The sequence below is a fragment of the Thunnus thynnus genome, chromosome 12, assembly GCF_963924715.1.
Source record: "Thunnus thynnus chromosome 12, fThuThy2.1, whole genome shotgun sequence".
In the NCBI taxonomy this organism is placed as follows: domain Eukaryota; kingdom Metazoa; phylum Chordata; class Actinopteri; order Scombriformes; family Scombridae; genus Thunnus; species Thunnus thynnus.
The window spans coordinates 33,848,002-33,920,090 of NC_089528.1; the positions used below are offsets into that span (position 1 = coordinate 33,848,002).

Below are 72,089 nucleotides of genomic sequence, written 5' to 3' on the forward strand. Positions count from 1 at the left end.
CACTGTACAGTTTATACACTTAATAGATCAATAAATTAATGTCACTGTACAGTTTATACACTTAATAGATCAATAAATTAATGTCACTGTACAGTTTATACACTTAATAGATCAATAAATTAATACATCACTGTACAGTTTATACACTTAATAGATCAATAAATTAATACGTCACTGTACAGTTTATACACTTAATAGATCAATAAATTAATACGTCACTGTACAGTTTATACACTTAATAGATCAATAAATTAATACATTACTGTACAGTTTATACACTTAATAGATCAATAAATTAATACATTACTGTACAGTTTATACACTTAATAGATCAATAAATTAATGTCACTGTACAGTTTATACACTTAATAGATCAATAAATTAATGTCACTGTACAGTTTATACACTTAATAGATCAATAAATTAATGTCACTGTACAGTTTATACACTTAATAGATCAATAAATTAATACATCACTGTACAGTTTATACACTTAATAGATCAATAAATTAATACGTCACTGTACAGTTTATACACTTAATAGATCAATAAATTAATACATTACTGTACAGTTTATACACTTAATAGATCAATAAATTAATACATTACTGTACAGTTTATACACTTAATAGATCAATAAATTAATGTCACTGTACAGTTTATACACTTAATAGATCAATAAATTAATGTCACTGTACAGTTTATACACTTAATAGATCAATAAATTAATACATCACTGTACAGTTTATACACTTAATAGATCAATAAATTAATGTCACTGTACAGTTTATACACTTAATAGATCAATAAATTAATGTCACTGTACAGTTTATACACTTAATAGATCAATAAATTAATGTCACTGTACAGTTTATACACTTAATAGATCAATAAATTAATACATCACTGTACAGTTTATACACTTAATAGATCAATAAATTAATACGTCACTGTACAGTTTATACACTTAATAGATCAATAAATTAATACATTACTGTACAGTTTATACACTTAATAGATCAATAAATTAATACATTACTGTACAGTTTATACACTTAATAGATCAATAAATTAATGTCACTGTACAGTTTATACACTTAATAGATCAATAAATTAATGTCACTGTACAGTTTATACACTTAATAGATCAATAAATTAATGTCACTGTACAGTTTATACACTTAATAGATCAATAAATTAATACATCACTGTACAGTTTATACACTTAATAGATCAATAAATTAATACGTCACTGTACAGTTTATACACTTAATAGATCAATAAATTAATACATTACTGTACAGTTTATACACTTAATAGATCAATAAATTAATACATTACTGTACAGTTTATACACTTAATAGATCAATAAATTAATGTCACTGTACAGTTTATACACTTAATAGATCAATAAATTAATGTCACTGTACAGTTTATACACTTAATAGATCAATAAATTAATACATCACTGTACAGTTTATACACTTAATAGATCAATAAATTAATGTCACTGTACAGTTTATACACTTAATAGATCAATAAATTAATGTCACTGTACAGTTTATACACTTAATAGATCAATAAATTAATGTCACTGTACAGTTTATACACTTAATAGATCAATAAATTAATACATCACTGTACAGTTTATACACTTAATAGATCAATAAATTAATACGTCACTGTACAGTTTATACACTTAATAGATCAATAAATTAATACGTCACTGTACAGTTTATACACTTAATAGAGCAATGAATTAATACGTCACTGTACAGTTAATACACTTAATAGATCAATAAATTAATGTCACTGTACAGTTCATACACTTAATAGAGCAATGAATTAATACGTCACTGTACAGTTTATACACTTAATAGATCAATAAATTAATACATCACTGTACAGTTTATACACTTAATAGATCAATAAATTAATATGTCACTGTACAGTTCATACACTTAATAGATCAATAAATTAATGTCACTGTACAGTTTATACACTTAATAGATCAATAAATTAATACGTCACTGTACAGTTCATACACTTAATAGATCAATAAATTAATGTCACTGTACAGTTTATACACTTAATAGATCAATAAATTAATGTCACTGTACAGTTTATACACTTAATAGATCAATAAATTAATACATCACTGTACAGTTTATACACTTAATAGATCAATAAATTAATACATCACTGTACAGTTTATACACTTAATAGATCAATAAATTAATACATCACTGTACAGTTTATACACTTAATAGATCAATAAATTAATATGTCACTGTACAGTTCATACACTTAATAGATCAATAAATTAATGTCACTGTACAGTTTATACACTTAATAGATCAATAAATTAATACGTCACTGTACAGTTCATACACTTAATAGATCAATAAATTAATGTCACTGTACAGTTTATACACTTAATAGATCAATAAATTAATGTCACTGTACAGTTTATACACTTAATAGATCAATAAATTAATACATCACTGTACAGTTTATACACTTAATAGATCAATAAATTAATACGTCACTGTACAGTTTATACACTTAATAGATCAATAAATTAATGTCACTGTACAGTTTATACACTTAATAGAGCAATGAATTAATACGTCACTGTACAGTTAATACACTTAATAGATCAATAAATTAATGTCACTGTACAGTTCATACACTTAATAGAGCAATGAATTAATACGTCACTGTACAGTTTATACACTTAATAGATCAATAAATTAATACATCACTGTACAGTTTATACACTTAATAGATCAATAAATTAATATGTCACTGTACAGTTCATAAACTTAATAGATCAATAAATTAATGTCACTGTACAGTTTATACACTTAATAGATCAATAAATTAATACGTCACTGTACAGTTCATACACTTAATAGATCAATAAATTAATGTCACTGTACAGTTTATACACTTAATAGATCAATAAATTAATACGTCACTGTACAGTTTATACACTTAATAGATCAATAAATTAATACATTACTGTACAGTTTATACACTTAATAGATCAATAAATTAATACATTACTGTACAGTTTATACACTTAATAGATCAATAAATTAATATGTCACTGTACAGTTCATACACTTAATAGATCAATAAATTAATGTCACTGTACAGTTTATACACTTAATAGATCAATAAATTAATACATTACTGTACAGTTTATACACTTAATAGATCAATAAATTAATACATCACTGTACAGTTTATACACTTAATAGATCAATAAATTAATGTCACTGTACAGTTTATACACTTAATAGATCAATAAATTAATACGTCACTGTACAGTTTATACACTTAATAGATTAATAAATTAATATGTATGGTATCTATCACTTTAATGGCACCAGTACTGGTATTGGTACTGGTACTGGTACTAAAATTGGAATTGGTACTGATACTGGTATTGGTGCTGGTATTGGTATTGGTACTGGTACTGGTACTGGTATTGGTATTGGTACTGGTATTGGCATTGGTACTGGTATTGGTACTGGTATTGGTACTAGTATTGGTACTGGCATTGGTACTGGTATTGGTATTGGTACTGGTATTGGCATTGGTACTGGTATTGGTACTGGTACTGGTATTGGTATTGGTACTGGTACTGGTACTGGTACTGGTATTGGTACTGGTATTGGTACTGGTATTGGTGTACTTGTATTGGCATTGGTACTGGTATTGGTATTGGTATTGGTACTGGTACTGGTATTGGTATTGGTACTGGTACTGGTACTGGTATTGGTACTGGTATTGGTACTAGTATTGGTACTGGTATTGGTGTACTTGTATTGGCATTGGTACTGGTATTGGTACTGGTATTGGTATTGGTATTGGTAGTGGTACTGGTACTGGGGTTGTATTTTGTAAATAGTACCCAGTCCCAGGTCAGGTTGACGATTGGCTGCACTGATTTACTGTTTTGCATTTACACTGAGATCAATAAATGCCGATCAAAGACACATCAGGAATGTGTCACATGACGGTGCAGGTAGAGCTGCTGCAGGTTAATCCTCCACTCAGTCTGCTGAGTCTGTAACAGAACACTGAACAAGTAAGAACATTGTGATGTGTTCTCACCTGTTCACTGCTCTGTATTCACCTGTACAGGTGAGAACGTTGTACCTTGACGTGTTGTGGTTTTGTCTGCAGGTCGGGGATCATAAGTTCAGCGCTCATCGGATCGTGCTGGCGGCCTCCATCCCATATTTCCACGCCATGTTCACCAACGACATGGTGGAGTGCAAACAGGACGAGATCCTGATGCAGGGCATGGACCCCAGGTAACCACAAAGCAGTTCAGGTACCAGTCCGGGTACCAGTGCACCTGACTGAGACCAATTCAGGTATCAGATACTGTCTGACCTGTTCCTCTCTTGCAGCGCTCTGGAGGCTCTGATAAACTTCGCGTACAGTGGCCATGTTGCCATCGACCAGCAGAACGTGCAGTCTCTCCTGATTGGCTCGAGCTTCCTACAGCTGCAGAATGTTAAAGATGCCTGCTGCTCCTTCCTGCAGGAGAGGTGAGTCATGCCACCGCAGATGCTCAGTGATGCTCTACAGTCACACGCTACCGCACATGCTCATTGGCGCTCTGTTTAAAAAAGACGTATCAGACTGAAGTGATTTAAAACAACAGGTAGATACACTGAGTTCATGTAAAACATATAATAATCAATTGTAATGATCAGGAGACTTGCTCACCTGTCTCACCTGTCCGTTTACCTGTCCAGGTTACACCCTAAGAACTGTTTGGGCGTCCGTCAGTTCGCAGAGACCATGATGTGCACAACGCTGTATGACTCAGCCAGCAGCTTCCTGCACCAGCACTTCGTGGAGGTTTCCTTATCGGAGGAGTTCCTGGGCCTGAGGACGGAGGAGGTGCTGGAGCTGGTCGGCTGCGACGAACTCAACATCAAAGCAGAGGAGCAGGTGAGACAGCTCACCTGAAATCCTCACCTGAGACCCTCACAGAGAAGTGTACCTGTCAGGAAAGAAATCATGACTCACCTGTACAGGTCAGGTGAGTTAGCTGATAATACAGCTCAGGTGTGTCAAGTGTTAGCAGCTCAGAGGCTCACAGTGGTGACAACAAATGTACCTGTGCAGATGTTTGAGGCGTGTTATTTGTTACCTGTGCAGGTGTTTGAGGCGTGTTATTTGTTACCTGTGCAGGTGTTTGAGGCGTGTTATTTGTTACCTGTGCAGATGTTTTAGGTGTGTTATTTGCTACTTGTGCAGATGTTTGAGGCGTGTTATTTGTTACCTGTGCAGATGTTTTAGGTGTGTTATTTGCTACTTGTGCAGGTGTTTGAGGCGTGTTATTTGTTACTTGTGCAGATGTTTTAGGTGTGTTATTTGTTACTTGTGCAGGTGTTTGAGGCGTGTTATTTGCTACTTGTGCAGGTGTTTTAGGTGTGTTATTTGCTACTTGTGCAGATGTTTTAGGTGTGTTATTTGCTACTTGTGCAGGTGTTTGAGGCGTGTTATTTGCTACTTGTGCAGGTGTTTTAGGTGTGTTATTTGCTACTTGTGCAGGTGTTTGAGGCGTGTTATTTGCTACTTGTGCAGATGTTTTATGTGTGTTATTTGCTACTTGTGCAGGTGTTTGAGGCGTGTTATTTGCTACTTGTGCAGGTGTTTGAGGCGTGTTATTTGTTACCTGTGCAGGTGTTTTAGGTGTGTTATTTGCTACTTGTGCAGGTGTTTGAGGCGTGTTATTTGCTACTTGTGCAGGTGTTTTAGGTGTGTTATTTGCTACTTGTGCAGGTGTTTGAGGCGTGTTATTTGCTACTTGTGCAGGTGTTTTAGGTGTGTTATTTGCTACTTGTGCAGGTGTTTGAGGCGTGTTATTTGCTACTTGTGCAGGTGTTTTAGGTGTGTTATTTGCTACTTGTGCAGGTGTTTTAGGTGTGTTATTTGCTACTTGTGCAGGTGTTTTAGGTGTGTTATTTGTTACTTGTGCAGATGTTTTATGTGTGTTATTTGTTACTTGTGCAGATGTTTTAGGTGTGTTATTTGCTACTTGTGCAGGTGTTTGAAGCATGTTATTTGCTACTTGTGCAGGTGTTTGAGGCGTGTTATTTGCTACTTGTGCAGGTGTTTGAGGCGTGTTATTTGCTACTTGTGCAGGTGTTTGAAGCATGTTATTTGCTACTTGTGCAGATGTTTTAGGCGTGTTATTTGTTACCTGTGCAGATGTTTTAGGTGTGTTATTTGCTACTTGTGCAGATGTTTTAGGTGTGTTATTTGCTACTTGTGCAGGTGTTTGAAGCATGTTATTTGCTACTTGTGCAGGTGTTTGAGGCGTGTTATTTGCTACTTGTGCAGGTGTTTGAAGCATGTTATTTGCTACTTGTGCAGATGTTTTAGGCGTGTTATTTGTTACCTGTGCAGATGTTTTAGGTGTGTTATTTGCTACTTGTGCAGGTGTTTGAGGCGTGTTATTTGTTACCTGTGCAGATGTTTTAGGTGTGTTATTTGCTACTTGTGCAGGTGTTTGAGGCGTGTTATTTGCTACTTGTGCAGGTGTTTGAGGCGTGTTATTTGCTACTTGTGCAGGTGTTTGAAGCATGTTATTTGCTACTTGTGCAGGTGTTTGAGGCGTGTTATTTGCTACTTGTGCAGGTGTTTGAGGCGTGTTATTTGCTACTTGTGCAGGTGTTTGAAGCATGTTATTTGCTACTTGTGCAGGTGTTTGAGGCGTGTTATTTGCTACTTGTGCAGGTGTTTGAAGCATGTTATTTGCTACTTGTGCAGGTGTTTGAGGAATGTTATTTGCTACTTGTGCAGGTGTTTGAGGCAGTGCTGGCCTGGGTTCATCATGACCGGGACAGGCGGGAGTCTCTGCTGCCAGAGTTGCTCTCTAAAATCAGACTGCCGCTGTGTCGACCTCAGTACCTGTCAGACCGAGTCCAGCAGGACGAACTCGTCCGCTGCTGCCATAAATGCAGGTGAGACAGGTGCAAACAGCAGGTAGATGTTGTATCAGGTGACACCATGTGGACGTGTAATGATTGTTTCTCTGAATGACTTTGCTGTCAGAGATCTGGTGGATGAAGCCAAAGATTTCCACCTGATGCCAGAGCGTCGTCCTCATCTGCCGACCTTCAAGACCCGACAGAGGTGCTGCACGTCCATCACAGGACTCATCTACGCTGTGGGAGGACTCAACAGCTCAGGTACCTGTATAACACCTGTACAACACCTGTATGTCTGTGTTGGTTTCCTCACCTGTGCACAGGGGGTGGAGCCTGAGCAGAGGTGGGGCTACAACATGATGCAGTGTGATTGGTCCTCAGCTGATGTCAGTTTTTTTCTCCTCCAGGTGATTCCTTAAACGTGGTTGAAGTGTTTGATCCAATCGGGAACTTCTGGGAGCGCTGTCAGCCAATGAGGACAGCTCGCAGCAGAGTGGGTGTGGCCGTTGTTAATGGGCTGCTGTACGCCATTGGAGGATATGACGGCCAATCGCGGCTCAGCACTGTGGAGGTTTACAATCCAGAGACAGACAGCTGGACACGAGTGTCGAGCATGAACAGCCAGCGCAGGTCAATACACGATCAATACACTGATCAATACACGATCGATACACTGATCAATACATTGATCAATACACTGATCAATATACGATCAATACACTGATTAATACACGGATCAATACATTGATCAATTCACTGATCAATACAGTGATATGATGTCATAATCGTGTCGTCCTCAGCGCCATGGGAACGGTTGTGATTGATGGACACATCTACGTCTGCGGCGGCTACGATGGGAAATCTTCTCTGAACTCGGTGGAGTGTTATTCTCCGGAGACGGACAGGTGAAGATTCATGGACTCATTCATTTATTCTAACAAATTATCATTATTATTATTATTATTATTATTATTATTATTATTATATTACATTAATATACTTCGTTAAATGACAGGTGGCTTAAAGAGCTTTCAGGCTGTTAACTTAAAGGTCTTTTTACGCTTTAAAAAGCCCTTAAACCATGAATGTAATCCACAAGTAAAAACCCCTTAAAAGTTACAAGAAAACTTCACACAGCCTTGTTTTTTAAATGATCTGTTAATGGATAAATTAATATACTATAGTAATTTAAGGATCTTTTCCTACCTGTGGAGGTAAAAAATGCTTAAATCTGCCAAACACAGTGAATTGAGAAACAAATAATAATTTAAGGTATCATTGAAGGGATGATGGAAGAACGAAAAGCTCTTAAACTGTGCAGATATTCTATTAAAATATTTTCCAATCCATCAATTATCAATTTAAAACCCAGAGTAGCTATAGAAAGCATCCCAAAGCACGGCCCAAGACAGGAAGCCTCTGCAGCGGGTGATTAAAACCGCCCAGAACATTATTGGTACCCATCTACCGAGCATCAGTGATATCAGTGAGGTGAGCAGCCTGCACAGAGATCCTAAAAGATAAAACCCACCCAACCACAGCCTGCTCACCCGGCTGCTGTTTGGCAAGAGATACAGAAATATCTGCTGTCTTACCACCAGACTACAGAGCAGCTTCTTTCCTCTTCAATTTAGCCTCCCTTAAAAGCCCTCAATATATTCAGTCCATGATTCCATTAATTTGTCTCAAATTTGAGTAAACATGTTGAATATCTGAATAAAATCCCTTAAAATCTCATAAATTATCAGCTGCTGACATAAATTTACAAACAGTTGAAAGTCTTCGTCACAGTGTTGGTTAAATATTGACTTGAGTGTGTAGGGTAACAGCTGTTAAACTGCAGGGTCTGTAGGGTAACAGCTGTTAAACTGCAGGGTCCGTAGGGTAACAGCTGTTAAACTGCAGGGTCTGTAGGGTAACAGCTGTTAAACTGCAGGGTCTGTAGGGTAACAGCTGTTAAACTGCAGGGTCCGTAGGGTAACAGCTGTTAAACTGCAGGGTCCGTAGGGTAACAGCTGCTGTTAAACTGCAGGGTCCGTAGGATAACAGCTGCTGTTAAACTGCAGGGTCTGTAGGGTAACAGCTGTTAAACTGCAGGGTCTGTAGGGTAACAGCTGCTGTTAAACTGCAGGGTCCGTAGGGTAACAGCTGTTAAACTGCAGGGTCCGTAGGGTAACAGCTGCTGTTAAACTGCAGGGTCTGTAGGGTAACAGCTACTGTTACCTGCAGGGTCCGTAGGGTAACAGCTGCTGTTAAACTGCAGGGTCCGTAGGGTAACAGCTGCTGTTAAACTGCAGGGTCCGTAGGGTAACAGCTGCTGTTACCTGCAGGGTCTGTAGGGTAACAGCTGTTAAACTGCAGGGTCCGTAGGGTAACAGCTGTTAAACTGCAGGGTCTGTAGGGTAACAGCTGCTGTTAAACTGCAGGGTCCGTAGGGTAACAGCTGCTGTTAAACTGCAGGGTCTGTAGGGTAACAGCTGCTGTTACCTGCAGGGTCCGTAGGGTAACAGCTGTTAAACTGCAGGGTCCGTAGGGTAACAGCTGCTGTTAAACTGCAGGGTCCGTAGGGTAACAGCTGCTGTTAAACTGCAGGGTCTGTAGGGTAACAGCTGCTGTTACCTGCAGGGTCCGTAGGGTAACAGCTGTTAAACTGCAGGGTCCGTAGGGTAACAGCTGCTGTTAAACTGCAGGGTCCGTAGGGTAACAGCTACTGTTACCTGCAGGGTCCGTAGGGTAACAGCTACTGTTACCTGCAGGGTCCGTAGGGTAACAGCTGCTGTTACCTGCAGGGTCCGTAGGGTAACAGCTGCTGTTACCTGCAGGGTCCGTAGGGTAACAGCTGTTAAACTGCAGGGTCTGTAGGGTAACAGCTGTTAAACTGCAGGGTCCGTAGGGTAACAGCTGCTGTTAAACTGCAGGGTCCGTAGGGTAACAGCTGCTGTTAAACTGCAGGGTCCGTAGGGTAACAGCTGTTAAACTGCAGGGTCCGTAGGGTAACAGCTACTGTTACCTGCAGGGTCCGTAGGGTAACAGCTGTTAAACTGCAGGGTCTGTAGGGTAACAGCTGTTAAACTGCAGGGTCCGTAGGGTAACAGCTGCTGTTAAAATGCAGGGTCCGTAGGGTAACAGCTGCTGTTAAACTGCAGGGTCCATAGGGTAACAGCTGCTGTTAAACTGCAGGGTCCGTAGGGTAACAGCTGTTAAACTGCAGGGTCCGTAGGGTAACAGCTGCTGTTAAACTGCAGGGTCCGTAGGGTAACAGCTGCTGTTACCTGCAGGGTCCGTAGGGTAACAGCTGCTGTTACCTGCAGGGTCTGTAGGGTAACAGCTGCTGTTAAACTGCAGGGTCCGTAGGGTAACAGCTGCTGTTACCTGCAGGGTCTGTAGGGTAACAGCTGCTGTTAAACTGCAGGGTCTGTAGGGTAACAGCTGCTGTTAAACTGCAGGGTCCGTAGGGTAACAGCTGCTGTTAAACTGCAGGGTCTGTAGGGTAACAGCTGCTGTTAAACTGCAGGGTCCGTAGGGTAACAGCTGTTAAACTGCAGGGTCCGTAGGGTAACAGCTGTTAAACTGCAGGGTCCGTAGGGTAACAGCTGCTGTTACCTGCAGGGTCCGTAGGGTAACAGCTGCTGTTAAACTGCAGGGTCCGTAGGGTAACAGCTGCTGTTACCTGCAGGGTCCGTAGGGTAACAGCTGCTGTTAAACTGCAGGGTCCGTAGGGTAACAGCTACTGTTACCTGCAGGGTCCGTAGGGTAACAGCTGCTGTTAAACTGCAGGGTCCGTAGGGTAACAGCTGCTGTTACCTGCAGGGTCCGTAGGGTAACAGCTGCTGTTAAACTGCAGGGTCCGTAGGGTAACAGCTGCTGTTACCTGCAGGGTCCGTAGGGTAACAGCTGCTGTTACCTGCAGGGTCCGTAGGGTAACAGCTGTTAAACTGCAGGGTCCGTAGGGTAACAGCTGCTGTTACCTGCAGGGTCCGTAGGGTAACAGCTGCTGTTAAACTGCAGGGTCCGTAGGGTAACAGCTGCTGTTACCTGCAGGGTCCGTAGGGTAACAGCTGCTGTTAAACTGCAGGGTCCGTAGGGTAACAGCTGCTGTTACCTGCAGGGTCCGTAGGGTAACAGCTGCTGTTAAACTGCAGGGTCCGTAGGGTAACAGCTGCTGTTACCTGCAGGGTCCGTAGGGTAACAGCTGCTGTTAAACTGCAGGGTCCGTAGGGTAACAGCTGTTAAACTGCAGGGTCTGTAGGGTAACAGCTGCTGTTACCTGCAGGGTCCGTAGGGTAACAGCTGTTAAACTGCAGGGTCCGTAGGGTAACAGCTGTTAAACTGCAGGGTCCGTAGGGTAACAGCTGCTGTTACTCTACTTACAGGTCAGTTAAGGGTTAATTAAAGGGACTTTATGGTGATCATTTCAGGCTGAATGTTGTTAATAAGTCTGATCAGTATGATTGATACTGTGCGGTGCTGCAGATGGACGGTGGTGACGGAGATGAGTGCGAGTCGCAGCGCTGCTGGTGTGACGGTGTTTGACGGACGCATCTTTGTCTCTGGCGGCCATGACGGTTTACAGATCTTCAACACGGTCAGTAAACTGATCAATACAGATCTAGAGAACACATTATTATTATTAGTAGTAGTATTAAGACTCATTATTTCAGACTTTTTTCTGATTAGAAGTAAATCGCTGGAAAACTGATAATTAATGATTATAAGATGATTTATATTAATATATATTGATCAGAATAATCATTAATCATTCAGATATCAGCCGTTTATTTCTATATTTATTTATCTAATATTCAGCACACCTGTGTGATGTCACACATTACATTAAACTGCAGTGTGTGTGTGTGTGTTGCAGGTGGAGTATTATAACCACCACACTAACCGCTGGCACGCCGCCGCGGCAATGATGAACAAGCGTTGCCGTCACGGTGCGGCGGCTCTCGGCAGTCACATGTACGTGGTGGGCGGGTACGACGGCTCGGGCTTCCTGAGCGGTGCCGAGGTGTTCAGCTCGGCGGCGGGACAGTGGAGCCACCTGGTGGCCATGAACACGCGTCGGAGCAGAGTGTCACTGGTTGCTACGTCGGGTAGGTTGTACGCCGTGGGCGGGTATGACGGACAGTCCAACCTCTGCTCTGTAGAGATGTACAACCCCGACTCTGGCCGCTGGACGTTCATGGCGCCCATGGCGTGTCACGAGGGTGGGGTAGGCGTCGGTTGCATTCCCCTGCAGCCTGCTTAAACCCGCCAATCGGAGCTGAAGGAGCCGTGTTTCTGAGGAGGCCACGCCCTCCTGTGGCCATACAATGCCGGGCTGAACGCTCACCTGCACACACGCCACGCCTGAGGGATTCTGGGTAAAGACTGTAGAGTTAGCTCACGCAGGCTAACTGCTAGCATTGTGCTATTAGCGAGCGTGTGCTGATCAATGTTATTGATTTGATTTAAAACAACAAAGCTGCTGAATTTAAACAGGATGAATGCTCTGATGTGTTTTCTGTGAACTGTTGAATGATCAGGGAGACGAGAAAGAGACTGAGTGAGACATCTGAGCTATCAGCGCCGCCTGCAGGCTGCAGACGCCATCACATCTTCATCATCAGGCTGAGGTCAGAGGTCAGACCTCCTGGTGTTTCTGTAACAGAGCTGAGGAGGCGCTGTGACATGAAAACAACCTGAACTCTGAACAGGTCGAACCACACGAGTTACATCACCTGAGACGCTCAGACTCAAATGTTTCAGAGACGTTTCTGCACGTTTTAAAAATGTTTCTCCAACGTTTCTGAAATGTCTTTGAAAATTGCTGAACTTTTCTTAAAGTTTCTAAAACGTTTCTGAATGTTTCCAAGACATTTCTGAAATAATTTGAGCGTTTCTGAAACATTTTTTAATGTTTTTAAACGTTTCTCCAGTCAATAAATCTTAAACTTTCAGTGTGAACGAGCTTTTACTAAAAGATGATGTCAGATTCTCTGTGATCAGTGATTGATAAATGATCGATGCAGTCGATCACAGCTGCTGTCATGAACTCTCTCTCAGTTGATTATAAAATGATCTGATCAGCTGATCGTCTGTCTGTTTGTTCCTGGCGTCCGCTGGGAGGCGCAGACACACCTGAAGCTGTTCCCACGGACAGAAACATCTGAAGAAGAACAGTTTAGTTTCATCAGTGGGGGCCCAGAAACTGAGCTCGCGCTTTATACGATGTGTTGTTGTAGACCTTTGAGCTGGAGCTTTCAGCTACATCTCCTGGCCTTCATCAGTGGATGGAGGCGCTCAGTTGTCATGGAGACAGTTCAGTTGTGATCATGTGGCCTAATTTTTAAATATGAAGGCCACAGGACGCAGCTGAAAGCTCCGGTAAATGGACCCTGATGAATTTCAATTTAGAGAATAAACCAGATGAAATGATCAATAATGATGATCCAATCATCACTGAGTTTATGATTGATTAGATTTCTGTTTGTGGATCATTAAAGAGATGAAATCAATTTCTGTTTCCTGTCTGATCTGTAGTAATTAATGTTTAATAATCATATTGATCTATCAGAGGACTGAATCAATGAAACTACAACTGAGGAACGATCAATAATTATAAAAACACCCAGACGCTCAGTTTTACTGTAGTATTGATGTAGTATTTTGTAGTATTGATTTAGTATTTTACAGTACTGATGTAGTATTTTGTAGTACTGATGTAGTATTATTATTTTGTGTATTTTAATATTTTAACTGTTTAATTTTCTACTTTGAGTGGGTCACAACAAACACGATGTGTTTGTTTATGAAAATTGCTCCTTAAAAAAATACAGTTTATTATTAATATCATTAAAAATGTGTATTAGAACAGTATGAAGTACTGCAGTAAACGCTATAAACAGTTAGCTTCCTGTTAGCTTCCTGTTAGCTTCCTGTTAGCGGTGGTAGCTAACGAGACAGACTGGAGTTGGAATCAGAATTCACGAAACGTCCCAGTTTAAGACGAGACCTGCTGCAGGTTTCAGTTCATTTAATTCAGTTTTATTTATATGTCTTCATAGAGCAGGGGCCTGTTTCAGAAAGCGAGTTCAGTGCAAACTGAGTTTGTTCACCTTGAGATGAGGGAAACTCTGGGTTTTCAGTTTCAGGAAGAGAATTAACTTAAACTCTGGGTCAGTTACCATGGTAACCGACTCTGTGACGCTAACCCGCTCGCTGGCAGGTTTTCTACAACAAATCCTGAGTTTCTCTCTGTCTCCTCTTACAGACTCAGACACACTGGTTCATTTCCTCGTTCGTTAGTGGAGCTTTACTGTCAGAATCTAAATCCTGGTTGGATGTTAGTTTGTTACTCAGGACTTTCTAAAGTTACTGCTTTTATGTGCATCAGTCATTTCCTTGAACAGCGGTTTTTTCTCTGACATTCAGATATTCCACAGTGTGAATTGATCTTCAGCTCAGAATCAAACCTCTTCATGTCCTTCTGTTATAACTCTGACACTCAGTTTGTTAGAGCAGCTGCTGACCTCTAATCTTTACTGCACATAATGTTTAATCTCAGTTTTAATGTAAACAATCGGTAAGAAGCTTTAGACACATGGGATCAATCAATAATGATCTCTATCAGTCATGATGTGATTGGTCCACTGATGGAACATCATTCCTATAATATTAGAGATTATATGTTAATATGCTGAGTGAGATTTTTAAATAGGGAGCTTAATCTGAACGTGTTTTAACAGCATTTCAGTGACAATATTTAAATTTACTACATTTGTTGAAGCAGCTGAAATAAAGTCACTGAATGTTGTTGAGCTGAGATACAAACAGACGTCTAAAAATATAAAATATTCTGTATTTTAACATCGACGCCTTTTCAAGTACAAATCACCAAACTCATTATTACTGATCAGACTGTGAGCTACAGTCACGTCTGTGTCTTTGATCTATTCATGTTTTAAATCTTTAACTGTATTTTTCATCTTCAGTCGCTGCTTCCTGCGTTTTGTCTGTCAGATTAAATCTGAACAAATATAGTATGTAGTACTGTACTGTAGTATCAGGGCTCCATTGATGACGGCATTTTTTATTCATCACGCGTTAACTCGGAGTTGATTGAACCGACTCTGATCAGCTGTTCTGAAAACAAAAACTCTGAGTTTCCCATCTTGAGGTTCATCAACTCAGAGTTCAGGGTTTGACTCAGAGTTTGCTGAACCTGCTTTCTGAAACAGGCCCCAGGTCTAGACCGAACTCCCCTTTAACAGGAAGAAACCTCCAGCAGAACCGGACTCTAGGTGGTTCCATCTGCCTCCACCGGCTGGGTTGAGACAGAAAGAAAGAGGGAGACACAGAGAAGCACAACAACAACAATAATAACAACGATAATATTAATAGAAGCCCACATCGTTTGCTGGACGCCACCTCGACAGCCAGCGGTTGAATGATGACATGCAGCTATACATGACATCACTGGTCAGATCAGGCAGGACCCAGAGAAAACTCGAGGTCCCACATTGTCTTCGCATATGTTCACACAACTCGACATTCATTTTAGTGACCTCAAATTGGCGTAATCGGGAGTCGTTCCCGCCAACGTGAATAACAATCGTCCCATATTTGCGTTTATCCTTGCCGGCAGTTTTAAAATTGATTCTATGTCTCCCGCTCTGGCCCCAGGAATACATCTGACTATGGTTTGTGAGGAGCACCTGAACACACCAGCTCAGGTCGGGTCCTCAGGTGTTCTGGGAACAGGTTTACCTGAGGACCTGGATTCACACTCTGGACTTTATGATATATCATCTGTGAATGACTCTTCATCTACCAGTGAAGAGTAACGACTTCCTGCAGATCACAGAAACAACTATATTTCAGCTGAACATGAGAACCATGAGGACTCAAAGTTCTATAAAAAAGAAAATACTGCACTTGAGTTCCATTTATAACCTTTATTAAATAAACTTTCAGCTCAACATTAGCAGCAAATAAAATCATCAATAATGCCATTGAAATAAATCCATCAACATAAAAATATAGTCAGCCGCTTCGGTCACAGTGATTGCAGTGTTGTTTATTCATCGCTGACTGACTGGTGAAGATTTCTGCTTGTAGTCGACCACAATGTTACAAGGATTACAAAACAGTTTCCCTCCACTGTCATCTGGGAACGTTTGGGAACATTTGGGAATTGTTTTGCTCGTCTATGGCATCATGTTTGTTGGCAGGTGAGATTTGTCCATCTTCCACCTGAATGACGTCAGTTACCACCACACCAAACGCCACAATTGGTCCAAACCACAAGCAGCTGCTGGTTTGGACTGCTTGGTTTCATGCAGGAAAGTTGCTGTAATTTAACTAAACTGCAGCTCTCACAAATATTGCAGAGATTTCTTCTTTGCATGAATTATTGCGATCGCAAAATCGTAATTTCCTGGAGGGACTGATCATTCACACCTGCACACCTCACCTGGTAGCAAACCCTCCAGCAGAGTCTACGTCTGTCTGAAAAAACACAAACATCTACAAAGTCTCTGCTGGACTTCAGTCTGCTCCTCAGATCCTCCACAGGGAGGTCAGACCATCACTGTCCTGGAGGTCCTGGAGCATCGGTCCTGGAGTCTGGAGCAGCTCCCTCAGGGTCGGAGTGCAGACCTGAACACCTGGACAGGAAGTTTTAATCATCAACTCTCACAGTCATTAAAAGTCTGATATACATAAAGTGATATTTACAGCTTCAGGACAGGTTTTAAAATATTTCATATCATGATATTTTAACCTTTATAACTGTATGCTTTACATTTTGGGGTTATTTCAGTTGAAAAGTTTAGCAAACTAATTTATGTTGCATTAAGCTTTACAGTATTGGGTAAGTCACATATTTAGGAATAGGAATAATTCCACAATATTATTTTGGACTTTGGAAGAATGAAGTTAATTATTTTATGATTGTTTCATCGTCATTATTCATATGTTTATATGTGAAACATTTAAGTTATTTATTTATGTCTCCTTGCTTAAATACAATGTAATTTCAGTTCCTACCTGCCGTTGTTTACGGGGGACATATTTGTTTAACGGTAACAGTGTAACATGCTGATAGTGATTTCTGTGCTGTTTATTACCCACAATCCACAGCGACTGAAGAAACCAGTTACAGTATTATTGATTAGTTGATCAGCTGATCAGCCTGAACAGATCTGACAAAATATTTTATAATCTCTGTAGTATCTTGTAATCTTGATGTAGTATTTTATAATCTTGAATTTGTTTCTCATAATCACAATTTAGTATATCATAATTCTAACCTACTATAGTGTATCATAATCTTGATATTATGTACAGCAGTATCTTGTAACTTGACATATTTCATTATCGTGACATTCTGCATTTTCACATATCTGAATGTCGAGGTAATATTTCAGCAGAACAGGTTTGAAAATATTTCATAGCATGATATTATTGATCAGTTCAGGGTGTGTTTGACCACAATAGGACCCTGAGTCACTAGCTAGACTCTTCTGCTCTGTAGTTCCCCGGTGGTGGAACGAGTTACCAAACTCTGTTCAATCTGCAGAGTCCCTCTCAATCTTCAAGAAAAGACTAAAGACCAAGTTCTTCTCTGCACCTGATGGACTGAAGGAGGAGAGAAAACAAAACAAAAAAACAAAACAAATGTGCTTCTATGCTCTCTATGCGTCACCTCTGTTCATCTCCTGTCGACATCTATGTCCCATCAGACTCAAACTCAGCTTTATAGCTCTTACTCACATTGTTGTTTCCTGACTAGATCCCTGCTTGTGTTGTATCAGCTCTCAGATGTACGTCGCTTTGGGTAAAACTGTCTGCTAAATGAAATTTTTAAGACTGTAAGATTGTATCTTTTCATCTTTAGTGTTTCATAATCTTGACATAATGTCTCGTAATCTTGACGTAGCATTTTGTAATCTTGACATAGTATTTCATCACCCTCAGATGGTATTTTGTAATCCCACCATATTATCTCCTATCTTGACATAATATTTTGTAATTTTCACATAATATCTCAATACCTTGACATAGTATCTTGTTATATTTACATAGTATTTCATTATCTTGACATAGTATCTTGTAATATTTATATAGTATTTCATAATCTTGATATAGTATCTTGTAATATTTATATAGTATTTCATAATCTTGATATTGTATTTCATAATCTTGACATAGTATCTTGTAATATTTATATAGTATTTCATAATCTTGATATAGTATCTTGTAATATTTACGTAGTATTGCATAATCTTGATATAGTATCTTGTAATATTTATATAGTATTTCATTATCTTGACATAGTATCTTGTAATATTTATATAGTATTGCATAATCTTGATATAATATCTTGTAATATTTATATAGTATTTCATAATCTTGACATAGTATCTTGTAATATTTATATAGTATTTCATAATCTTGATATAGTATCTTGTAATATTTATATAGTATTTCATAATCTTGATATTGTATTTCATAATCTTGACATAGTATCTTGTAATATTTATATAGTATTTCATAATCTTGATATAGTATCTTGTAATATTTACGTAGTATTGCATAATCTTGACATAGTATTTTGTTATATTTATATAGTATTTCATAATCTTGATATAGTATCTGGTAATATTTATATAGTATTTCATAATCTTGATATTGTATTTCATAATCTTGACAAAGTATCTTGTAATATTTATATAGTATTTCATAATCTTGATATAGTATCTTGTAATATTTATATAGTATTTCATAATCTTGATATAGTATCTTGTAATATTTATATAGTATTTCATAATCTTGATATAGTATCTTGTAATATTTATATAGTATTTCATAATCTTGACATAGTATCTTGTAATATTTATGTAGTATTTCATAATCTTTACATAGTATCTTGTAATATTTATATAGTATTTCATAATCTTGATATAGTATCTTGTAATATTTACATAGTATTGCATAATCTTGTCATAGTATCTTGTAATATTTATATAGTATTTCATAATCTTGACATAGTATCTTGTAATATTTACATAGTATTTCATAATCTTGACATAGTATCTTGTAATATTTACATAGTATTTCATAATCTTGATATAGTATCTTGTAATATTTATATAGTATTTCATAATCTTGATATAGTATCTTGTAATATTTATATAGTATTTCATAATCTTGACATAGTATCTTGTAATATTTATGTAGTATTTCATAATCTTTACATAGTATCTTGTAATATTTATATAGTATTTCATAATCTTGATATAGTATCTTGTAATATTTACATAGTATTGCATAATCTTGTCATAGTATCTTGTAATATTTATATAGTATTTCATAATCTTGACATAGTATCTTGTAATATTTACATAGTATTTCATAATCTTGACATAGTATCTTATAATATTTATATAGTATTTCATAATCTTGACATAGTATCTTGTAATATTTACATAGTATTTCATAATCTTGATATAGTATCTTGTAATATTTACATAGTATTTCATAATCTTGACATAGTATCTTGTAATATTTATATAGTATTTCATAATCTTGATATAGTATCTTGTAATATTTATGTAGTATTTCATAACCTTGACATAGTATCTTGTAATATTTATATAGTATTTCATAATCTTGACATAGTAATAGTATCTTGTAATCTTTATGTAGTATTTTGTAATTTTGACATATGTTTTGTCATCTTGATGTATTTTGTCATCTTTAAATAGTATTTTGTAATCTTAATAAAGCATCTCCTGGTGGACAGTGTGTAATTCTGTGACACGACCTGACAGTGTTTGGTCACATGACCCAGTGTTACGGTGACTCACATCAGGTCGGTGGGCTGGAAGCGGCTCTCCTCTCCGTCCAGGATGCCGTGGTACATGCTGATCTCCTGCTCCAGTCGCTGCTTGTTGCTCAGCAGCGTGTCATAGTCGCGGCGCTGCTGGTCAATCTCTCCGCGCACATCAGCCAGCTCCGCCTCCAGCTTCGCCACCACTGAGCCCAGATTCTGCAGCTCCACGTCGTGCCAGTGCCGTGCATCACCCAGAGAGTTCTCCAAACCACGCTTCTGCACACAGGATTTATAATGGTGACATAATATCTCCCAATCTTGACATAATATCTCGTAAACTTGACATAATATCTCCTCAACTTAACATATCTCCTAAATTTGACATATCTTGTAATCTTGACATAATATCTTGTAATGTTGACATAATAACTCCTGATCTTGACATATCTTGTAATCTTGACGTAATATCTTGTAATCTTAACGTAATATCTTGTAATCTTAACGTAATATCTTGTAATCTTAACATAATATCTCATAAACTTGACATAATTTCTTGTAATCTTGACATAATTATCTTGTTATCTTAACGTAATATCTTGTATTCTTAACATAATTTCTTGTAATCTTGACATAATTATCTTGTAATCTTAACGTTATATCTTGTAATCTTAACGTAATACCTTGTAATCTTAACGTAATTTCTTGTAATCTTGACATAATTATCTTGTAATCTTAACGTAATATCTGTAATCTTAACGTAATATCTTGTAATCTTAACGTAATATCTTGTAATCTTAACGTAATATCTTGTAATCTTGACATAATATCTTGTAATCTTAACGTAATACCTTGTAATCTTAACGTAATATCTTGTAATCTTAACGTAATACCTTGTAATCTCAACGTAATATCTTGTAATCTTAACGTAATACCTTGTAATCTTAACGTAATATCTTGTAATCTTAACGTAATATCTTGTAATCTTGACATAATTATCTTGTAATCTTAACGTAATACCTTGTAATCTTAACGTAATATCTTGTAATCTTAACGTAATACCTTGTAATCTTAACGTAATATCTTGTAATCTTAACGTAATATCTTGTAATCTTGACATAATTATCTTGTAATCTTAACGTAATACCTTGTAATCTTAACTTAATATCTTGTAATCTTAACGTAATATCTTGTAATCTTAACGTAATATCTTGTAATCTTGACATAATTATCTTGTAATCTTAACGTAATATCTTGTAATCTTAACGTAATACCTTGTAATCTTAACGTAATATCTTGTAATCTTGACATAATTATCTTGTAATCTTAACGTAATATCTTGTAATCTTAACGTAATACCTTGTAATCTTAACGTAATATCTTGTAATCTTAACGTAATATCTTGTAATCTTAACGTAATATCTTGTAATCTTAACGTAATATCTCATCCTGATTTAGTATATTATAATCTTGACAGTATTTTGTTATCTTTGTGTATCGTGTATTGATCATCTATTAGTACTGATTGGTACACTGATCAGTGTATTGATAGTGTATTGCTCAGTGTATTGATCATACGTTGAACATATATTGATCATGTATTAGTGTTGATCATGATGCGGTGACCGAAGCATGATCATCATTGGTATTGTTTGTTTGATTTATTGGTGTATTGATTGTGTATTGATCATGGTATTGATCGTGTACTGACATGGTATTGCTCGTGTATCACTGTATTGATCATATATTGAACAGTGTACTGACCATGTATTGATCATGTATTAGTATTGATTGGTGTATTGATCATGTCTCACCAGTGCTCTGATGGACTCAGTCTCGGCCTGCAGACTCTGGATCTTGCAGCCAGCGTCGCTGCACTCGGCCTTCAGCGCCTCCACCTGCTTCTCCTCCGGACTCAGCCTGCTGACACACTGCGCCTCCTGCAGCACACACACCAACACACACACATCAGCATCACATCTGAGAGCAGCAGCCCGACCTGTGAGGACACCTGTCCAGGTGAGATGACCTCACCTTACACTCCAGGTAGCTGTCGGTGTCGGCTCGGTTCCTCTCTGTGACCTTCTCCCAGTGGTTCCTGATGTAAGCCAGGATCTGGTCCAGACTGGTCTCTATGGGAGCGTCGGGTTGGTCCACCTCACGTCCCGACATCTGACTGTAGAGGAGCCGCACGTCCTGCAAGCACACAGGGTCAGTTAGAAGGTAATCAATCAATGAACTGATCAATAACAATGCATTTACATTATATTTCATAAAACTCAAAGTGAAATAATTCATTATTCTGTCTTCAAATAAGGTTTTTCAATGAATTTTTGTTATAAAGTTAGATTTAAAAACCTAACATACAAATATGAATGAATGTAATGACCTTTTCATCTAAATTTAACTTTTTATTTCATTTTTCTTTATAAAGTTTAAAGCCTTAATAACAAGCATTTCTCATTTTCATTTCATTCAATTATCATTTAAAGACTACGATGATTGCTTTTAAATTCATCATTTTGGTGCAAATCTGACTTATTCAAGATATATTTTCTTATTGATCGATTAGTGATAGTTGAACACTGTACAGTCTGTACATATTCTCAGGTCTGTGTGTCATTTTAAAGCAGCTCGTCTGTATCTGATGATGCCGAAATGAAAAATAACTATTTCTCTCTTTAGTGCAACACTGAGGTGTTGATGTTTTCCCGCTCAGAGGATCTGTCATGTGATTGAAGTAACCTGCTCGTGGTTGTGCTCCAGGTTACGCAGCTCTGCTCTCATGTTCTCCATCTGCTCCTCCAGCTCTGCCTTGGTCAGGTTGGCGTCGTCGATGACTTTGTACAGAGAGTTGATCTCCTCCTCCACCGCCTTCCTGAACGGCTGCTCGTTCTCATACCTGCAGGACCACACACCTGACTCTTACTCCTCTTCCTCACATACGTTCACAATCATGTGTTCATACGACCACTGAAACAGGTTTTCATTCCTCCTGTTCATGCTGACCATGATGAGATCATCTTTATTCTGTCTGAGAGTTTAAATATATAGAATATAATCAAATATGAGCTTCAGCAGTCAAATGCAGCGCAGATCTTCCAGAGTTTCTGTGCTTTTAGTGTTAAAGGTCAGCTGACATCAGCACCTTTAGAAACATGTGTAATGAAGTGTGTGTGACCTCTGACCTGTCCTTAAAGTCCTCAGCGTTGGCCTGAACGTTCTCTGTCTGCAGCATCAGCCGAGCGTTATCCAGGATGGCTTCACTGACCTGCAAGAAATGAAGGAAAACAGAGTACTGAGAGCTGCTGCCTGCAGCCAGCAGGGGGCAGCATACACACACACACACACACACACACACACACACACACACACACACACTGTTGTTGCTATGGAGACGCTGCTGTCAATCAAAGCACAGAGTCCTGATAAAACAGATCAACTGAGTGTTTGTTAAAGTGTTTATCAATGATTATGAACATTATTACTGATTGTTGGTGGGTGTTGGTGGTGGAGTCATGACCAACAGTCATTCAGTTGATGTTTAACGATCAATATTTGTTGTGGTGTTAAACCACACCTGCTGTTACCAAGGTAACCACACGTGTCAACAAAGCAACCAAGACTGAGATCATGAAAAGATCTTAACTTAGAGTCATGAATATTTAATGTTTTAGAGAAATAAACCATAAAACGCAGTTTTCAGTCGTATCACATGACCTTCATCAGCTGATGGTTCAGATCATTTGGACCCAGAGGATCTAATCAGGAACTAAATGTCTCTGTTGTGCATCCTGTTTGCATTTCCAGACTCATGAGGAACTACAAACTGAAACGCAGCGTTCACACAACACAGATGTTGTTCTTTGTGTTTCCTGCTGATGAGCTGGATGTGATGAATGAATGAAAAGCAGAAATGCAGCGAGTGTTTGTCTCCAGCGAATCATCTGCTGACTGTCTGATGCTTTTATTTCGGTTTTAGAACCAAACCACATGAAAGAGCCAGAAAATAACGTTTTCTCTTATTCACAGCTTTGTCCTCGCTGCTGCTCGCTCTCCTTTCGCTCATCTTTTATAAAAAGCCGACAACAAAGCCTGACTTTACTTTTATCATTATCAAATGAAGAGAAATGTCCTCCCCTTGTCCTAAATCAACACTAGAGTACTTCCTAGTTTTATGAATGAAGCAGTTTTGTTTGACCAATCAGCGATGGTCATCCCTGCAAACCACGCCCCCCATGGATCTCCCCCGAAGCCTCATTTAGACCCTGGTTCCTCCGGTGGAAACGCAGACCTCAGTTTACCTGTCCTACCTGTAGGAGGTTCTCAGGCACCATGAGGAAACTGTCTGTGTGTGACTCCGCCCCTACCTGTCCACCTGTGTGTGTGTGACTCCGCCCCCACCTGTCCTACCTGTCTATGTGTGTGACTCCGCCCCCACCTGTCCACCTGTGTGTGTGTGACTCCGCCCCCACCTCTCCTACCTGTCTATGTGTGTGACTCCGCCCCCACCTCTCCTACCTGTGTGTGTGTGACTCCGCCCCCACCTGTCCTACCTGTGTCTGTGTGTGACTCCGCCCCCACCTGTCCTACCTGTCTGTGTGTGACTCCGCCCCCACCTGTCCTACCCGAGTGTGTGTGTGACTCCGCCCCCACCTATCCTACCTGTGTGTGTGTGTGTGACTCCGCCCCCACCTATCCTACCTGTGTGTGTGTGTGTGTGACTCCGCCCCCACCTGTCCTACCTGTGTGTGACTCCGCCCCCACCTATCCTACCTGTGTGTGTGTGTGTGTGTGTGTGACTCCGCCCCCACCTATCCTACCTGTGTGTGTGTGTGTGTGTGACTCCGCCCCCACCTATCCTACCTGTGTGTTTGTGTGTGTGTGACTCCGCCCCCACCTGTCCTACCCGAGTGTGTGTGTGACTCTGCCTTCCATGAGCTAACCTGTCGGTAGACGTCCTCCCACTCCCTCCTGAGGGGCCCCCAGGCTCCGGCGCTGGAGGCCTTGCGGTCCAGGCAGAGTCGTATCTGCTCCTCCAGCTGCTGGTTGAGCGTCTCCAAGGCTCGAACCTTGTCTCTGTACTCCATCAGGCAGCTGTTCAGACCGGCCGCTGCCGCGCCGTGACCCGCCGCCCGCTCCCCACCGCGGGGCAGCACGGGCGCCGCGCTGCTCCTCATGCCCTGCAGGAACACGCTGCTGATGCCCAGAGCGCGCCGGGACACCCGCGTCCCCAGGCCGGACACCCCGCCCACGGGCGGGGCGGAGCCCACGAAGACGCCGCGGGGAGCGGCGGTGCCGGTCGAGCTCAGCCTGCCGCAGGAGGCGGCGGCCGGGCGCTCGGAGGACGACTGTCCGAGGAAGGAGGAACGGCGTCGGGGCAGAGGCATGACGGCTCCCAGTGACAAACCGCTCAGAGCCGCAGGCCGCCGGGATTTATGGGAGGACGGCCTTCTGGAAACATGGCCGCCTTTGTTCATCTGCTGTTTGTGTTGCTGCGGTGACCGAAGCTTTGTTCTCATGGAAACACACAGTCTGATTTCAGCTGCATCAGCAGGACAGAAGACAGAGGCGCGAACAGTCCTGAAACACACACACACACAATACACAATACACACTACACACACACACACACTATACACACTACACACACACACACACACACACTATACACACACACAATACACACACACACACACACACACACACACACACTATACACACACACAATACACAATACACACTACACACACACACACACTATACACACACACACACACACTATACACACACACTCAATACACACATCTACACACACACACACACACACTACACACTCTAAAAACAAATGTTTTAGCACAACAACAATAACAATAATAATAATAATAGTAATGATAATAATGATGCGACAGTTTCTTTTTTCTTTATTCAGAACATCAGCAGCATCTCTTCGCTGCACCTCGCTCTTCTCTGTCTCATGGTCACCGTCTGGGATCAAATCACTGATGATGGATATTGAATCAGTTTCCTGTCAAACTGCGTCCACATGAAGAAAGATAATGAATCACATGATTACTGCTGACTTTTCAGATTGTTTAGATCGCTGGTTTCCAACCTTTCTGACCTGTGACCCTGTAAAATAAAGTGACCCTTCACCACGTTTCATGTCTGACAGTTTAATTATTGTCTTGATTCATCGTTTTGTCCACAAATGTCAGAAAATGTCAATAGTGAAAAATATCCGTTAATGTTGTCGAGAGTCTAAAGTTTCATCTTCAGATGTCTGACAGTCCAAAGATATTCAGTTTATCTCATCACATCTGACGAGCTGAAGCATTAGTTTTTACATTTTTGCTTAAAAAATGACTGAAATGATTATTCAGTTATCAGAATAGTTGCTGATTCTGTCAATCGACTAATTGATTAATCGACTAACCTTGCAGCTCCAGAGAGACTCAATCACTCACTTATTTAATTTTATTTGAATAACTTTTAGAGGCTTGAGGAGGTAAAATACAGAAATCCACAAGAAATAACACAGAAATTAGAAGAAAGCTTGAAAAAAAATGTATGTTTCAAAATTGTGTTTTTTTTCTGTATCTGATCAGTTCCTTTCATCTCACGACCCCTTTGATTAACTCAACCCTCAGGTTGGGAACCACTGGTTTAGATTAACGATATTTTACACATCTTGACATCTTAATAAAAAATGTAATGCAGCCTTTAAGATCAGGAAAAATACAAACGTTAAGTTGTGTCATAATATCACAATAACCAAAATAAATGATTTACAACACAAATATTATATTTTATATCTGTCACTGCAGGTGTTATAGACACAAAAGCAACACCACCAGCAGGATGACTGTCAATAACTGCAAAGTCTAAAGAATGAGGCTGAATTTAAGTTACACAACACAATTACATGAATAAACATGAGCGAACTAAAGATGAACCTGCTACAAACGAGCAGTCATAACAGATGGATCCATATCAGTCATATCACAACTAACACACACAAATACATTCTATGATAATCAGCTTGATGATTCTGTGTCCCTGACTCTGAACTGTGTTTCCTGTCCAGGTGAACAGCTGGTGAACAGTTGGTGAACAGTTAGTGAACAACTAGTGAACAACTAGTGAACGTGGTGAACAGCTGATGAACAGTTGGTGAACAGCTGGTGAATGGCTGGTGAACATGGTGAACAGCTGGTGAACAACTAGTGAATGTGGTGAACAGCTGATGAACGTGGTGAACAGCTGATGAACAGTTGGTGAACAGTTGGTGAACAGCTGGTGAATGGTGGGTGAACGTGGTGAACAGCTGATGAACAGCTGGTGAACAGTTGGTGAACAGCTGGTGAACAGTTAGTGAACAGCTGGTGTACAGTTAGTGAACAGTTAGTGTAAAGTTAGTGAACAGTTAGTGAACAGCTGGTGTACAGTTAGTGAACAGCTGTGTACAGTTGGTGAACAGTTAGTGAACAGCTGGTGTACAGTTGGTGAACAGTTACTGAACAGCTGGTGTACAGTTAGTGAACAACTAGTGAACAACTAGTGAACGTGGTGAACAGCTGATGAACAGTTGGTGAACAGCTGGTGAATGGCTGGTGAACATGGTGAACAGCTGGTGAACAACTAGTGAATGTGGTGAACAGCTGATGAACGTGGTGAACAGCTGATGAACAGTTGGTGAACAGTTGGTGAACAGCTGGTGAATGGTGGGTGAACGTGGTGAACAGCTGATGAACAGTTGGTGAACAGCTGGTGAACAGTTGGTGAACAGTTAGTGAACAGTTAGTGAACAGCTGGTGTACAGTTAGTGAAGTTAGTGTAAAGTTAGTGAACAGTTAGTGAACAGCTGTGTACAGTTGGTGAACAGTTACTGAACAGTTGGTGAACAGTTAGTGAACAGTTGGTGTACAGTTATTGAACAGTTAGTGAACAGTTGGTGAACAGTTAGTGAACAGTTGGTGTACAGTTAGTGAACAGTTGGTGTACAGTTATTGAACAGTTAGTGAACAGCTGGTGTACAGTTAGTGAACAGTTGGTGTACAGTTAGTGAACAGTTGGTGTACAGTTGGTGAACAGTTACTGAACAGTTGGTGAACAGTTAGTGAACAGTTGGTGTACAGTTATTGAACAGTTAGCGAACAGTTGGTGAACAGTTAGTGAACAGTTGGTGTACAGTTGGTGAACAGTTACTGAACAGTTGGTGAACAGTTAGTGAACAGTTGGTGTACAGTTATTGAACAGTTAGCGAACAGTTGGTGAACAGTTAGTGAACAGTTGGTGTACAGTTATTGAACAGTTAGCGAACAGTTGGTGTACAGTTAGTGAACATTTAGTGAACAGCTGGTGTACAGTTATTGAACAGTTAGTGAACAGTTGGTGTACAGTTATTGAACAGTTTGTGAACAGCTGGTGTACAGTTATTGAACAGTTAGTGAACAGTTGGTGTACAGTTATTGAACAGTTAGTGAACAGCTGGTGGACAGTTATTGAATAGTTAGTGAACAGTTGGTGTACAGTTATTGAACAGTTAGTGAACAGCTGGTGTACAGTTAGTGAACAGTTAGTGAACAGTTGGTGTACAGTTAGTGAACAGCTGGTGTACAGTTATTGAACAGTTAGTGAACAGCTGGTGTACAGTTATTGAACAGTTAGTGAACAGCTGGTGTACAGTTATTGAATAGTTAGTGAACAGTTGGTGGACAGTTTTTGAATAGTTAGTGAACAGCTGGTGTACAGTTATTGAACAGTTAGTGAACAGCTGGTGTACAGTTATTGAATAGTTAGTGAACAGTTGGTGGACAGTTTTTGAATAGTTAGTGAACAGTTGGTGTACAGTTAGTGAACAGTTAGTGAACAGCTGGTGTACAGTTATTGAACAGTTAGTGAACAGCTGGTGGACAGTTATTGAATAGTTAGTGAACAGCTGGTGTACAGTTATTGAATAGTTAGTGAACAGCTGGTGTACAGTTAGTGAACAGCTGGTGTACAGTTATTGAACAGCTGGTGTACAGTTATTGAACAGTTAGTGAACAGTTGGTGTACAGTTAGTGAACATTTAGTGAACAGTTAGTGAACAGCTGGTGGACAGTTATTGAACAGTTAGTGAACAGCTGGTGTACAGTTAGTGAACATTTAGTGAACAGCTGGTGTACAGTTAGTGAACAGTTAGTGAACAGCTGGTGGACAGTTATTGAACAGTTAGTGAACAGCTGGTGTACAGTTAGTGAACATTTAGTGAACAGCTGGTGTACAGTTAGTGAACAGCTGGTGGACAGTTAGTGAACAGTTAGTGAACAGCTGGTGGACAGTTATTGAACAGTTAGTGAACAGCTGGTGTACAGTTATTGAACAGTTAGTGAACAGTTGGTGTACAGTTATTGAACAGTTAGTGAACAGCTGGTGTGCAGTTAGTGAACAGTTGGTGTACAGTTAGTGAACAGTTAGTGAACAGCTGGTGTACAGTTAGTGAACATTTAGTGAACAGTTGGTGTACAGTTAGTGAACAGTTAGTGAACAGCTGGTGGACAGTTATTGAACAGTTAGTGAACAGCTGGTGTACAGTTATTGAACATTTAGTGAACAGCTGGTGTACAGTTAGTGAACAGTTAGTGAACAGTTAGTGAACAGCTGGTGTGCAGTTATTGAACAGTTAGTGAACAGTTAGTGAACATTTAGTGAACATTTAGTGAACAGCTGGTGTACAGTTAGTGAACATTTAGTGAACAGCTGGTGTACAGTTAGTGAACATTTAGTGAACATTTAGTGAACAGCTGGTGTACAGTTAGTGAACATTTAGTGAACAGCTGGTGTACAGTTAGTGAACAGTTAGTGAACAGTTAGTGAACAGCTGGTGTGCAGTTATTGAACAGTTATTGAACAGTTAGTGAACAGTTAGTGAACATTTAGTGAACAGCTGGTGTACAGTTATTGAACAGTTAGTGAACAGTTAGTGAACAGCTGGTGTGCAGTTATTGAACAGTTGGTGTACAGTTAGTGAACAGTTAGTGAACAGTTGGTGTACAGTTAGTGAACAGTTAGTGAACAGCTGGTGGACAGTTATTGAACAGTTAGTGAACAGCTGGTGTACAGTTAGTGAACATTTAGTGAACAGCTGGTGTACAGTTAGTGAACAGTTAGTGAACAGCTGGTGGACAGTTATTGAACAGTTAGTGAACAGCTGGTGTACAGTTAGTGAACATTTAGTGAACAGCTGGTGTACAGTTAGTGAACAGTTAGTGAACAGCTGGTGTGCAGTTATTGAACAGTTGGTGTACAGTTAGTGAACAGTTAGTGAACAGCTGGTGTACAGTTAGTGAACATTTAGTGAACAGCTGGTGTACAGTTAGTGAACAGTTAGTGAACAGCTGGTGGACAGGTAGCGAACAGGCAAGGCAAGGTTATTTGTATAGCACATTTCAACAACAAGGCAATTCAAAGTGCTTTACTTAGTGTAAAGAATAAAACAGAATATAAAAGCAACACAAGTAAAAAGACATATAAAAACAATTAAAAAGTGTTAAATTTGGAAATAAAAAGAAGCTAAAAGGGAATAAGACAGATAAAACAAGAGAATAAAAGTAACAGTGCAGTGTAAAATATTGACCCTCAAATGTGGTTTAATGAAAGGCGGCAAACAGAAAAGTCTTCAGCTGTGATTTAAAAGAACTGAGAGTTGCAGCAGATCTGCAGTTTTCTGGGAGTTTGTTCAGATATGTGGAGCATAAAAACTGAACGCTGCTTCTCCAGGTTTAGTTTTGACTCTGGGGACAGAAAGCAGACCTGATCCAGACCTGATCCAGACCTGATCCAGACCTGATCCAGACCACCTGAGAGGTCTGGATGGTTCATAATGAAGCAGCAGATCAGAAATGTATTTTGGCCCTAAACCATTCAGTGCTTTATAAACATACAGCAGTATTTTAGATTCAATTCTTTAACAGACAGGAAGCCAGTGTAAAGATCTGAGAACTGGACTGATATGATCCACTTTCTTGGTCTTAGTGAGGACTCGAGCAGCAGCGTCTGAATCAGCTGCAGCTGTCTGATTGTTTTTTAGGGAGACCTGTGAAGACGGCGTTACAGTAGTCGAGTCTACTGAAGATAAATACAGGACCAGTTTTTCCAAATCCTGCTGCGACATAATTCCTTTAATTCTTGATATATTCTTCAGGTGATAGTAGTCTGACTTTGTAATTGTCTTAATGTAGCTGTTGAAATTCAGGTCTGAGTCCATGACGACGCCAAGATTTCTGGCTTGTTTGTAGTTTTTAACATTATTGATTGAAGCTGAGTGCTGACTTTTAAACGTTCTTCCTTGGCTCCAAAAACAATTACTTCAGTTTTATCTTTTCTTAATTGAATAAAGTTCTGGCACATCCAATCACTGATTTGTTCAATGCACTTATTCAGTGCTTGTATTGGACCGGAGTCCCCTGGTGATATGGTTATGTAAATTTGTGTATCATCCGCATAACTGTGGTAGCATATTTTGTTGTTTTCCATAATCTGAGCCAGTGGGAGCATGTAGATGTTGAACAGAAAAGGCCCCAGAATGGAGCCTTGGGGAACTCCACGTGTCATTTTTGTCCACTCAGATGTGTAATTACCTACAGACACATAGTAGTCTCTGTCCTTTAAGTAGGATTCAAACTAGTTCAGTACCAGTTCAGTAATACTAAGACTGTAATTCTGCCACTGTCAGTGTTTAAGTGTATGTCATTAAAAACCTTAACAAGAGCAGTCTCAGTGCTGTGGTCAAAATCCTGACTGAAAGACATCAAAACGGTTGTTTGGTGCCACAAACTTGTTCAACTGTTGAAAAACAGCTTTTTCAATGATCTTGCTGGGAGGTTTGTTATGGGCCTATAGTTGCTCATTAGTGATGTGTCTAAATTGTATAGTGAAATCCTGCTTTCGACGTTGGGAGAAAATAAACTTAGCACAAAAAGTGAGGAAATTTGTGTTTGGTAGATTATTTCTTTGTTGTAACGATGCTTCTTGGCAATAAATCTTATACTGTTGGAAAACCTGTTTATTTCCCTTTTAAATGGAGCCACATTTGTAAGGAACATGCATTTGTGGGATGAGCAGCAGAGCTGAGTATGTGGGTTGTGCCCATGAAAAATTTGCCAAATCTTCTCTGCTAATGCCAAACAGCTTATTTTGCTGTTGCTATTGACTCTTGTTCTGAGCTTCTGGTACCCCCAGGTGCTGCCAATCAGGTGTCTGATTGGCACCTGATTAACAGCACCTGTGAGCATGGGCCCTACTTCAGTGGTCAGTAGGTGTTTGCTCCAAGAATCAGCATGCCACGTTTGACTGATCTGGATAGGACCCGTGCGATAGGGCAACTTCAAGCTGGTGTTCCGCAAAACCAAGTTGCGGCATTATTTGGAGTGAGCCCTAGTACCATCTCCAAAGTGAAGGCTAAGTTCCATATAACAGGGGATGTCAGAGACAGGCCGTGAAGTGGGCGTCCCAAGAAGACGACACCCCAAGAAGACCATTTCCTCACCCTGTCAGCACTTAGGTACTGTAGGCTGTCTTCTACAGATTTGCAGTCAAGGTTTGCAGGACGATATGGCCGACGGCTCTACCCAGACAATCCAGAACAGACTGCACGCAGCCAATCTCCGGTCTCATAGGGCTGCCAGGAGGCCTGCCATGACTGCCCTTCACCGTCAGGCCCGTTTGCGCTGGTGTCGGCAAGATGTGCACTGGAACCTGAACATGTGGAGGAACGTTATGTTCAGCGATGAGTCCAGATTCTGCCTACAGCAGTTGGATCGTAGGGTCAAAGTGTGGAGAAGATGTGGAGAACGCTATGCTGATTGCTGCACTGATAGAGTAAGGTCTGTTGGTGGAGGCAGTGTGATGGTGTGGGGCGGCATCTCTCTCACTGGAAAAACGAGGCTTGTCATCATTAGAGATAATCTCAATGCAGAGAGATATGGAGATGAGATTCTGCAACCAGTGGCAATCCCATATCTCCACAGTCTGGGACCAAACTCTATCCTCCAAGATGACAACGCTCGCCCCCACAGAGCGGGGTTTATCAGAGACTACCTCCAGAGTGGAGAGGATGGAACGGCCTGCCAGCAGTCCTGACCTCAACCCCATTGAACACTTGTGGGATCAGCTTGGGCGTGCTGTTCGTGCCAGAGTGACCAACACAACCACGTTGGCTGACTTGACAAATGCTGGTTGAAGAATGGGACGCCATCCCACAGCAGAGTGTGACCAGTCTGGTGACCAGCATGAGGAGGAGGTGCCAGGCTGTTGTGGCTGTGTATGGTTCTTCCACATGCTACTGAGGCTCCTGTTTGTTAAATGAATAAATTGTTAAATTGCCAATATGTCTTGTTTCTTCAAACTTCAATCATCCAATCCACCAAACACCAAACAAGAGTCAATGGCAGAATAAGCTGTTTGGCATTGGCAGAGGAGATTTGGCAAATTTTTCATGGGCGCAACCCACATACTCAGCTCTGCTACTCATCCCACAAATGCATGTTCCTTACAAATGTGGCACCATTTAAAAGGGAAATAAACAGACTTTCCAACGGTATAAGATTTATTGCCAAGAAGCTTCGTTACAACAAAGAAATAATCTACCAAACACACATTTCCTTACTTTTTGTGCTAAGTTTATGTAATCAAGCCAATTTCATGACGTTACCAAACTTGAATTCCATTTGAAATCAATGAACACAGAAATTTGAGTTTAAATTACACACAATATGAAGTTGATGTATTTCCAACATTATTATGTCAACACAAGTCATTACAATAATGTTTGCAATTTAAAAAGTTGATGCAAATCATTAAATTTGAGTTTTTATCTTGCAGCAGTGCATGCTGGGACAAGCTGAGCTGTGAACCTGATGATGGATGTTATGAGGACCTGCTGTAAACAGAACAACACACACACTCTGCTCCATTTCCAGTCAAATTAAAGTTTCAGACGTCTGACGTTGCCATGACAACAAGCAGCCTATTCATGGTGATCAGTTAGTTGTGTGTCTGGCTGGAAATCCCTCGACAGTCGTCGTCACAAACTTGTTTACTGCTCAGGTTGAGACAGGAAGTTAAAGACAGGAAGTGGTTCACGTCACCCAGCAGCTGAAACTTCCCAGCAGCAGCAGCAGATTTTTATCTGATTTCGTCCACAGTCTGGGAACTCCAACACTGAAATATTCATTATACTTATTATTATTAACAATTCAAATCATTCAGACACATCTGGAGTGTTCCTGCTGCTCACTGTACAATCAATCAATCAATCAGTCTTTATTTGTACAGCACCAGGTGGGTGCAAGTCACAGTGCTTCACAGTTGACTGACGGGGGTTTTGGTGAATGTTTCTTGTGAGAAGAGAAGATTCAGACAGATAAAACTGTGACCTGGACTCAGTCTCACCATTGTCTCTTCCTCAGTTTCACTTCTCCTTTCACATTTTGTTTTTCAGCGGCTGTTTTGTTCTGCAGAAAATATCAAACCACAGACAGACTCAATAACACACAGTTCTTCCTTCTGCTGCATAATGTCAGAGTTCATGTTTACTGCAACTTTAGATTCTGTGTGATGTTCAGTGAGACCCAAGCTGAGATTTTAATTATTAACACAGAAGCAGCCGAAAACAAACTCTGATCATAATTACAGTTGTTTCGGCAGGGATCAATACTGAGTCCACATGTCAAAACTCTGTGGATCTGCAGCACATTTTAAACATATTTACATCCTCATTTCAACACAGTTTATGTTCAAACACTAACATGTATTCATACGGACCATAACCACACTGAAATACATCTATATTCAACCAAAAAACAAGACGTGCTGTCAGAAATGAACCTCCCTGAAAGCTTCCCTGTACTGTACATAGAAACTATACTGTATACAATATATAAACTATACTGTAAACTATACTGTATACGATATATAAACTATACTGTATACAATATATAAACTATACTGTAAACTATACTATATACAGTATATAAACTATACTGTAAACTATACTGTATACGATATATAAACTATACTCTAAACTATACTATAAACTATACTGTATACAATATATAAACTATACTGTAAACTATACTGTATACGATATATAAACTATACTGTATACAATATATAAACTATACTATATACAGTATATAAACTATACTGTAAACTATACTGTATACGATATATAAACTATACTCTAAACTATACTATAAACTATACTGTATACAATATATAAACTATACTGTAAACTATACTGTATACGATATATAAACTATACTGTATACAATATATAAACTATACTATATACAGTATATAAACTATACTGTAAACTATACTATATACGATATATAAACTATACTGTAAACTATAATGTATACAGTATATAAACTATACTATAAACTATACTGTATACGATATATAAACTATACCATAAACTATACTATAAACTATACTGTGTACAATATATAAACTATACTATAAACTATACTATAAACTATACTGTGTACGATATATAAACTATACTATAAACTATACTATAAACTATACTGTGTACGATATATAAACTATACTATAAACTATACTATAAACTATACTGTGTACGATATATAAACTATACTATAAACTATACTATATATAGTATATAAACTATAATGTACTCTATATATAAACTATACTGCACTATGTATATAAACTATACTATACTCTATATATAAACTATACTATATTAAGTAAATCTGAGCAATATGACAGCTGTTCTCTGCAGTAGCAGCAGATCTAAATGTGATGTTATTATTGATTATTGATGCACCTGATCAGTAGTAGAAACGTGGTTTCAGCTGACAGTGAAAACAGGATGAGGAGGAAGGATGTGAAGGAACGAGTGTGACTGTGTTGATCAACTTCCTCCTGTTTTTCAAGCTCACACAAACTCTGCACATGTGTAACACACTTTAATTTCATCACTGAGTTGTGAACAGACCTGTACACTCAGTCTGACACGTTACATGTTCATACATGACCAAAACACACACAACTATTTACATCATGCTCAAATCAGTAGGTTAGCATGTTAGCATGTTAGCACGTTAGCAGTGAAAGACGTTCTCTTCACATCAACAAACACAATTAAAGATGAGTCACATGACAGACAGACTCCTCCATGAGATGCGTTTCCTGTTGAAACAGGGTGATGCAACACCGCAGACATCTGAGAAAAACAAAGGTCACATGACTCCAATACTCCAATAACAGCAGCCAAAAATCTCACACATTCACTGTACAGGTGAGTCCAAAAAGTCCAAAAAGTCTGAAAAGTCCAGATGAGACATTCAAGGTCGTTTTTATTCCAGTTAAACATGTTGATGGTTTGTTTAACTGTCATAACAATCACTTAATTAAACACAGAAAACACCTTAAATCCACCTTAATAACACCTTAAAAACATCATTTCCACATCAACTCTAAATATTAATTAATGAGTTCAAGGTGGAATTAAAATCTTGATGACATCATTAAAAACAGGTAATTGATTGAATTTTAAGATGAATGGATGAAACCTGTTAAAATGTCTTTATGTTTGATAAACTCTGTTCAAACTCTCAGAACTTTATTTAAAAGTTTCAACAGATCCTGAATCAGTCCGACTGAAATTTGTTGGAAAGTTTGTAAAACGACGCAGCGGATCTGAGCAAGCGATGATGAAAGAGTGATGAAGGTGCAGCGTGTCGCCATGACAACAGTAGCTGCTGCAGCACAGACAGGCGGCGGGTCTACAGCGACAGCACCTGCGAGTTCTCGCTGGCCGAGCTCACCGAACTCCTACCGGACCTACTCAGCTGACTCTTAAGCGCCGCCTGCTGGCAGCGGCAGACACGCAGCAGCCGCAGCACGTCATGGCGGAAACGCACGCCCACGAAGGCGTAGAGGAAGGGGTTGAGGCAGGCGTGCATGTAGGCCAGACTCTTCAGCACCTGCCCCGTCTTGTCGAAGCGCTTCATCTCCTCGCAGTCCGTCATGGTCATGTTGGTGGCCTGCGCCGCCTCCATCACCAGCACGCCGTTGTAGGGCAGCTGGGACACGACGAAGGCCACCACCACGGCCAGGATGACACGCATGGCCTTGTGTTTCTGGAAGCTGCGTGTCTTGAGCAGCGTGGCGATGATGAAGCTGTAGCAGAACGCCATGACGAGGAAGGGCAGGCAGAAGCCCATGCTCACCTGCAGCGACAGCGCCAGGATCTTGGTGCGGTTGCCCTCGTGTGGCGGGAACACCATCCTGCAGACCTCGTGCAAGTTCCCCTCAGCTTTGGATGTGGTGGCAAACACAAGCTCTGGTGTGGCGAGAAGCAGGGCGAGCAGCCACACCCCCACGCACACCAGTCGGTTGCAGCGGCGGCGTTCCATCTTCGAGTTTTGTGCCCTGGTGGTCTGCACGATGACCACGTAGCGATCGACGCTGATGCAGGTGAGCAGCAGCATGCTGCTGAACAGGTTGACCTTGTAGAGGGCGGAGTTCACCTTGCAGAGGGCGACGCCAAAGTTCCAGCCGCGCGACGCCTCGACAGCCCACAGCGGCAGCGTGACCAGGAAGAGCAGGTCAGCCATGGCCAGGTTCAGCAGGTACACATCCGTCATGGTCTTCAGCCGCCGCTGGACGTTCAGGTAGATCCACACCACCAGCATGTTCCCGGCTCCGCCCACCACGGTGATCAGCCAGAAGAGCGGCGGCTCGTATAGACGCCTGAACTCCCGCACGGACGAACGGTCGCACATCAGGTCGGGGTAGTAGTAGTCGTCGGAGTCGTTGGAGTAGTCGGGGTAGTCGTAGTCATCAGTGGTCGTGGAGCTGCTGTAGAACGGCTCCTGACAGGAAGAGTCATCAACAGATCAATAATCAATCTACCGATCAATGAAACAGATGAGATGAACTGTGAGTGGGCGGGGTTTACTACCTGGGTGGTAAACGTAGTCATGTTGTCTTCCAGGGAGGTCATGTGATCAAGATCTTTGTTGATGTTGATGAGGTCATCCAGTGACCTGACAAAAACAGACAGCAGCTGTGACATCATACTGTGACATCACCAGTGACATCACACTCGTCTCTGTTGCATTAAAACCAGACTGACATCTGACACATATGATCAGTTTATGTAATAATTGATTATTGATTATTAAAATGGTGATTCTATGTGATAATGATCCAGTAATATCATATATAATAATACACACTGATGCAGATGCTTCTGCAGTTTTTCAGTATTTTTACTTAAAATATAAAACTTCTGATACTTTGGACACAAAGTTTTCAGGAAGATATTGATCAGTACTCTGATTCAGTAATACTACAAGTAACAGATTTACTTCAGTAGTATCAGCAGAATGTTTATTAAAGTGATGATGATGATGATTGATTACATCATCATCATCATCATCGTTATTACTGGATAAATATAGTGAACATATTAACATTTATATTAATATTAAACTGTAGCAGCTCCAGAACTCACTGATAAACACTTGTAATACTTGATATGTTTATGTGTAAAAGACCCTTAAACACAGCTCAGCTTCACCTTTTATCACCGGTTATTAAAAAGACAATTACATCTGATTGACAAGAGCCGTGACACTGTTTACATAAAAGTTGGTAAACTCTTCAAGTAAAGGCGTGGACTGCCCGTCCACCTCAAGGTGTAATTATCAGTCTTTACAGCTTGAGCACCTGGTGAGCCTTTAACCAACAAAGTAGATTTTATATGAAATATAAAATCTATATATAAATATATTATATATATTTTAAGATCAATTTTGAACAATGAAACCTGTTAAACTGTCTGTACATTTCATACTAGTTCACAGCAGTGTCAGAAACTTTTTCCCGCCTCCGCGACCACGTAAAGTAAACCACAAAGACAATAAAGACAATAAAGACAATAAAGACAATAAAGACAATAAAGACAGTAAAGATAATAAAGACAGTAAAGACACACAGGTGAGACAGACAACAGACAGACAGACAGACAGACAGACAGACAGACAGACAGACAGACAGACAGGTGTGGACTTACAGTTGTCTCTCAGCTCGTCTCAGCGTCTCTGCCGCTTCTCACAGTTTGCAGCAGTTTGTCCGTTAAACCACAGTGACGTTCAGGACGAGACGAGTCAAAGCAGAAGTGACAGAAATAGAAGGAGGAGCATCATTAACCCTTAAAACAACCGTCCTCATCAAACCTGAGCCACAGATCCTCAACTCTACTGAAACCTGACAGACACCAGAAGGATCTGCTGTTCGTGTTCAAACAGCCCTGACGTGACTTTTGTTGTGATTTGGTGCTAAAATTGAATTGAATTGAAAAACTGAAACTGATTTGACTTGAACTCCTGGAAAAGTCCTGGAAAAGTCCTGGAGAGGTAACATGAGTAGTACTAGCACTAGTATCAGTAGTAGTATCAGTAGTAGTACTTTTCCAGGACTTTCCAGACATTCAAGGCCTTAAAAGTGTTTGTTTGCAGGTAAACGATGTGTTGATGGTTTCTTCTGTCACAACAATCACTTAAAATGTCTTTAATTAACTTCATTAACACTTAAACACAGCAGTGTTTAGTAGCCTGAAATCCTTTAATCTGAACTACTGAACCCCTCAAAACCCCCTTAATTAACAAAGCAATTATATTTTAATTTCCACATTAATGTAAATATTTGACAGATTGATTAATAATGAGTTGAAGGTGTTTTTAAAGTTAAACGCTGTTAATGAGACTTTCAGGGTTTTTATTCAGCATTTTGATATTTAACAGGTTTATTTGCATTGATTAAGGTGTTTTTATAACTTGTACCTTAAAAAGTTCTTCAGCAGTTTAATTAATGTGTTGTCATGTGTTCGTGTTATTGTGTCACACGGCTGCTGTTGTCAGCTGAACAACACGAGTCGCAGTACTGCTTGCGGTATCAGTAGTAGTGAGATGGAACATGGTGTCCTTTTTAGTGTTTACGTTTTTATTCACTTCCTTTAGAAAGGTAACACACACACACACACACACACACACACAGGTTGGTGGTTGTGGTTGCAGTCACTGTAATGTCCTTATAAGTCATAGAAACAAGTGTGTGTGTGTGTGTGTGTGTGACATCATTAAAACAGGAATCAGCCACATTGCGTGCCAGCGTGTTCACTCGGGGCAGTGGTGCACGACAAGCTGCGACCGCACATGCACAGTCTCACACTCTGTATGAACAGAGTTGCTTCTGTGACCTTGTGTGAGTTCAGGTTGTTTCAGAAGAAGTTCCCCTTTATATAAAACCTGTCCGAAAGTATGTGGACACGATACAACACAGTGGATGAGGTCACATGACTAGTGACCTCATCCATGAGACTGTCGAGAGCGGCCGCAGTGATGACATCGACAGGTTGGACGCTGCAGATATTTATGCAGCTGTGATTCTTTCCCAGATGTGTTATTGATCACATGTTGGGGGCAGGCTGGAGAAACAGCCATCAAACCTCTTGAGTCCTTAAACAAGAAAACTCTAAAACTCAAAGCGTTTCCATCACTGTAGGGTTCTGGAGAAATACAATTTACTGAGCTTTGACAGTTTTACATAATATTCAGATTTGTGTCTAGTTTATAAATGTTAAACGGTTTGTCCTCCTCCACTATGTGACTTTGTGTTCACTCGCTCAGTAAGTTCTATCAGATCCTCCAGAATCTCCTCTATAGATTGGACCATTTCATCACACTGCATTTAGACAGTCAGCTTCCTCTGTGAAAACCACGACTCAGTGAACATCCTACCTGATGATATGAAGAACTGCAGTTCAATCAGTACGTTCAAGACCAAATGAAACTGCTAGAAACGACTCAGCTCTGTAACCACTGACTACATTTCATCTCATGGTCTTCTCATATAATCTCTAATAACCTCGTTTTCATTTGATAAGTTTACATCATTAGTTTCTAGTTGACATTGTGTGTGTGTGTGTGTGAGTGTGTGTGCGTGTGTGTGTGTAGCTTTGTGTTTTGTAAATTAGCTATAAATTAAACCTGGTGCATCAGATGACAACATTTATGTTTAACACTTTACATGATCACCAATAAATACATAAATACAAAATACTATTATTACTGTTACCATGACAACAAAGACCCCCCTTGAAAAAGTAGCTAATTTAACTGAAACCACAATGTTTCTGGTTCTGATGGCGCGTCCTGATTGGTGGAAAACAATCAATGAATCAATATGAAGCAGTTGTGATGAAAACAGTTCAGTTTCCAGCATTGATAGTCAGAGTGGCTCCATCTGCTGGCCGGCTGTCGGTGTTACATGTGACGGCTGCTGTGTGTGTGTGTGTGTGTGTGTGTGTTTTCCTTGTCGCCGGGGGCTCGTCCATTCTGAGTCTGGAACATAAATACTTATTGCAACGTTCAAGGAGGCCGACAGTGTTAATGTGTTTGTGTCATTGAGGACGTTGGGTTTACAGGCCTTCACTACGCGGATGGTTAAAGTTGTGCTTTAATAAATCTTGTTCCACATGTTTTGTTACGTAAGTTTGCGGTCTGACGGACACGTTGTTGTGCTGTAGTGTAAAAAAGTCTCTCTTAACTTAGTGCTCAAAACACAGCAAACACTCTTTAATTAAGACAAGAGGCTTGTTTCATGTTTTCCTCTCTGATCCCAGACAGCAGTCGACACAGAGGCCTGATGGGAGTTTATATCTTATATCATTACTGCTACTGAGGTATCGTAGGAGGTTCATGTCTTCTTCTGATGACGAGGAAGACATGTTTAAGTGTTTTCTACCTCTAGCAGCTCTCATTGTTATTGCTCTTAATATTTAGTTTCTTCAAGAGAGGAGATGAGTCTGAGTGCACAGAGCTCATTTGTCAACACGACTGAGCTTCATTACATGAAGGTTTGTGTCCAGACTTTGAATCAACTACCATGAGCCACAGGAATAATAAGTATGTTTATATTATGTATGTCTAATATTCCTCATTCAAGGACAAGAGAGATAACTTCCCATCATTCTCTCTTGTTTGTGGACTTCGATGGTGTAAAAATCCAGATGTCCTCTGTCTGGTGGACTTCAGTCGTACGGTGGCGTGTTCACCGTCATCACGTCAAGTCTGCGACGGCGCTGAAGACCTACAGTGTTTCACACAGTTCAGTGAGATTTAATCTTTACATGAGCTGCTGATTATTGTAATAACTTTTCTGAACTTCTTAAATCTTCCTCCTGACAAATACCCCCCATATTATAATAAAAAAAACTAAAACTAATACTGAAACTAATAAAAACTAAACTAAAATTAACATTTTTAAACAATAAAAACTAAACTGAAATGCACAAACCCCCTCTGGAAACTAAATGAAATTAAACTGAACTGAAAATAAAAATGAAAAACTTAATAAAAATAAAAATTAATGAAAAATATAAAACTATAATAACTCTTGACTTTTTCTTCCTCGGAGGGCAGGAGGTGTGTTTTGTTTTACAGTCTGTGCACCAAACACACCTGTAACTCAGTCTCATCATAAAGTACGAGGCTCCACCTGGTGGCGTCACCGTGTACTGCAGCAATGTACAGAACAGACAGTCTCACCTTCTGCTTCATCGGTTAATATATTTTTAATCGGTTAAATCATTCACAGCAATTAACTGATATTTGGTGAATCACTGACATCTCCACTATATCTGCCTTATCTGTACTAGTAGGCCAGTTTGCACAGAGCCAAGCCTGGTTTATGTGTTTGAGGCACCTGAACAGGGACAAAATAAATCTTCTTCTATCATTCTCCTGACAGTTTGTGCCCCCTTACATTACTCTTGTGGCAGTTTGATTACATCAATTCCAGGGTGATTTTTCCCTTTATCCTCACACTAAAATTGACTGTAAATCCAAATGTTAAAGCTGATATTTTAAAAACAGTCTTCCTTTGGGGGGGGGGGGGGGTTGCATTACCAGGAAATGTCCTCTTTCTACTACACTTCACATTTTTTCAGCAGCATACGATCTTACCTGAAGTCTTCCAGCTTTCTCTGCTGATATGATTAGAAAATATGTTTGCAGAGCTGAAGAGTTCCTCTGAAGGCTGCACGCTGCTGAAAGCTCCTCGTGTACTCAGGGAGAGCGTGTGTGTGTGTTTTCAGTTCCAGCTTTCTGTCAGTGTTTGGCGTAGAGAGGAGGGCCCATGCTGGCCTAAATTACCCAGAATGCCTTGCAGTCCAATGAAGATATCTGGGGGCGATCAGATGTTATAACATAACATGGGTAAATTTCCGAGACATCTTCACATTAGAAATGAGTGAATACAGTCTGATGATCCCTGGTGTCATCTGTGTTTGGCCTGAGGGCCCACATGTAGCACCTGAGGACCCACACTGTAGCACCTGAAGACCCACAGTGTAGCACCTGAGGATCCACACTGTAGCACCTGAAGACCCACACTGTAGCACCTGAAGACCCACAGTGTAGCACCTGAAGACCCACAGTGTAGCACCTGAGGACCCACACTGTAGCACCTGAGGACCCACACTGTAGCACCTGAAGACCCACAGTGTAGCACCTGAGGACCCACACTGTAGCACCTGAAGACCAATAGTGTAGCACCTGAAGACCCACAGTGTAGCACCTGAAGACCAACAGTGTAGCACCTGAAGACCCACAGTGTAGCACCTGAAGACCAACAGTGTAGCACCTGAAGACCCACAGTGTAGCACCTGAGGACCCACAGTGTAGCACCTGAGGGCCCACAGTGTAGCACCTGAAGACCCACAGTGTAGCACCTGAGAGCCCACAGTGTAGCACCTGAGGACCCACAATGTAGCACCTGAGGACCCACAGTGTAGCACCTGAGGACCCACAGTGTAGCACCTGAAGACCCACAATGTAGCACCTGAGGACCCACAGTGTAGCACCTGAAGACCCACAGTGTAGCACCTGAGAGCCCACAGTGTAGCACCTGAAGACCCACAATGTAGCACCTGAGGACCCACAGTGTAGCACCTGAGGACCCACAACATGACACCTGAGGGCCCACAGTGTAGCACCTGAGGACCCACAGTATAGCACCTGAAGACCCACAATGTAGCACCTGAGGACCCACAGTGTAGCACCTGAAGACCCACAGTGTAGCACCTGAGGACCCACAACATGACACCTGAGGGCCCACAGTGTAGCACCTGAAGACCCACAGTGTAGCACCTGAGGGCCCACAGCATGACACCTGAGGGCCCACAGTGTAGCACCTGAGGGCCCATAGTGTAGCACCTGAGGGCTCACAACATGACACCTGAGGGCCCACAGTGTAGCACCTGAGGGCCCACAATGTAGCACCTGAAGACCCACAGTGTAGCACCTGAAGACCCACAATGTAGCACCTGAGGGCCCACAGTGTAGCACCTGAGGGCCCACAATGTAGCACCTGAAGACCCACAGTGTAGCACCTGAGGGCCCACAGTGTAGCACCTGAGGGCCCACAATGTAGCACCTGAGGATCCACAGTGTAGCACCTGAAGACCCACAGTGTAGCACCTGAGGGCCCACAGTGTAGCACCTGAAGACCCACAATGTAGCACCTGAGGGCCCACAGTGTAGCACCTGAAGACCCACAGTGTAGCACCTGAGGATCCACATCATGACACCTGAGGGCCCACAGTGTAGCACCTCAGGATTCACACCATGGACACCTGAGGGCCCACAGTGTAGCACCTGAAGACCCACAATGTAGCACCTGAGGGCCCACAGTGTAGCACCTGAAGATCCACAGTGTAGCACCTGAAGACCCACAACGTGACACCTGAGGGCCCACAGTGTAGCACCTGAGGATCCACAGTGTAGCACCTGACGGCCCACAACGTGACACCTGAGGGCCCACAGTGTTACTGGTTATTAACACTGGGCTGCAGCTGAGGCAGTTCTCTCTCTTCAGACACCTGTTGTGCTCTGGTTTAGTTATGTTGCCTTAAATTTGTTATACTTTGCATACATGAACCTGACAACACATACACACACACACACACACACACAACTACACACACACACACACACACACACACACACACACACACACAGACACACACATACACACACACACAACTACACACACACACACAACTACACACACACACACACACACACACACACACACACACACACACAACTACACACACACACACACACACACACACACACAACTACACACACACACACACACACAACTACACACACAACTACACACACACACACACACACACACACACACACAACTACACACACACACACACACACACACACAACTACACACACACACACACACACACACACACACACACACACAGACACACACATACACACACACACAACTACACACACACACACAACTACACACACACACACACACACACACACACACACACACACAACTACACACACACACACACACACACACACACAACTACACACACACACACACACACAACTACACACACAACTACACACACACACACACACACACACACACACACACACAACTACACACACACACACACACACACACACACACACACACATACACACACACAACTCTACACACACACACACACACAACTACACACACACACACACACACACACACACACACACACCTCACACCGATATTACTAATCTGTGTGAGGTGCGTGATGCATGAATGGATAGCGGTGTGTGTGTGTGTGTGTGTGTGTGTGTTTGTGTGTGTGTGTGTGTGTGTGTGTGTGTGTGTGTGTGTGTGTGTGTGTGTGTAGTTGTGTGTGTGTAGTTGTGTGTGTGTGTGTGTGTGTGTGTGTGTGTGTGTTTTCAGGCTGTAATCAGTGTTTAAATGTCAGACTGATAAACTGCAGCAGGAACAATAAGTTTCAAAACAAGATAAACTTAAACAGCTGAGGCACAGAGAGACTCACAGTCTGCTGCATTTACTTTAATACGGTTAGATTTATATACAGTAAATTATCGTAATACATATATTTACTCATATATGTATTCGTTGATGTTTATATATACATATATACAGTACCAGTCAGAAGTCTGGATACACCTGCTCATTCAAGGGTCTTTATTTTTGCTATTTTCTACATCGTGGAACAAAACTGAAGACATCAGAACTATAAAATAACACATATGGAATCATGTAGTAAACAAAACAGTGTAACAACCAACAAACCAAAATATGTTTCATATCTTAGTTCCCTCAGAGTCGCCACTATTTGCCCAGATGACAGCTTTATCCCATTTGCAAACCTGCAGAGCACAGAGGAAATGCTCTAAAATGATGCCTATGCTTGTGTGTGCTCAGGTGTTGAGCGTATCAATCTACAGACGGACTCATTTGCATAAAGTTGAGGTTGAGTCATGATTATGCAAGATATAGCGGTTGGTCTATCGTTATTTGACAAACTTACATTATTAATTTCTAGTTCACATTGTGGGTGTATGTGATGTGATATTGTGTATTTCATAGCCATGATGTCTTCAGTGCATAGTGTGTGTGTGCCCACATATTTAAACATAGAATGACTTTATATGTTTTCTATATGAACATAAATCTATATGTTGTAGTTTAAACATCATTTAATGTTAATTGTTAAATTGTTAGTCACTAATTATATATAAAGAATATAATTAGTGACTCAGCTAATGTTAGCTTCTCTAACAGGCTAACATCACCTGAGCTTTAACTAACATCAGTCAGGTCATGTGACTCAGGAGAAACAGGTACCACCTCACACCTGGGAAATACTCTCCTCTCATTGGCTCTCACGATATGTCTGTGACACAAAGTGAGCTGAACAACTGCAAGTCTCAGAACCAGAACCTGAGACTAATGACGAACAACAAGGACAGATGGCTCTCTAATCAGTGTTTGTTCTGTCAGACACCGAGATACTGACGTGTTGTATGATAGGAGACACGCTGACAATCTGACATGTTGATATGTTGTACTGTATGATAGGAGACACGCTGACAATCTGACATGTTGACGTGTTGTATGATAGGAGACACACTGACAATCTGACATGTTGGCGTGTTGTATGATAGGAGACACGCTGACAATCTGACATGTTGACGTGTTGTACTGTATGATAGGAGACACGCTGACAATCTGACATGTTGACGTGTTGTATGATAGGAGACACACTGACAATCTGACATGTTGGCGTGTTGTATGATAGGAGACACGCTGACAATCTGACATGTTGGCGTGTTGTACTGTATGATAGGAGACACACTGACATGTTGGCGTGTTGTACTGTATGATAGGAGACACACTGACACGCTGACATGTTGGCGTGTTGTACTGTATGATAGGAGACACGCTGACATGTTGACATGTTGTATGATAGGAGACACGCTGACACGCTGACATGTTGGCGTGTTGTACTGTATGATAGGAGACACACTGACATGTTGACATGTTGTATGATAGGAGACACACTGACATGTTGGCGTGTTGTACTGTATGATAGGAGACACACTGACATGTTGACATGTTGTATGATAGGAGACACACTGACATGTTGGCGTGTTGTACTGTATGATAGGAGACACGCTGACATGTTGGCGTGTTGTACTGTATGATAGGAGACACGCTGACATGTTGGCGTGTTGTACTGTATGATAGGAGACACGCTGACATGTTGTATGATTAGAGACACGCTGACATGTTGTATGATTAGAGACACGCTGACATGTTGGCGTGTTGTACTGTATGATAGGAGACACGCTGACATGTTGTATGATTAGAGACACGCTGACATGTTGTATGATTAGAGACACGCTGACATGTTGGCGTGTTGTACTGTATGATAGGAGACACGCTGACATGTTGTATGATTAGAGACACGCTGACATGTTGTATGATTAGAGACACGCTGACATGTTGGCGTGTTGTACTGTATGATAGGAGACACGCTGACATGTTGTATGATTAGAGACACGCTGACATGTTGTATGATTAGAGACACGCTGACATGTTGGCGTGTTGTACTGTATGATAGGAGACACGCTGACATGTTGGCGTGTTGTACTGTATGATAGGAGACACGCTGACATGTTGACATGTTGGCGTGTTGTACTGTATGATAGGAGACACGCTGACATGTCGGCGTGTTGTACTGTATGATAGGAGACACGCTGACATGTCGGCGTGTTGTACTGTATGATAGGAGACACGCTGACATGTTGGCGTGTTGTACTGTATGATAGGAGACACGCTGACATGTCGGCGTGTTGTACTGTATGATAGGAGACACGCTGACATGTCGGCGTGTTGTACTGTATGATAGGAGACACGCTGACATGTTGACATGTTGGCGTGTTGTACTGTATGATAGGAGACACGCTGACATGTTGACATGTTGGCGTGTTGAGACACGCTGACATGTTGACATGTTGGCGTGTTGTACTGTATGATAGGAGACACACTGACACGCTGACATGTTGGCGTGTTGTACTGTATGATAGGAGACACGCTGACATGTTGGCGTGTTGTACTGTATGATAGGAGACACGCTGACATGTTGACATGTTGGCGTGTTGTACTGTATGATAGGAGACACGCTGACATGTTGGCGTGTTGTACTGTATGATAGGAGACACACTGACATGTTGACATGTTGGCGTGTTGTACTGTATGATAGGAGACACGCTGACATGTTGACATGCTGGCGTGTTGTACTGTATGATAGGAGACACGCTGACATGTTGACATGTTGGCGTGTTGTACTGTATGATAGGAGACACACTGACATGTTGACATGTTGTCGTGTTGTACTGTATGATAGGAGACACGCTGACATGTTGACATGTTGGCGTGTTGTACTGTATGATAGGAGACACACTGACATGTTGACATGTTGGCGTGTTGTACTGTATGATAGGAGACACACTGACATGTTGACATGTTGGCGTGTTGTACTGTATGATAGGAGACACGCTGACATGTTGACATGTTGGCGTGTTGTACTGTATGATAGGAGACACACTGACACGCTGACATGTTGGCGTGTTGTACTGTATGATAGGAGACACGCTGACATGTTGGCGTGTTGTACTGTATGATAGGAGACACACTGACATGTTGACATGTTGGCGTGTTGTACTGTATGATAGGAGACACGCTGACATGTTGACATGTTGACGTGTTGTACTGTATGATAGGAGACACGCTGACATGTTGACGTGTTGTACTGTATGATAGGAGACACGCTGACATGTTGGCGTGTTGTACTGTATGATAGGAGACACGCTGACATGTTGACGTGTTGTACTGTATGATAGGAGACACGCTGACATGTCGGCGTGTTGTACTGTATGATAGGAGACACGCTGACATGTTGACATGTTGTACTGTATGATAGGAGACACGCTGACATGTTGACATGTTGTACTGTATGATAGGAGACACGCTGACATGTTGACATGTTGTACTGTATGATAGGAGACACGCTGACATGTCGGCGTGTTGTACTGTATGATAGGAGACACGCTGACATGTTGACATGTTGACGTGTTGTACTGTATGATAGGAGACACGCTGACATGTTGACGTGTTGTACTGTATGATAGGAGACACGCTGACATGTTGGCGTGTTGTACTGTATGATAGGAGACACGCTGACATGTTGACGTGTTGTACTGTATGATAGGAGACACGCTGACATGTTGGCGTGTTGTACTGTATGATAGGAGACACGCTGACATGTTGACGTGTTGTACTGTATGATAGGAGACACGCTGACATGTTGGCGTGTTGTACTGTATGATAGGAGACACGCTGACATGTTGACATGTTGGCGTGTTGTACTGTATGATAGGAGACACGCTGACATGTTGACATGTTGGCGTGTTGTACTGTATGATAGGAGACACGCTGACATGTTGACATGTTGGCGTGTTGTACTGTATGATAGGAGACACGCTGACATGTTGGCGTGTTGTACTGTATGATAGGAGACACGCTGACATGTCGGCGTGTTGTACTGTATGATAGGAGACACGCTGACATGTTGACATGTTGGCGTGTTGTACTGTATGATAGGAGACACGCTGACATGTTGACATGTTGGCGTGTTGTACTGTATGATAGGAGACACGCTGACATGTCGGCGTGTTGTACTGTATGATAGGAGACACGCTGACATGTTGACATGTTGGCGTGTTGTACTGTATGATAGGAGACACGCTGACATGTTGACATGTCGGCGTGTTGTACTGTATGATAGGAGACACACTGACACGCTGACATGTCGGCGTGTTGTACTGTATGATAGGAGACACGCTGACATGTTGGCGTGTTGTACTGTATGATAGGAGACACGCTGACATGTTGACATGTTGGCGTGTTGTACTGTATGATAGGAGACACGCTGACATGTCGGCGTGTTGTACTGTATGATAGGAGACACGCTGACATGTTGTATGATTAGAGACACGCCGCAGGTCACACTGTCACATTAGTGTCTCAAACTGAATTAACAGACACGACGAGTCTCTGAACAGGACGTCTTGTTCTCTGTCAGCTGACCAACCACACGTGCTGCCACTTCCTCGTGACCCGATGACCTCTGACCCCCCCTCCCCCCAGACCCTGCAGCTGTTTGAGGAAAATCACTCCACCTCTAAAATCAGGATATTTCTCAGTGAAGTTCTGCATGATACAAACTGTGAGAGAGGACAGAGGAAGAGGATGATGAAGATGTAATGTGTATGATGATGTCAGAGGGAGGAGCCTGTCAGCCTGTACAGCACTGTCATTGGCCAGCTGTGCTGCAGGGAGGCAGGAGCTGAGATCTGATTGGCTGTTTGTTCTATAAAAGGAGAAAAAGTTCAGAAGAGTTCACAGTTTTTCATTTTCCTCAGAAACTCGACTGCAGGTACAAACGAGCTGATTCCTGTTCTACTCTTCTTCTACTGGTTCTACTGTCTCTACTGGTTCTTCTGGTTTTACTGATTCTACTGGTTCTACTGTCTCTACTGGTTCTACTGATTCTACTGGTTCTACTGGTTTTACTGTCTCTACTGATTCCTGTTCTACTCTTCTTCTACTGGTTCTACTGTCTCTACTGGTTCTACTGGTTCTACTGATTCTACTGGTTCTACTGGTTTTACTGTCTCTACTGATTCCTGTTCTACTCTTCTTCTACTGGTTCTACTGTCTCTACTGGTTCTACTGGTTCTACTGATTCTACTGGTTCTACTGATTCTACTGGTTTTACTGTCTCTACTGGTTCATCTGGTTCTACTGATTCTACTGGTTCTACTGTCTCTACTGGTTCTACTGGTTCTACTGATTCTACTGGTTATACTGTCTCTACTGATTCCTGTTCTACTCTTCTTCTACTGGTTATACTGTCTCTACTGGTTCTACTGGTTTTACTGATTCTACTGGTTCTACTGTCTCTACTGATTCCTGTTCTACTCTTCTTCTACTGGTTCTACTGTCTCTACTGGTTCATCTGGTTCTACTGGTTCTACTGATTCTACTGGTTCTACTGTCTCTACTGGTTTTACTGTCTCTACTGATTTTACTGGTTCTACTGTCTCTACTGGTTCATCTGGTTCTACTGATTCTACTGGTTCTACTGTCTCTACTGATTCCTGTTCTACTCTTCTTCTACTGGTTCTACTGTCTCTACTGGTTCTACTGGTTCTACTGATTCTACTGGTTCTACTGGTTCTACTGGTTTTACTGTCTCTACTGATTCCTGTTCTACTCTTCTTCTACTGGTTCTACTGTCTCTACTGGTTCTACTGGTTCTACTGATTCTACTGGTTCTACTGTCTCTACTGGTTCTACTGGTTCTACTGATTCTACTGGTTCTACTGATTCTACTGGTTCTACTGTCTCTACTGATTCCTGTTCTACTCTTCTTCTACTGGTTCTACTGTCTCTACTGATTCTACTGGTTCTACTGATTCTACTGTCTCTACTGGTTCTACTGGTTCTACTATCTTTACTGTCTCTACTGGTTCTACTATCTTTACTGTCTCTACTGGTTCTACTATCTTTACTGTCTCTACTGGTTCTACTGTCTCTACTGGTTCTACTGTCTCCACATCTTTTAAATTTCTTCTTCTCTACTTTTGTCTTTTCTTTCTCCTCTCTCTGATTTCTATGTTGTCATCTTTTTATCCTGTTGTGAGTCTTCCTCTTCCTCTTCCTCTCTTCTTTGTCATGTTTCCTTCCTCCACTCTTCTTCCTCTATTCTATTCAATTTTATCCCATTTTTATGTATTTTATTCTGCTCTTTTATCCTCATCAAGCACTTTTGACTCCTCCACCTCTTCCTCTGTCTCTCTTCTTCTTCTTCTTCTCCTCTGTGACATCTGTGTTTCTTCTTCTTCTCTGTCAGGATTCTCTGCTCCTCCTCCTCCTCACCATCATGGCCGACTGGACCGACTGTCTGAACTTCGGCATCTCCATCGCCAAACAGGCCAGTGAGGTAAGAGCCAGCCGACCAATCAGAACGCAGCATAGACACAATTCGTATTAATAATAATTTAATGAATGCTTCTGTTTTAATGAGTTCCTGTTTGATGTTTTTGATTAGTATCTTAAAACATATTGATTATTATTAACTTAATTTGTTTTTTGGCTCCAAACCAATCAGAGGGCTTGTAGACAGTGATGTCATCAGGTGTTTCAGGTTAGCTGCAGGTCTCAGTTTCTATTGGACAGTCAAAGAAGAATGTCGACCAAACACGGCTCAGCAGCCGGTGTGTCTGTCCAACCAGGTGTAGGGGGCGTGTCCATCAGACGGGGTCAGGTTCAGTTCAGGTTTGATTAAAATGTTCAGGAATGTGAAGAATCAGAGTTTCAGTGTTTGAGTTCAGTAACACTCAGATACACCTGTAAGCACACAGGTGAGTTCAGCTGAGGTCATCAGGTGAGGTCATCAGGTGAGGTCATCAGGTGAGGTCGTCAGGTGAGGTCGTCAGGTGAGGTCGTCAGGTGAGGTCATCAGGTGAGGTCATCAGGTGAGGTCATCAGGTGAGGTCGTCAGGTGAGGTCGTCAGGTGAGGTCGTCAGATGAGGCCCGGACTGATGATACCTGTGTTCTCAGGTGGTTCTGTCGGCGTTCCAGCAGAAGAAAGAAGTGAAGCTGAAAAGTTCTCCGGCTGATCTGGTGACAGAAACGGATCAAAGAGTTGAGAAGATCCTGATCTCTGCCATCAGGAACCAATACCCTGACCACAGGTGCAGTTCTATTGGGTTCTGCTGGGTTCTACTGTGTTCTACTGTGTTCTACTGTGTTCTACTGTGCTCTAATGTGTTCTACTGTGTTCTACTATGTTCTACTGGGTTCTGCTGGGTCCTACTGTGTTCTACTATGTTCTACTGGGTTCTACTGTGTTCTACTGAGTTTTGCTGGGTTCTACTGTGTTCTACTGTGCTCTACTGGGTTCTACTGGGTTCTACTATGTTCTACTGGGTTTTGCTGGGTTCTGCTGGGTTCTACTGGGTTCTACTGTGCTCTACTGGGTTCTACTGGGTTCTACTATGTTCTACTGGGTTTTGCTGGGTTCTGTTGTGTTCTGCTGGGTTCTAATCTGCCTGGTAACAGCAGACAGGAGGTCTGCAGGTAAAGGTGTGTTCTGACAGGTGTATAGGGGAGGAGTCTGTTCTCATTAACACGTATGTTCTTATTTTACATGTATGTTCTTATTAACACGTGTGTTCTGACAGGTTTATAGGGGAGGAGTCAGTGGCGGCAGGTGAGCGTGTGCAGCTGACTGACGCTCCCACCTGGATCATTGATCCGATTGATGGAACCGTCAACTTTGTCCACAGGTGAGAGGCTCCGCCCATGTTGTGATGTCACTCTTAGGATAAGTTCTTATTGGTTAATTTATTCCACTGACTCCGCCTTTCATTAATCAGCACGTCCTGTTAGTGTTTCACAATAAAAGACTTCAAGCACAAGGAAAAGACTTTTATTGTGAAACAGCTAGAGGAAGATAATATATATATATATATATATATATGTATATATATATATATATATATATATGTTAATAATATTGATTGATTGATTGATTGAATGATTGATTTATCAGCTTTTTGACACGATCATTATTTTGACATGTTTGTTTCTCTGACAGGTTTCCGTTCGTGGCTGTTTCCATCGCCTTCACAGTCAACCAGCAGGTAAACTCACCTGTCAGCTGCAGCTCAGGTCAGAGGTCAGAGGTCAGAGGTCACTAATTCAAACTCTACCTGTATACTGTAATGTTTAGGAGATACACGTTAGTGTGCAGCAGCAGTCAGGTTCCTGTTCTTCAAGCCTTCTGATCACCGTCAGAACCTGCTGCCATTTAAAAGCTCAACGTGTGAGAGTGTAAGTGACTCAGTGTTCCACAGGTGCGACGTGTTCCACAGGTGCGACGTGTTCCACAGGTGTGACATGTCCCACAGGTGCGACGTGTCTCACAGGTTTGACGTGTTCCCCAGGTGTGACGTGTCTCACAGGTGTGACTCAGTGTTCCACAGGTGCGACGTGTTCCACAGGTGCGACGTGTTCCACAGGTGTGACATGTCCCACAGGTGCGACGTGTCTCACAGGTTTGACGTGTTCCCCAGGTGTGACGTGTCCCACAGGTGTGACGTGTCCCACAAGTGCGACGTGTTCCACAGGTGTGACGTGTCCCACAGGTGTGACGTGTCCCACAAGTGCGACGTGTTCCACAGGTGTGACGTGTCCCACAAGTGCGACGTGTTCCACAGGTGTGACGTGTCCCACAGGTGTGACGTGTCCCACAAGTGCGACGTGTTCCACAGGTGTGACGTGTCCCACAAGTGCGACGTGTTCCACAGGTGTGACATGTCCCACAAGTGCGACGTGTTCCACAGGTGTGACGTGTCCCACAGGTGTGACGTGTCCCACAAGTGCGACGTGTCCCACAGGTGTGACGTGTCCCACAAGTGCGACGTGTTCCACAGGTGTGACGTGTCCCACAAGTGCGACGTGTTCCACAGGTGTGACGTGTCCCACAGGTGCGACGTGTTCCACAGGTGCGACGTGTTCCACAGGTGTGATGGGTCTCACAGGTGCGACGTGTCCCACAAGTGCGACGTGTTCCACAGGTGTGACGTGTTCCACAGGTGTGACGTGTCCCACAAGTGCGACGTGTTCCACAGGTGTGACGTGTCCCACAAGTGCGACGTGTTCCACAGGTGTGACGTGTTCCACAGGTGTGATGGGTCTCACAGGTGTGACGTGTCCCACAGGTGTGACGTGTTCCACAGGTGCGACGTGTTCCACAGGTGTGACGTGTCCCACAGGTGTGACGTGTCCCACAAGTGCGACGTGTTCCACAGGTGTGATGGGTCTCACAGGTGTGACGTGTCCCACAGGTGTGACGTGTCCCACAGGTGTGATGGGTCTCACAGGTGTGATGGGTCTCACAGGTGTGACGTGTTCCACAGGTGTGACGGGTCTCACAGGTGTGACGTGTTCCACAGGTGTGACATGTCCCACAGGTGTGACGTGTCCCACAGGTGCGACGTGTTCCACAGGTGCGACATGTTCCACAGGTGCGACGTGTCCCACAGGTGTGACATGTAATGTGTGCAGAGACTCTTTGTCTGGTGTGTTGTTGCAGACGCAGTTCGGGATCGTTTACAGCTGTGTCGAAGACAAACTGTTCCACGCTCAGAGAGGAGGCGGAGCCTTTCTGAACGGAGAGCCGCTGCACGCCTCCGGACAGGAAGGTGACATCACGGCTATGACATCACAGCTATGACATCACATCACACACATGACAGACGGACGCAGGACATGAACACACACATGCTTTTTAAGGTGATATTGGGTTCAGTCTAACCGCTCTGTCTCGTCCAATCAGACGTCAGCAGGTGTGTGGTGGTGACAGAGATCGGAGCGGAGCGTGATGACCTCGCTCTGTCCACCATGACCTCCAACATCTTCAGACTGCTGAAACTACCTGTCCACGGGTGAGAACAGGCCACACCCCCACACTAATCTCTGATTGGTCCTTTAACAGGCCACACCCCCACACTAATCTCTGATTGGTCCTTTAACAGGCCACACCCCCACACTACTCTATGATTGGTTCTTTAACAGGCCACACCCCCACACTACTGTATGATTGGTTCTTTAACAGGCCACACCCCCACACTACTCAATGATTGGTTCTTTAACAGGCCACACCCCCACACTACTGTATGATTAGTTCTTTAACAGGCCACACCCCCACACTACTGTATGATTGGTTCTTTAACAGGCCACACCCCCACACTACTCAATGATTGGTTCTTTAACAGGCCACACCCCCACACTACTCAATGATTGGTTCTTTAACAGACCACACCCCCACACTACTCTATGATTGGTCATTTAACAGACCACACCCCCACACTACTCTATGATTGGTTCTTTAACAGGCCACACCCCCACACTACTCTATGATTGGTTCTTTAACAGACCACACCCCCACACTACTCTATGATTGGTCCTTTAACAGACCACACCCCCACACTACTCTATGATTGGTCCTTTAACAGACCACACCCCCACACTACTCTATGATTGGTCCTTTAACAGACCACACCCCCACACTACTCTATGATTGGTCCTTTAACAGACCACACCCCCACACTACTCTATGATTGGTCCTTTAACAGACCAGTTTACCAACTTAACGTGTTGTTGGCGTGTTGCAGGGTCCGTGCTCTTGGCACGGCGGCGGTCGACATGTGTCAGGTGGCGACAGGTGGAGCTGATGCCTACTATCACATCGGGATGCACTGCTGGGACATCGCCGCCTCCGCCATCATAGTGCAGGAGGCCGGAGGCATCGTCATGGATACGGATGGTCTGTAGCTGACGTGTGATGTCATATCTCACCTGTGTGTACCTGTGGGGGCGTCACCTCCTCTCACTGGTCTGTGTCTCCTCAGGCTCGCCGTTCGACATGATGTCCAGGAGAGTCATCGCGGCGAGCTCCTCCGCCGTAGCCAATCGCATCGCTCAGGTGATCCAGGCGTTCCCCTGTCGCCGTGATGACGAGGATCCTGACAAGTGTGTGTGTGGAGCCTCCGGTGTGAATGGATCGTAGGTCAGCTGATCATCTTCTGGACTCCTGATCAATATCTTCATCAATATTTATTCTGTTGATTACTTCGGCTGACCAATCAGAGCTCATCGGTGTGTCACCTGATTCATGAGATGTGTGATTATGAATTCATCATTAAAGACTGAAGAAGAAGAATATTACTGTTATCAATAACTGAATTCTGATGATCAATAATAATAATAAAGCAGGTTTATGACATCACGGCCGTCTGTGTGTGAAGTAACTGAGTCCTTTGCACTTCAGTCAGGTTTAGAGGTACTTATACTTCACATTACTGTAAAAAACTGTAAAGAACGTTAATATTCCAGCAGCTGGGAGCCAATAAAATACTGTAAAATAACACAAAATAAACCAGTCTGTCATTAAAATACACTTTATAGCTTTCATTTCACATGAAATGTGTATTTTTTGGCTTTTTAATAATGTAAAAACATTTAAATTAACATTAAATTCGCTAAAAGATGTGCGTCCAGCGTGACGGGATTTTAAGGGTTAATTCAGGCACTTTTTTCAGCTTGTGAGTGTTTGACCTGTAGACAAGCAGCTGCAGGACAAACATGCCTGTGTGTGTTGTTGTTATACCTGCGAGGACACACCTGGTTACTGTCCACATTCTCAATCAATACATCCAACTTTATTCAGGCTGTTTGACGCCTTTCAAACTAATCAAACTCTGTAAAACTCTTCAGTTCGCCGTCAATCTTCCACCTTAACACGACGTCTGTAATTAAAATACACTTTATAGCTTTAATTTCACATGAAATGTGTATTTTTTGGCTTTTTAATAATGTAAAAACATTTAAATTAACATTAAATTCGCTAAAAAATAATTAGGCTTAAAAACAGGGAAATGTACTGTTATAAACTGAGATCTTCTATTAATCTATATTTCAGTAATAAAATGATAAACCAGCAATAAAACATTTGATTTACTTTTTTTTTTCAATGTCACAATACTGTAGTAAAACTGGTGATCAGGTTTATAATTGCATCAATCTACTTCATTTAAGATCATACTAAGTGTAATTATTTTACATTAAATAGTACATTTACAGAATATGTTTGTCATTTTATTGACCTTTCATGTACCGTTGAAATACAGGAAACATCTGTCAAATAAAAAAAGAGACAGAAAGGACGTGTGCAGAATATAATATATATAAACAGTATGTATGTGCATGTTTTCCTGTTTGGGTTCATTTGTGCTTCCAGCTATTTTCCTCTGAAACTCCTCCACATGTTTGCTCTTGTAACCTTCTGATTGATGTTTGTCCTGCGTCTGAAGAAGAAACAGGACAAACATGATGGAACCAGTTTGTCTTTGAAGGCATCTTTCTGCTGATAAGCACCTGAACGCAGCGTTCAGTCTCCACAAACACATTTCAGTCTGTTAAAGATGTTTTAAATTCCCCGTCGAACAAACAGGATGAAACCGGTCACCACATCGTACAGAGCGTTTATGTAACACGGTTCAAATAAACGCGCTGCGTATTAAACAGAAATCAGGAGGCAGAAACTCAGAAAGATGCAAACGTGGAGGAAAAGAGCTGGAAGATGAAATAAACAACAGGAGGAAAACATGCACATTTATTCTGCACGTCCTTTCTGTCACTGTAAAAACATCTATTTCACAAATACATCAAAATGTCAATATTACAGAAATTTCACTAACCAAGACCAACCTGACCTTCTAGAATATGGATTGAATGGTTTGTTGGGAGGGTGGTGGAAGAGCAGGGTGAAAAGGAGGAAGGATGGATGGGGGAAGGATGGATGGGGGAAGGGAGAGGGTCGGGGGTGTGAGGATGCGGGGGTGAGGGTCGAGGTCGTGGGATGCGGGATGAGGGGGTAGGGGTCGAAGGGATGAGGGCCGAGGGATGGGGAGAAAGAAGAGCAGGCGGGAAAGAGGGGAAGGAGGGAGTGGATAGGAGAGCGATAGATGAAAGGAGGAGAGGCGTCGACGTCGGGGAGGTAAAGTGGGAACAAGGGGGTTGAGACTCAGGGTGGGGGGGTGCTGTCTCGATGATCCGGCATCTGTACGAGGCCCCCCCCGTTCCTGTGTTCGAGCAGAGAAGAGAGGAAAGTTAGCGGAGGGGTCCGGTGGGAGGGACTTGCAAGCTGAGACAAAGGGAAGAGGAGCAGATATGGGATGCGTACAAGGCGTGGTCTTTGGTTCCCGAACTTTGTTTATAAGTCTATAAACTTCATACACTGTGAATTTACATGTCTAATGTAAAATAACATGAAAAAAGTGTATTTTTTATATCCTTATTTATCATTAAAAAGATTCATGTGAAGTTAAATCAGCTGTAAATGTGTCTGCAGCTTCTCGGAGCGTTGGCTGCTGTTACATTAAAATAATACTCTGATTGTGTTGGAGTGTTCCTCGGTGTCTTTGTACAACACTCTGTTATGTTTTGGTCTCTGGGTAATCTGTTATACCAAGATGGAATCTGTTTTCCAGATACTGGGACTGTGAGGCATCGATGTTGGGATGGGACTGGGAGCAGTGGGGAGACAGCTGAAACACAGACAGACTGAATAACTGATGAGGGTAAAATGTTGTTAGTGAAGGAAAGATGGTTGAGAGAGAACAGGAAGTAGATTATTCTCTAACATGCTGGTGTAACATCTGGAACCGTGAACATCTGGTATTGCAGTTTAACTTCACTGTGTCTGTTTATTATAAACATCAACGGATTGGAATTAATATGAAGAGATTTTAAACGGGTTTTTTTGTGTGAACTTTAGTGTTTTTAGGGGTCAAAAGGGGCCATTAGGGACCTGCAGCTCACTGGAGCCTCGGGGCCCAAAAGCAGGTTGGAGCAGGTCTAAACAGAAAGACTGAATACAACATCTCCCTAAAAACTCCCTCAGACACAAAAACACTTCAAACAGTTTAAACCAAGCTGACAACACATTTCAACAACTTCAATCTCATTATTATTAATTTATCCATTAATTAACCTCCTAACCTCTGAACCCGCACCTTCATCATCATCATCATCATCATCATCATCATCATAATAATAATAATAATAATAATAATAATAATAATGTGTGAAGTCTTTATCCCTTAAATAAAAAGTCTCAGTTCACACAGAAACCTCATTAAATCCTTTCATATATTCCAGTGAATGTTTCCATCCCATAATGACCCGTTAAACATGTTAAATATCTCATTAATCAGCAGCTCCTTTTTAAAGATGATGATTATTATTATTATGAACTGTGTTGGATAGTGAGGTGGCAGACAGGAAGTAACCTGCGCAGTAATCGTCGGGCTACCTGGGCGTCCAGCGTGACGGGATTTTAAGGGTTAATTCAGACACTTTTTCAGCTTTGTGAGTGTTTGACCTGTAGACAAGCAGCTGCAGGACAAACATGCCTGTGTGTGTGTGTGTGTGTTGTTATACCTGCGAGGACACACCTGGTTCTCACCTGTCCAGCGTTACTGTCCACATTCTCAGTCAATACATCCAACTTTATTCAGGCTGTTTGACGCCTTTCAAACTAATCAAACTCTGTAAAACTCTTCAGTTCGCCGTAAATCTTCCACCTTTTAACACAACGTCACTCGCTGAATGTTTTCATTGATTAAATGGGAAACAGAACAGATTTATCATGTTGTAACAACTGTTGAAAGTTCATATATGTTATAATGTTTCTGGAAGTTTTCACATTTAACATTTTAAACATTATATTGATTCTGTTTGAAACCTTTATGTCAAACATAAACAACACAATCGTCTGTCTGTGTGAGTTGGTGGGAACACACCATTAGTCCCTGTTTTCACCATCGATGTCATACAGCTCATAGATTTGCTTGTTAATTGTTTGTTTAACCGTCATCAGTCTAACTTGCATGTTTGGTTTCGGTTCACATAGCAGCAACACTTTTGGTTCAAGTCAAACAGACGAGTATTGTTAAGTTTAGTTGTGCGTTCCACTACGTAGCACCATGTGTTCTACAGACAAGAGGAGGACGCTCCATGGATGTATGAGGAGAACTGGATACTGTCCGTCTGTCTGCTGACTGACGTACCTGAAGACACAAAATAAACAATCTAAGAGGCCGATATGATCAGTCGACTGTCTATCAGCACATTGTTTTATTCTACTGGAAATGAGAAAAGAACATTTATTTGTCATTACAGTTCTTATTATTTATAAATGGTAAATGGACTGTACTTGTTTAGCGCCTTTCTAGTCAGACCTACTCAGAGTGAAACCCTCTAACGTCACTAAAACTCCTCCTGATTTATTCTAAAAACATCCTCAAACAGATTCCTCTGAGCTGGTCTCCAAGAACTCAAGAACACTCCTCAGACGACTCTTTTATTTGTTTTTCAGCTAAATATAATCCCTATTTAATATTTCATTGCAACAAGTTAATTTATTTTGTTTCATTTTTAACATTAAATCTCGTATTTCCACGTGCAGTATTTTATTTTGAAGTAAATGCTGCTGAAGACGTGAGCTCAGTCAAACTAAACTTTATTCAACACTGAACTCAAGTTACTACAAGCCAAATAAAACCTGAAGAAGAAGAAGAACAACAACAACAACAACAACAAGAACAACAACAACAACAACAACAACAACAAGGCCTGAAACTGAACGTGTACTGGAGGGTTTTACTATGAAACCAGTTCAACAGGTTTTCTTTGTGTTCTGGATCAACAGACCCTGAACGTTCAGTCAGAGATCAGCAGCATCACGACGTTGTGAACCTTCTCTGTGAACTCGTTCTGCTTCAGGCTCTGAGTGCGTCCTCGTGAAAGGAGGCGTTTGGTGTTATTTGACTCTTTTTCTGCACAAAACGGACGAACGGCGCCCGCCTCAGTCAGGAGGAACAGGTCGTTATAACGGAGAGACATGAAGAATATAAACACGTCATCACTGACTCACTGAGGGTTATTATTTATAACATCTGTTAGTTTCTGTCACATCAGCTGGAAGCAGAACAATCGGTCTGAAAAGACAACAACAACAAAACAAAACAAGAGAATAAAGGTAAATCAGAAAACTACTAATGTCGCACAGTTTAGTCTCAACTAGTGAAAAATCCTCCGTGAGGCTCATTGCTTTACTGTCAGAGGACGGTCGTCATTAACGATGTGATGTCACTTCCCTCCAAACATGTCTGATAACATGAATCATGAGCAGTGATGTCATTGACTGATCTGACTGATGCGTGTTCGCATTAACAGCGACGTCGTTAAAGTGTGAAGCTGCTGCTCGTCATCATCTCTGCTGCTCTGAATAAATATTCACTGTCTCATCTTTCACTGTTTCTACCAAAGAGGTGAAAAAAGGTTTCACTTGAGATTTTTACTGTGTTTTAAATATAAAATTACTATTTTTAAACACTTGAAGAAATGAGAACTGGGAGTTTTATTGTTTTATTTGCTTAGATGTGAGGAGCGTGTTGTTATTGTACAGATCCATGGGTCAGACTCATGAGGTGTTTAATCACAGCACTCACTACTGTGAGGAGCGTGTTGTTATTGTACAGATCCACGGGTCAGACACGCTCATGAGGTGTTTAATCACTACTGACGGCTTCATGTGAGGAGATGTTTGGAGTAAAAGACAGACGATTATTTTGTTGATTGATTTCAGGAACACAGTCGGGTTGGTGGCGAGTTCTGAATATGAAAAGGTGAGTTTGGTGGTTTGAGTTCAGAGATGTGAAGGGACTCCGGTTCTGCTGAGGAACGGCAGCATTTCAACACCTCAGAGATGTTTTCAGATATTTTCAGATATTTTCAGATATTTTCAGATGTTGTGGAGCAACATTCTTAAAACGTCACATAACTGCAGAAGAGATGAAATAAGTAGGTCACAGCGTTACGTCACACTGACTGAAGCTGAGTTTAAATGTCGGCTGGAGTTCTTCTGTTTAAAAATAAGATGAACTGTTTCACCTGCTGCAGGGCTTCAGGTGTGGCAGCTGCTCAGCCAATCAGCATCCAGCTGGACCTGCGTGTCAGGACGGACAGACGGATCCTGTCGGGCCGTCCGACCTGTCGAGGACAGTAATTACCTGCTGCAGGAGGCGGGCTGTGATTGGCTGGAGGCTGAAGGCAGCAAGCCTGTGATTGGCTGGAGGCTGAAGGCAGCAGGCCTGTGATTGGCTGGAGGCTGAAGGCAGCAGGCCTGTGATTGGCTGGAGGTTCCAGCTGGTTGGACCTTATAAAAGCAGACTGAGGTGAAGTCCTCCTCATCCTCTTCTTCTTCTTCACTCTGAAGGACCTGGACCTCTACAGACAGCACAAACATAGTAAGAGACCCTTTAGTTGTTATTTCTGATGAAGCTGGTGTGTTTTGAGAGGAATGTTTCATTTATTTATCCATGTGGTTTTTCAGTTTAAGGAAGTTTGAGTTAAAATGGACCAAACAGCCTGAAACTGAATTTTCCCTTTTAAGTATAAATTAAAGGAGAATGTTTTGCTCCCTTAAAAAGCCCTGAAACCTTTAAATCTATCATCCATTTAAAACACCTTCATTAACGATCCCTGACCTGATTGTTTGTGATGTTTCAGGCTCAGGGATTATATATAATATATAATATCAATTATATAATATTATTATTATATTATTATATATTATATAATATTAATTATATTTGTTTTATTATCCAGAACATTCAACTGAAACTAAAATATTCAAACATTTTTGATCTGAAAGTCTGGAGAAGTTATTTCTCCCTAATTATAACATTATGTGTATATATATAAATTATATATATATATATATATATATAATATATATATATATACACACACCTGCATGTCTCACCTGTTTGTATCACCTGTAGTTCAGTCATGCCGAAGGAGAAACTTCACATCAACATTGTGGTGATCGGCCACGTGGATTCTGGGAAATCGACCACGACAGGTCACCTGATCTACAAGCTGGGCGGAATCGACAAGAGAGCCATCGAGAAGTTTGAGAAGGAGGCGCAGGAGGTACTACTGAGTACTACTGAGTACTACTGACTACTACTGAGTACTACTCAGTAGTGCTATTGGTTTACATGTTGCCATGGTTACAGATGGGGAAGGGCTCCTTTAAGTACGCCTGGGTGATGGACAAGCTGAAGTCGGAGCGCGAGCGCGGCATCACCATCGACATCGCGCTCTGGAAGTTTCAGACGGAGAAGTACTACTGCACGGTGATCGACGCGCCAGGACACCGCGACTTCATCAAGAACATGATCACAGGCACCTCCCAGGTCCCGCCCACTCTGTGATGTCACACTCTGTAGCATACATTATATCACTGATGCTAGGCTACATGCTAACACTGTAGCATACATTATATCCACTGATGCTAAGCTACATGCTAACACTGTAGCATACATCATATCCACTGATGCTAGGCTACATGCTAACACTGTAGCATACATTATATTCACTGATGCTAATCTACATGCTAACACTGTAGCATACATCATATCCACTGATGCTAGGCTACATGCTAACACTGTAGCATACATCATATCCACTGATGCTAAGCTACATGCTAACACTGTAGCATACATTATATTCACTGATGCTAAGCTACATGCTAACACTGTAGCATACATCATATCCACTGATGCTAAGCTACATGCTAACTCTGTAGCATACATTATATCACTGATGCTAGGCTACATGCTAACACTGTAGCATACATTATATTCACTGATGCTAGGCTACATGCTAACACTGTAGCATACATCATATCCACTGATGCTAGGCTACATGCTAACACTGTAGCATACATTATATTCACTGATGCTAAGCTACATGCTAACACTGTAGCATACATTATATCCACTGATGCTAGGCTACATGCTAACACTGTAGCATACATTATATTCACTGATGCTAAGCTACATGCTAACACTGTAGCATACATTATATTCACTGATGCTAAGCTACATGCTAACACTGTAGCATACATCATATCCACTGATGCTAAGCTACATGCTAACTCTGTAGCATACATTATATCACTGATGCTAGGCTACATGCTAACACTGTAGCATACATTATATCCACTGATGCTAGGCTACATGCTAACACTGTAGCATACATTATATTCACTGATGCTAAGCTACATGCTAATACTGTAGCATACATTATAATCACTGAAGCTGAGCTACATGCTAACACTGTAGCATACATTATATCCACTGATGCTAAGCTACATGCTAACACTGTAGCATACATTATATCCACTGATGCTAAGCTACACGCTACCACTGTATCATGAATTAGCTACATGTTAACACGTATTTTAATGCAGGATTAGCAGTTTTTTGTTGCTGATGTCACTGATGATGTCACTGCAGGCGGACTGTGCCGTGCTGATCGTGGCGTCAGGAATCGGTGAGTTTGAGGCGGGAATCTGTAAGAACGGTCAGACACGTGAGCACGCGCTGCTGGCGTACACGCTGGGTGTCAAACAGCTGATCGTTGGCGTCAACAAGATGGACACCGTGGACTTCAGCGAGGCTCGCTACAACGAGATCACGAAGGAGGTCAGCGCTTACGTCAAGAAGGTCGGATACAACCCAAAGGCCGTGGCCTTCGTACCCATCAGCGGTTTCCATGGAGACAACATGATCGAACCCACAGAGAGAGTAAGGAACACTCAATTACCCCTTACACCAAACCTGAGCTTTCCAACACCTTCATCTACATCACATGTTCCCAAAACACCTTAAAGTCAAACCCCTTAATTAAGATTTGATTAATGTGTGCATTAATAGGTTCGTTAATATTTTAATTAATATTTTCAGTATATTTATTAATGGGTTCATTAATTGATTTATTAATGGATTTTGATTAAGAGGAAATATTAAAACTCCTAAAAATAACTTAAAATAACAAAATATCATTAGAGAGCCCTTAATTTGTCCCTTAAAAGAACCTTAATATTTCAGGAGTTCTCCTCATATTTGGAGTTAATTAATGGATAATGAATGCATTGTATAAAACATACATAAAACATACATAAAACATACATGTTTCATACATGAAACATGTATGAAACATGTATGAAACATGTATGAAACTGGAACAACCGGATGGTTTGGCAAGTCGCCCTGGATGTAGTTCACTATGCAGTTAGCCATAATGCTGCTGCAGGCCGCTAGTTCCTGTGTTTACGTTACTTTTTAATGGACGTATACTGACGGGGTGTAATCGCCCCAAAGGGTTAAACTGCAGCCTGTTTGACGCCTGCCGGCTGCAGCGCTCTCGCTCAGTACTGGACCAGTTTCAAGAACTGTTTCCCCACTAAACACTTAGCCCCTTTAACGAGGCTCTCAGAGAGCAGAGGAAATGTGTTTATTTACAGTCCTGTTATATAAAGGTCCCATGTTACATACAACTGATTTCAATGCATTATATTAAATGTGAAGATTGAAACAGTGTGTCTGAATGAATATTAGGGGCAGAAATATCGAAATACTTCAATGTTTGTGTATTCTGGGTCACATCAGGAGAAACCGTAACATTTCAGGCAGAAAGAAAGAAAGAAAAAGATGTTCGGGGTGTTTTTGTGACCCTGAACAGAAAGTAACATGTAGATAAGATTAGAGGAACTTTATTATTGTCACAGAGGGAAAACTCTCCTGCAGGCTCAGTGTGTACAAAGATCCAATGTGACAGAAAAGGGGAGAATGAAGAGTTTTCAGGTGAAAGTTAAAGGTTTCCTGTCCGCAGATGTCGTGGTACAAAGGCTGGACGATCGAGAGGAAGGAGGGCAACGCGTCAGGAAAGACTCTGCTCAACGCTCTGGACAGCATCCTCCCACCGCAGCGGCCGGTGAACCTTCCTCTGAGGATCCCTCTGCAGGACGTCTACAAGATCGGAGGTAACCTTAACCCCTGACCCCTGACCCTGACCCTGATCCTGACCCTAAACCCTGACCCTCTGCAGGACGTCTACAAGATCGGAGGTAACCTTAACCCCTGACCCCTAACCCCTGACCCTAAACCCTGACCCCTAACCCCGACCCTAAACCCTGACCCTAAACTCTGACCCTGTACAATCCATATTTAGATGAACAAAACTTATGAATTTGTTTGTTTGTTTCACCGTTTGTCTGTAACTAGTTACCAAACTTTTGCCTGATGCACTTAACGGACCATAACTCATCAATGCAATTGTAACCAAATTTGAAAATGTTGTACATACAGTCACACTGCACAGTTCTTCCCACAGGGGGCGCTACAGGAACACATCACATGATATGTCTACAATTCTGTTGTCTTTAATAAAGTAAAACTTGGTACAACATATTGTAGCATAGCACCGATAGCTCCACCTTGTGGACACTAATAAAACGCCACCGTTTCTCTTTAATACATGATTCCATACATGATGGTTTTTGGTGGTATCTTCAGTAAATCACCAACACTTCCTGCTGGGACTCTTTCAGAAGCCGACCGATGAGCAGCAACAGCAACAAATATTCTAGTTATTGGTTACTTATATTATTCTAAAGTGAAAAGACCCCTTAAAGCAGATAGATAACCCATTAACACCTTGATGATTTAATCCCTGACTGTGTAAAGGTCCTTTGAAGGTGCAAATGAAGGGAACCTGTAATGTTATTTTGACCCTTAAAAAGCCTTAAACCACCAGTGTCACAGCTACATGACTGCTGAACCTGTGTTCAGGTATCGGGACGGTGCCGGTGGGTCGGGTGGAGACCGGCATCCTGAAGCCCGGCATGGTGGTAACCTTCGCCCCCCAGAATCTGAGCGCAGAGGTGAAATCTGTGGAGATGCACCACGAGTCGCTGCCAGAAGCTCTGCCCGGCGACAACGTCGGCTTCAACGTCAAAAATATCTCCATCAAAGACATCAAGCGAGGGAACGTGGCGGGCGACAGCAAGGTCAATCCGCCCAGCGGCGTCGCGTCCTTCATCGGTCAGGTGGGTCATCATCTGTTTGAGTTTTATTCTGAATCTGAAAAGACTCAAACCAACATGGAGTCTCAAATATTGTGGTGGTGTTAATAACGGCTTTCTGTGCCCAGGTGGTCGTACTGAACCATCCTGGGGAGATCCACGCCGGTTACAGCCCGGTGACCGACTGCCACACCGCCCACGTCGCCTGCAAGTTTGCTGAGCTGCTGGAGAAGATGGACCGGCGCAGCGGCAAGAAGCTGGAGGACAACCCCAAAATGATCAAATCCGGAGACGCTTCCCTCGTCCAGCTGGTTCCCTCCAAACCGATGGTGGTGGAGAACTTCTCCGAGTTCGCCCCGCTGGGTGAGTCACCTGCACACGCTAAAGGATTTTACAACTTAACATTTACCAGAGCGTGAAGCCGTCTCTCAGTTTCAGCTCAGCTGGAAGATTAAGGCCTTTAAAAGATTCAAGATTTAGTTTATTGTCATTTTCTTGAAATGCTGTTCCTCCAGCTGACAGCAGAGCAACAACAACAGAGAGGATAAAGATATACTGTATATCTAAAAATCCACTGTAAAAATGATAAAAACATATAAATCCCAAGACAAAAAACAAAAAAGAAGGAGCAGTTAGCAGCTCAGTGAATTAAAGCGCATTTAGAGAGAAAAGTACATGAAAACAGCTCTGGCATCTCAACGAGTGACCAGCACTGATGGAGGAGTTATATCATACATTTTACTGTCCAGAGAACATCAGAGAACGTTAGAGAACATTAGAGAACATTAGAGAACGTTAGAGAGCGTTAGAGAACATTAGAGAGCGTCAGAGAACGTTAGAGAACGTCAGAGAACATTAGAGAGCGTCAGAGAACGTTAGAGAACGTCAGAGAACATTAGAGAGCGTCAGAGAACGTTAGAGAACGTCAGAGAGCGTTAGAGAACATTAGAGAACATTAGAGAACATTAGAGAACGTTAGAGAGCGTTAGAGAACATTAGAGAACATTAGAGAGCGTCAGAGAACGTTAGAGAACGTCAGAGAACATTAGAGAACATTAGAGAACGTTAGAGAGCGTTAGAGAACATTAGAGAGCGTTAGAGAGCGTTAGAGAGCGTCAGAGAACATTAGATAACGTCAGAGAGCGTTAGAGAACGTCAGAGAACATTAGAGAGCATCAGAGAACATTAGAGAACGTCAGAGAGCGTTAGAGAACATTAGAGAACATTAGAGAACATTAGAGAACGTTAGAGAGCGTTAGAGAACATTAGAGAGCGTTAGAGAGCGTTAGAGAACATTAGAGAACGTCAGAGAGCGTTAGAGAACATTAGAGAACATTAGAGAACATTAGAGAACGTTAGAGAGCGTTAGAGAACATTAGAGAGCGTTAGAGAGCGTTAGAGAACATTAGAGAACGTCAGAGAGCGTTAGAGAGCGTCAGAGAACGTTAGAGAGCGTCAGAGAACGTTAGAGAGCGTTAGAGAGCGTTAGAGAGCGTCAGAGAACATTAGAGAACGTCAGAGAGCGTTAGAGAGCGTCAGAGAATGTTAGAGAGCGTTAGAGAGCGTTAGAGAGCGTTAGAGAGCGTCAGAGAACATTAGAGAACGTTAGAGAACGTTAGAGAGCGTTAGAGAGCGTTAGAGAACGTTAGAGAGTGTTAGAGAACATTAAGCAACATTAGAGAACATTAGAGAGCGTCAGAGAGCGTTAGAGAACGTTAGAGAGCGTTAGAGAGCGTTAGAGAGCGTTAGAGAGCGTCAGAGAACATTAGAGAACATTAGAGAACGTTAGAGAGCGTTAGAGAGCGTTAGAGAACGTTAGAGAGCGTTAGAGAGCGTCAGAGAACATTAGAGAACGTTAGAGAGCGTTAGAGAACGTTAGAGAACGTTAGAGAGCGTTAGAGAACGTTAGAGAGCGTTAGAGAACGTTAGAGAACGTTAGAGAGCGTTAGAGAACGTTAGAGAACGTTAGAGAGCGTTAGAGAGCGTTAGAGAACGTTAGAGAGTCTTAGAGAGCGTCAGAGAACATTAGAGAACATTAGAGAGCGTTAGAGAGCGTTAGAGAACGTTAGAGAGTGTTAGAGAGCGTCAGAGAACATTAGAGAGCGTTAGAGAACGTTAGAGAACATTAAGCAACATTAGAGAACGTTAGAGAGCGTTAGAGAACGTTAGAGAACGTTAGAGAGCGTTAGAGAACGTTAGAGAACATTAAGCAACATTAGAGAACGTTAGAGAGCGTTAGAGAACGTTAGAGAGCGTTAGAGAGCGTTAGAGAACATCAGAGAGCGTTAGAGAACGTTAGAGAACATTAGAGAACGTTAGAGAACATTAAGCAACATTAGAGAACATTAGAGAGCGTTAGAGAGCGTTAGAGAGCGTTAGAGAACATCAGAGAGCGTTAGAGAGCGTTAGAGAACGTTAGAGAGCGTTAGAGAGCGTTAGAGAACATTAGAGAGCGTTAGAGAACGTTAGAGAGCGTTAGAGAGCGTTAGAGAACATTAGAGAACGTCAGAGAGCGTTAGAGAACATTAGAGAGCGTTAGAGAACATTAGAGAGCGTTAGAGAACATTAAGCAACATTAGAGAACGTTAGAGAACATTAGAGAACGTCAGAGAGCGTTAGAGAACATTAGAGAGCGTTAGAGAACGTTAGAGAGCGTTAGAGAACATTAAGCAACATCAGAGAACATTAGAGAACGTTAGAGAACGTTAGAGAACGTTAGAGAACATAAGAGAACGTGGAGAACGTCAGAGAACATCAGAGAACATTAGAGAACATTAAGCAACATCAGAGAACATTAGAGAACGTTAGAGAACATTAGAGAGCGTTAGAGAACATCAGAGAACATCAGAGAACATTAGAGAACATTAAGCAACATCAGAGAACATTAGAGAACGTTAGAGAACATTAGAGAACGTTAGAGAACATCAGAGAACATCAGAGAACATTAGAGAACATTAAGCAACATCAGAGAACATTAGAGAACGTTAGAGAACATTAGAGAGCGTTAGAGAACATTAAGCAACATTAGAGAACGTTAGAGAACATTAGAGAACATTAAAGAACATTAAGCAACATTAGAGAACGTTAGAGAACGTTAGAGAGCGTTAGAGAACATTAAGCAACATCAGAGAACATTAGAGAACGTTAGAGAACGTTAGAGAACGTTAGAGAACATAAGAGAACGTGGAGAACGTCAGAGAACATCAGAGAACATTAGAGAACATTAAGCAACATCAGAGAACATTAGAGAACGTTAGAGAGCGTTAGAGAACATAAGAGAACGTAGAGAACGTCAGAGAACATCAGAGAACGTCAGAGAACCTTAGAGAACGTCAGAGAACGTTAGAGAACGTTAGAGAACGTTAGAGAACCTTAGAGAACATTAGAGAACATTAGAGAACGTTAGAGAACGTCAGAGAACCTTAGAGAACGTCAGAGAACGTTAGAGAGCGTTAGAGAGCGTTAGAGAACATTAGAGAGCGTTAGAGAACATTAAGCAACATTAGAGAACGTTAGAGAACGTTAGAGAGCGTTAGAGAACATTAAGCAACATCAGAGAACATTAGAGAACGTTAGAGAACGTTAGAGAACGTTAGAGAACATAAGAGAACGTTAGAGAACATCAGAGAACATCAGAGAACATTAGAGAACATTAAGCAACATCAGAGAACATTAGAGAACGTTAGAGAACATTAGAGAGCGTTAGAGAACATTAAGCAACATTAGAGAACGTTAGAGAACATTAGAGAACATTAAAGAACATTAAGCAACATTAGAGAACGTTAGAGAACGTTAGAGAGCGTTAGAGAACATTAAGCAACATCAGAGAACATTAGAGAACGTTAGAGAACGTTAGAGAACGTTAGAGAACATAAGAGAACGTGGAGAACGTCAGAGAACATCAGAGAACATTAGAGAACATTAAGCAACATCAGAGAACATTAGAGAACGTTAGAGAACATCAGAGAACATCAGAGAACATTAGAGAACATTAAGCAACATCAGAGAACATTAGAGAACGTTAGAGAACATCAGAGAACATCAGAGAACATTAGAGAACATTAAGCAACATCAGAGAACATTAGAGAGCGTTAGAGAACGTCAGAGAACGTCAGAGAACATCAGAGAACGTCAGAGAACCTTAGAGAACGTCAGAGAACGTTAGAGAACGTTAGAGAACGTTAGAGAACCTTAGAGAACATTAGAGAACATTAGAGAACGTTAGAGAAC

At 41.6% G+C, this 72,089-nt stretch overlaps 5 protein-coding genes across 5 annotated transcripts in view; 3 read left to right on the forward strand and 2 right to left on the reverse strand.

Moving 5' to 3' along the window:
- klhl18 (kelch-like family member 18) overlaps positions 1-13,465 on the forward strand; it is a 15,598-nt gene extending 2,133 nt beyond the window's left edge. The window contains exons 2-10 of the mRNA XM_067607015.1: positions 4,198-4,328; positions 4,428-4,568; positions 4,779-4,977; positions 6,838-6,998; positions 7,090-7,226; positions 7,373-7,595; positions 7,766-7,870; positions 11,439-11,550; positions 11,830-13,465. Coding sequence (XP_067463116.1) covers positions 4,198-4,328; positions 4,428-4,568; positions 4,779-4,977; positions 6,838-6,998; positions 7,090-7,226; positions 7,373-7,595; positions 7,766-7,870; positions 11,439-11,550; positions 11,830-12,216 — 1,596 coding nt within the window. The 3' untranslated portion in view covers positions 12,217-13,465. The remainder of the gene's footprint in view (positions 1-4,197; positions 4,329-4,427; positions 4,569-4,778; positions 4,978-6,837; positions 6,999-7,089; positions 7,227-7,372; positions 7,596-7,765; positions 7,871-11,438; positions 11,551-11,829) is intronic.
- Positions 13,466-15,889: 2,424 nt separating this feature from the next.
- bfsp2 (beaded filament structural protein 2, phakinin) lies at positions 15,890-25,340 on the reverse strand. Its single transcript, XM_067607016.1, has 7 exons — positions 24,729-25,340; positions 22,971-23,053; positions 22,528-22,684; positions 21,817-21,978; positions 21,597-21,722; positions 19,820-20,061; positions 15,890-16,615 (listed from the first exon to the last, which is right to left on the reverse strand). Exons 1-7 carry the CDS (start codon positions 25,302-25,304, stop codon positions 16,537-16,539), a joined length of 1,425 nt encoding a protein of 474 aa, XP_067463117.1. The 5' UTR covers positions 25,305-25,340; the 3' UTR covers positions 15,890-16,536.
- A 10,407-nt stretch (positions 25,341-35,747) lies between these two features.
- On the reverse strand, positions 35,748-38,991 carry ccr9a (chemokine (C-C motif) receptor 9a). The gene is made up of 3 exons (XM_067607017.1): positions 38,879-38,991; positions 37,763-37,847; positions 35,748-37,673 (listed from the first exon to the last, which is right to left on the reverse strand). The coding sequence occupies exons 2-3, from the start codon at positions 37,802-37,804 to the stop codon at positions 36,582-36,584; spliced, it is 1,134 nt and encodes a 377-aa protein (XP_067463118.1). The 5' UTR covers positions 37,805-37,847; positions 38,879-38,991; the 3' UTR covers positions 35,748-36,581.
- An 11,275-nt stretch (positions 38,992-50,266) lies between these two features.
- Positions 50,267-57,276, forward strand: LOC137193470 (inositol monophosphatase 1-like). The gene is made up of 9 exons (XM_067604694.1): positions 50,267-50,722; positions 52,202-52,291; positions 52,913-53,046; positions 53,536-53,640; positions 53,952-53,997; positions 55,452-55,560; positions 55,695-55,803; positions 56,533-56,684; positions 56,770-57,276. Exons 2-9 carry the CDS (start codon positions 52,232-52,234, stop codon positions 56,925-56,927), a joined length of 873 nt encoding a protein of 290 aa, XP_067460795.1. The 5' UTR covers positions 50,267-50,722; positions 52,202-52,231; the 3' UTR covers positions 56,928-57,276.
- Positions 57,277-63,142: 5,866 nt separating this feature from the next.
- Positions 63,143-72,089, forward strand: part of LOC137194842 (elongation factor 1-alpha-like) — an 11,694-nt gene continuing 2,747 nt past the window's right edge. Inside the window, exons 1-7 of the mRNA XM_067607019.1 lie at positions 63,143-63,231; positions 63,769-63,919; positions 64,006-64,185; positions 65,290-65,580; positions 66,668-66,818; positions 67,627-67,883; positions 67,988-68,222. Coding sequence (XP_067463120.1) covers positions 63,776-63,919; positions 64,006-64,185; positions 65,290-65,580; positions 66,668-66,818; positions 67,627-67,883; positions 67,988-68,222 — 1,258 coding nt within the window. The 5' untranslated portion in view covers positions 63,143-63,231; positions 63,769-63,775. The remainder of the gene's footprint in view (positions 63,232-63,768; positions 63,920-64,005; positions 64,186-65,289; positions 65,581-66,667; positions 66,819-67,626; positions 67,884-67,987; positions 68,223-72,089) is intronic.

What these genes read in the sequence shown, in the direction of transcription:
- ccr9a (XM_067607017.1), bottom strand. Translation starts at nt 37,804, where the DNA reads ATGACCTCCCTGGAAGACAACATGACTACGTTTACCACCCAG. An exon ending in TGACTACGTTTACCACCCAG is followed by an intron (nt 37,674 to 37,762) that starts GTAGTAAACCCC and finishes TCTTCCTGTCAG; the next exon opens with GAGCCGTTCTACAGCAGCTC.
- bfsp2 (XM_067607016.1), bottom strand. Translation starts at nt 25,304, where the DNA reads ATGAGAACAAAGCTTCGGTCACCGCAGCAACACAAACAGCAGATGAAC. An exon ending in GCTGAGGACTTTAAGGACAG is followed by an intron (nt 22,685 to 22,970) that starts GTCAGAGGTCAC and finishes GTGGTCCTGCAG; the next exon opens with GTATGAGAACGAGCAGCCGT. An exon ending in TTCCAGCCCACCGACCTGAT is followed by an intron (nt 16,616 to 19,819) that starts GTGAGTCACCGT and finishes CTTCCTGTCCAG; the next exon opens with GTGTTCAGGTCTGCACTCCG.
- LOC137193470 (XM_067604694.1), top strand. Translation starts at nt 52,232, where the DNA reads ATGGCCGACTGGACCGACTGTCTGAACTTCGGCATCTCCATCGCCAAA. An exon ending in ACCGTCAACTTTGTCCACAG is followed by an intron (nt 53,641 to 53,951) that starts GTGAGAGGCTCC and finishes TTTCTCTGACAG; the next exon opens with GTTTCCGTTCGTGGCTGTTT. An exon ending in CTGAAACTACCTGTCCACGG is followed by an intron (nt 55,804 to 56,532) that starts GTGAGAACAGGC and finishes GGCGTGTTGCAG; the next exon opens with GGTCCGTGCTCTTGGCACGG.